General features: G+C 37.6%; 1 pseudogene; it reads left to right on the forward strand.

Moving 5' to 3' along the window:
- The first annotated feature begins 15,627 nt into the window (after window positions 1-15,627).
- LOC138808722 (zinc finger protein 658B-like) lies at window positions 15,628-54,512 on the forward strand (annotated as a pseudogene).
- The last annotated feature ends 17,577 nt before the right edge of the window (window positions 54,513-72,089 follow it).

The raw sequence follows: 72,089 nt of genomic DNA on the forward strand, positions 1-72,089 counted from the left end.
TATAGCCATCTAATCTTCGATAAGGAAGCTAAAACAATAGAATGGAAGAAAGACAGCCTCTTCAGTAAATGGTGCTGGCAAAATTGGTTAACTACATGTAGAAAACTAAAGCTAGATCCTTATATATCACCCTGCACCAGAATCAACTCCAAATGGATCAAAGACCTTGAACTCAAAGCAGACACTCTGAAAACATTACAGGATGGAATAGGAGAAACCCTAGGTCTCCTTGGCTCAGGTCGAAATTTTCTGAATAGAGACCCGGAAGCACAACAAATCAAAGAAAGGTTGGACAAATGGGATTGCATAAGATTGCAGAGCTTCTGCAGGGCAAATGACATAGCTGGCAAGATCAATAGAAAGCCCACCGATTGGGAGAAGATCTTTACTAGCCATACAACGGACAAAGGTCTCATATCTAAAATATACTTGGAACTCAAAAAATTAAACCACCCAACAACAAATCCTCAAAGAAACAACTGCCCAATAAATAAGTGGGCGAAAGACTTAAAGAGAAGCTTCTCTGAAGAAGAAAGAAGGATGGCCAATAGACACATGAAGAAATGTTCAACATCCCTAGCCATAAAAGAAATGCAAATCAAAACAACATTGAGATATCACCTCACTCCAGTTAGAACAGCAAAAATCAAGAACTCTAATAACAACAGATGCTGGAGGGGATGTGGACAGAAAGGAACCTTACTTCATTGTTGGTGGGAATGTAAACTTGTTCAACCACTTTGGAAAGCAGTATGGAGGTTCCTCAGAAGACTTCACATAGATCTCCCCTATGATCCAGCAATCCCACTTTTGGGCATTTACCCAAATGTTTACAAACAAGACCACACTAAAGCTACCAGCACAACTATGTTTATTGCAGCATTATTTACCATAGCTAAGATATGGAACCAACCCAGATGCCCCTCAGTAGATGAATGGATCAAGAAAATGTGGTATATATACACAATGGAATTCTATGCCTCCATCAGAAAGAATGACATTTCCCCATTTGTTAGGAAATGGAAAGGTTTGGAAAAAATTATATTAAGTGAAGTAAGCCAGGCCCAAAGAAGCATAGGTCCCATGGTTTCCCTTATTTGCAATATCTAGTATAGGTATGAGTCAAGCGGAAAAGGCCAGATAATATGATGTTAGGAAAATGAACCCTTAAATATGTATTTTAATGTTTTCGTTTCTTTCATGCATGTATTTTAATGCATTTATAAGATTATTTCTTTGTTGCTTTGTATGTCCCTCCCCCACAGTGTAACCCCCGCTTTCACTATATTTGATGTCAGTATATCATGTGGAGGAGATGGGGACAAACAAATCGTTTAAGGATTCAGGTGGACCTGTTGCAACAATGAGAAGTACAAAATGTCATGTCAAAACCAGCTTTACAATTTCGGTGTGGGGGGGAGGGGGGTATAATTGGTTGGGGGGAGGGGGGTAAAATTGGGTGGGGGGAGGGGGGAGGCAGGGAAGGGAAGTGAAGGGTAAACAAAGGAGGAGGCTGCAATGCTTGGTAAGAAATGTATGCATTATTCTGCCCATGTAATTGTAGCCCCTCTATACAGTATGTTCTCAAATAAAATAAAATACAATTTAAAAAAAAAAAAAAAAAAAAAAAAGACTCCACATAGAGCTCCCCTATGACCCAGCAATCCCACTTATGGGTATTTCCCCAAATGATCACAAACAAGACCACACTAAAGCTACCAGCACAACTATATTTATTGCAGCATTATTTACTATAGTTAAGATATGGAACCAACCCAGATGCGCCTCAGTAGATGAATAAATCAAGAAAATGTGGTATATATACACAATGGAATTCTATGCCTCCATCAGAAAAAAATGGCATTGCCCCATTTGTTAGGAAATTGAAAGACTTGGAAAAATTAGATTAAGTGAAGTAAGCCAACTCCAAACAAACATAGGTCCCCTGATTTCCCTTATTTGCAATATCTAGTATATGTATGAGTCAAGCAGAAAAGGTCAGATAAGGTAATGTTAGGAAAATGAACCCTTAGATATGTATTTTTTTCTTTCATGCGATTGTTTCTAACTCAATTATAAGATTGTTTCTTTGTTGCTTTGTATGTCCCTCCCCAACATTATAACCACTGCTTTCACTGTATTTGATGTCGGTATAATTTGTGGAGGTGAAGGGGAAAAACAAGTCGTTTAAATAAGGATACAGGTGGATCTGTTGCAACAATGAGAAGTATAAGTTGTCATGTCAAAAACGAACTTTACAACTTGGGGGGGAGTCTTGGTAGGGGGTGGGAGGATGGGAAGGGATGGGAAGGGTAAACAAAAGAGGAGGCTACAATGCTTGATAAGAAATGTACTCACTATCTTGCCCATGTAATTGTAACCACTCTGTACAGTATTTTCACAATAAAAAAGAGAAAAAAATCATTTGATGTTTCAAGTTAATGTGATATTTTTGACTCACCTAAAGATAACAGGAGGTGGGGCTGGGAAGGTGGCTCAGTGATAGAACACTTGCCTTGCATGCCTGAGACCCTGGGTTCGATTCCTCAGCACCACATAAGCAAAAAGAAAAAAGCCAGAAGTGGTGCTATGGCTCAATTCGTAGAGGGCTAGCCTTGAGCTGAAGAGCTGAGGACAGCGCCCAGGCCCAAAATTCATGCCCCACGACTGGACCCAAAAACAACAAAACAAAACAAAACAAAAAATAGGATAGCAGGATGCAATGGGTTTCCAGCATCACATCTTTATACAGGGTCCTCTAAGAAATATCCAATTCCTGCCACTCCTCCCAACTGAATTACACAGCCCCATCATCAAATGGCACCAGCTTCTGTAAGGACATATTCCATCAATTTATTATCCATGAGTCATGAGAACCCCAAGGCTGGAATTTCATTCTTCTACATGTAGGCTTTTGTCTAACCGAATGTGTTTGGAAAGTTCTGCATAATTTATACAATGAGATAAGTGTTTTCCTCCATAGTAACTTGGTAATTACAAATACAAAGTTTTCCTAATACATTAGAACACATTTCTGGTTCCAGGAATAAATACAAGGTAAACAATTCTGTAGGGAACTGACAGTAAAGCTCCAAGGTCATCTTGACCCTTGTGCTCGCTTGAAGGCACATACAAGGAACTGACTTTCATGAAAAACACCAGGTGCCCGGGATTGCTTTGCTATGTCTGTAGAGTTTGTTTTAATTTCTACCAGTTGACCTTGTCTTACATTTACTGCACTCTGTTTTTATTAAAATTTTCCTTGTTTTTCTGCTGTATGGTAACCTTATGTTACCTCTTGACTTCTAATAGTATATAATAAGGAAAGTTAAAAATAAACGGTGCTGCAGTCTTGAGCTGCAGACCTCCCAACCCCATCCTTTGTCTTATGTCTATATTTTTCTTTATCCTCACCCCCTAATTCATGATTCCCTTTAGTTGCCGGCAGGCTCCGGCAAGTGGTGACTCAACAGGGACCTGAAAACCTGGGATCACAGCAGAGGACCCCGCTAAGGTAAGAGGACGTGTCCGGAAAAAGAGAGCGGTTGAGAGTATAGTCAGGAGTAAGAAATTATGGGGCAAGGTAACAGCCATATGTTATATGTGCAGGCTCTTAAGGGCATGCTTCATGTTCGAGAAGTGAAAGTTGGACAGAGTCAGTTAGAAAGTTTCTTTCACTTTGTCGAGGAAGTATGCCGCTGGTTCCCAGAGGAAGGAACATTAGTTTAGAAAGTTGGCAAAAAATAGGAAAAAGGATTCAGGAATATTATGAAGCAAGTGACCCTGAAAAAAAACCCCAGTGGATGCTTTTACTCTTTGGAATTTGGTTTGAGACTATCTGGACCCCAGGCATGAACAAATGAAATTTAATCAGTTGATTGGGGAAGTTGAACAGGGTGAGTCTCACCCTGCTCCAGGAGCGCATACTGCTGCCCAAGAAAAATCAAATAAATTAATAAAAGTTGAATCTATTGGGTCAGACGATGAGGAAAAGTCAGATGGCTTGGATGCTCAAGAAAAGTCAGATGACTCAGATGCTGAGGAAAAAATATATGATGGTCCTACTGAGGATACAGTGCTCCATGTTGAGGAAATGTTGAATTCAGTTATAAATAAATTGTCACAGCTTCAAACAAAGCAACGACCCTCATTAAGGGTGAATGTTTGTGAGCCCTCCTTAACAGCTCTAGGGGACTCAGATTTCTTTCCGCCACCCCTTCTGCCTGTTATTCCCCCGGCACTGTCTACTCAGTCTGCTCAGCCTAGTCGGCCCAGGCCTTTGAAGTTATCTAGTCCTTCTAATAATGAATTCTCTCTTGGGACCGCCCAGGCTTAGTGCCTTGCAGCTCTCACTAGCACAGGATGCTCAAAGAGGGGAGGATATTTCTGGTTTTCATTTTTTTCCTGTAATGGAGGACCAAAACCAACAAAGAACTCACCAGCCCATTCAATTTAAACAAATAAGAGACTTGAAAAATGCTTGCGCTCAATATGGACCTACAGCTCCATTTACTCAGGTAATTTGGGAAACATTGTTCACTGATGCTTTATGCCCAATGATTGGAAACAATTAGCTAGAGCTTGTCTTAGTGGAGGAGATTACTTGTTGTGGAAGTCTGAATTTGTGGAACAGTGTCAGGCCACAGCAGAGGTTAATAGCGCTAATAATATACCTACTACATTTGCAGAGCTTGCTGGGGAAGGTGCTTATAATAACACCCATACCCAGTTAAATTACCCTTTGGACACATATGTTCAGGTTAATGCCGCTGCTAGGCTTGCCTGAAAAAAGCTTCCTAACTTTAGTAAGAATGAGGATCTTTCTAAAATTAGACAGGGACCAGATGAACTTTATCAAGATTTTGTCTCTTAGTTACTAGAGGCAACCGGCCATCTGATCGAAGATGGGGATGCCGGTATGGTTCTTCTACAACAATTGGCATATGAAAATGCTAATACAGCTTGCCAAGCAGCCATTAGACCATTTAGAAAAAAGGAGGAATAACTGATTATATTCGGCTCTGTGCCAACATTGGCCCATCATATATGCAGGGCCTCACACTGGCTGCTGCACTTCAGGGACAAACCATAACTGAATTCCTCCGCACTTCCTGAGGAAGCAAAAAAAGGAGGAAAACGTCCCCGAGTTGCTGGACCTCCTGGCAGCGTTTTTTCTTGTGGCTAAATAGGCCATCTAATACTCAATATCCTAATCAGAAAAAGGGAATTATACTAAGGAAATGCCCCCAATGTAAAAAGGGAAAACATTGGGCTAGAGATTGTAGATCTACTTTTGATAGTGCTGCCATCTTATTTAGGAAAACTGGCAAAGGGGCCAGCCCCTGGCCCCTCAACAAATAATGGGGCAGCCCTGTCCTTTGCAAGGCTTCAAGCCTACCCACTAGCAACCATCAACAACAACAAACGGTTTCCAGTCTCCTCACAGCAACCCCAGGAAGTGCAGGATTGGACCTCTGTTCCTCCACCTATACAGTATTGACTCCTGAAGTGGGAGTTCAAGCTCTCCCTGCGGGCATAATTGGCCCCCTTCAAAAAGATCTGTTAGTATATTATTAGGCCGCAGTAGCTTGGCATTGAGAGGCCTATATGTTACTCCAGGAGTGATAGATCAATACTATACTGGAGAGATAAAAATCATGGCCTCAGTGCCTAGTGAGTTATATCTATTTCTGCTGGTCAAAGAATTGCTCAGCTGGTCCTAGTTCCTTCGATCTCTGTTGGAAATTCTGTTACTTCTGCCCCCACAGGCGCAAAACGTTTGGGGTCCTCGGTTGTATTCTGGATTGAAAATAGCAAACAAGGAAGGCTTGAACTTATAAATTATATTCAACAAAAGCCTTTTCGAGGCATATTGGATACTGGAGCAGATGTATCTGTAATAGCAAAAAAATATTGGTCTTCTCACTGGCCCTTTACTGCCTCTTACATCCTTACAAGGAATTGGCCATGCTACAGATCCACAGCAAAGCAGTGCTATTCTCAATTGGAAAGATGATGAGAGCCATTCTGGAACTTTTCAGTCTTATGTGCTGGATCACTTGCCCATTACTTTGTGGGGGAGAGATATTATGGAAAAATGGGGGTTTATTTGCTTAGCCCAAATAATGTAGTCACTGGACAACTTTTAAATCAAGGACTACTACCTTCAGGGGGATTGGGGATTGGTCAGCAAGGCATTCGAGAACACATTCAGCCACAGCCTCGACCCCATAGACAAGGTTTAGAATATTTTTTAGCGGGGCTGCTGCTCATCCTGCCCCTCACACCGATCCTATTACATGGTTATCAAAAACTCCGGGGTGGGTGGATCAGTGGCCCCTATCAATTGAAAAGATTATTCTTTCCCAGCAGCTGGTGCAGGAACAGCTGCAATTGGGCCACATAAATCCTTCTACTTCCCCATGGAATTCATCTATTTTTGTTATCAAAAAAAAATCTGGAAAATGGAGACTTCTTCAGGATCTCTGGTGAGTAAATGCTACTATGGAACTTATGGGGCTGTTACAACCAGGTTTGCCCTCCCCTATGGCCATCCCTCTAACAAATTGCTTCATTTTGCCTCTTCTTACACTTTCATATATCCTCGGGTGGTATCTTTATCACCTCTTTCTATGGCTGCCCTGGTGTTTACAGATGGATCTTCTAATGGAATGGCCGCTCTTACTATTGATGGGAATACTTCGTCCTGGGATACTGGTCTTTCTTCAGCCCAGGAAGTTGAGCTTCAAACAGTTTTATAGGCCCTTACACTTCTGGCTACTAGTGCTTTCAATTTATATTCAGATACTCATTATGTTATTTGAGCCCTTCAGGTTATTGAGACTGTCCCCTTTCTCAGAACAGCAAATTCCACTATTTAAACTCTTTTTCGCTAAATACAGCTTCTTCTTCACTCTCGCACTTGTCCACGCTATTTTGGATTTATACGTGCCCATACTAAGCTTCCTGGTCCATTAAGTAAGGGCAATGCTATTACGGACAAGGCTACTCAGGTTTTTCTTACTCAAATTGATTTGGCAAAACAATCACATGCCACCCATCATCAAAACAGTCGTGCTTTACGCGGACAATTCCAAATCACTCATGAGGTGGCTCGTCAAATTGTGAAGATCTGCCCTAGTTGTACTACTTTCTTACCAGAGCCCTCCATTGGAATTAACCCTCGAGATTTAGTTGCCAATCACATGTGGTAAATGGATATTACTCATATTTCATCCTTTGGATGGCTTCACATTGTCCATGTTACTATAGATACTTATTCTAATTTTATTATGGCTACTGCCCTGGCTGGGGAGACTAGTAAACATTGTATTTCCCACTCTCTGCATTGCTTTGCCACTATGGGACTTTCTAAATATATTAAAAGTGACAATGGTCCAGGATATGTCGGAAAAGCTTTTCAAAATTTTTGTAAATATTATCAGGTTATTCACACTACAGATATTCCCTATAATCCTCAAGGTCAAGGAATTGTTGAACTAGCTAATGGTTTGCTCAAACACCAAAATTTTAAATTAAAAGGTAGGGATTTATACCCCTTCTCTCTTGTTAATATTCTTTCTTATGCTTTGTTTGTACTAAATTTTTTAAACTAAATTGTTAATGGCCTTTCCACAGAAGAGCCGTTTTGGGAAAAAAGAGAGCAAAGAGCTTTGGCTCAAGTTAAGTGGAAGGATCCTTTAACAGGTGCTTGGCACGGACCCGATCAGGTTTTAACATGGGGTCGAGGACATGTTTGTGTTTTCTCGCAGGAAGAAAATGATGCCCGCTGGTTGCCTGAGCGTTGTGTTAGGAATGTGGAGGCTCACTCAAATGACACAAACGCTGACACATTGGGCTTACATGCCGGATTCCCCGATTGTGCACCCAGCCACCTTGGAGGGAGTTGAAGTACTCATAAATGTAAATGGATCAACATACGGTACAGCCCCCAATCCTTTCATCCATTAGACCAAGATGGGAGATTTCTCAGCTTCAGATATTGGAATCCTTTATGCTTTACCACCAATTTTTAAAGCTCCATTCCAGACTGTACTTTTATGCAATCCATAACTCATAAAATTTGGATCACAGACACAAATCAAATGTTCAATATACAGATGACATCTTTGACAACTGGGCACCTAGTTTATGCAAATTCTACTCTATCCTATAGGATACCCCGTTGCATTAATTCTTCACAAATAGTAGAATCTACAGGAAAGCCTCATTCAATAAGGTGCAGGCATGTGCAGCCAGTTGTTACCAATATTTCTGGAACTAATTCTCAATTAATGGATTGGTCTGGAGCTAATCTTACTAATCAGTTCAATCCTGGATTGTGGTGGATGAATGGGCATCCTCAACATCATGTTTGGATGCTGGTGGCTGCACTCAATAATATAACCTGGCCCAATTAATCCCTTTTAAAAAATATTATGAGTTGTGTATCCTCACCCCATGTCATTATGTATGGACCATTTAATATTTCTATAGGAGCTAATTATTTTAATGTTACCTGTTCTAAATGTTCTTTTACTAATTGCTTATATAGCAGCATAACTGAATCCATACTTATTGTTAGACAACCACCTTTTGTTGTGCTTCCTGTACCTGTAAATAGTTCTGAAACTTGGTGTGAAGATTCTGGTATTCAGGTGTTGAAACATTTGAAAGAACTAATGTGCCCTCGTAGATTTGTTGGGCTACTTATAGCTGGTGTTCTGGCCTTTATTTCGTTAGCTGCCGCTGAGGCACTAACTCAAAATGTACAAACTGCCCATTATCTTAATCAGCTTGCTCATAATACTACACAAGCTCTCCACTTTCAAGGTCAGATTGATGACAAGGTAGAACAAAAACTAGAAGCATTATATGAGTCAGTATTATCTTTAGGAGAACAAGTTCGCACTCTGCAAACTTTACAGCGAGTGCGCTGTCATGCCAGGTTTGATTTTATTTGTGTGACCCCTCATATATATAATGAATCAAATCACTCATGGAAAAAGGTTGTAGCATATCTCAATGGTATTTGGCACCATAATAACTTGTTTTTAGATCTTTTTCAAATTCACAGGCAAATAGCTATATTACAACAAGCCCCACCGCTGGACTCTGAAGTGGCTAAAATTGCTAAAGAGCTGTTTGAACAATTTCAACACTATATCCCTTCCCTGACTAATGTTAAAGGATTGTTAATGACATTCCTTGGTGCCAGTCTATTTTTATTAATGGTTTTTCTATGGCTTTCTTGTATTATACGTGCACTGCAAAACTCTCTTATGAGTTTAGCCAGCCAGCTACATAAGATCAAGCTCCAAATAAGTGAATTCCCCCCCGAGAGGAACTGCAGCTACAGATGGGTAAAAGGGGGTGCCAGTCTGACCAACCTAAGACAGGGCATTCAACTTCTCTCTGAAGATGTTCCCGATGATGGGTAAGGCAGACAAGGTGATCCACCCAAACTAAGACAGGTGGGTTCGCTTCTTCAAACACAGACAGGGGAGATGTTGGGAGCTGACAGTAAAGCTCTAAGGTCATCTTGACCTCTGTGCTCAATTGAAGGCACATACAAGGAACTGGCTTTCATGAAAAACACCAGGTGCCTGGGATTGCTTTGCTATATCTGCAGAGTTTGTTTTACTTTCTGCCAGTTGACCTTGTCTTATTTTTACTACACTCTGTTTTTATTAAAATTTTCCTTGTTTTTCTGCAGTATGGTAACCTGATGTTACCTCTTGACTTCTAATAGTATATAATAGGGAAAGTTAAAAATAAACGGTGCTGCAGTCTTGAGCTGCAGACCTCCTGACCCCATCCTTTGTCTTATGTCTTTATTTTTCTGCATCCTAACCTCCTCATTCAGGATTACTTTCATTGCCAGCAGGCTCTGGCAATCTCGGCTTCTGCAGTTGGGAGAGCAATATCCCCATGCATACACACACTCCTGGAACCTAGGGTTTGACACTGGTCGAACCCTTGCAACAACCTCACTTCCTCCAGAGTGGCACAGCACAATATGCGAACTGTAGTCAGCACTGGAGTAGATATGAAGCCCTTGTCTGTTGTATGGCTACTGAAGATCTTCACCCAATTTGTGGGCTTAATATTGATCTTGATGGCTATGTCCTTTAACATGAAGAAACTATGTGGTTTCATGCAATACCATTTGTACAATCTTTCTTTGATTTCTTCTGTTTCTGTGTCTGTATGAGAAAATTCAACCTGTGGCAAGGAACCCTAGAGTTTCTCATGTTCCATCCTGTAATGTTTTTATGCTGTGAGCTTTTGCTTCCACGTCTTTAACTCATTTGGAGGTGCTTCTGCTGCAAGGTGTTATGTAAGGATCTAGCTTTAGTTTTTGAAGTTTTTAATCAATTTTGCTAGCACTATTTAATGAAGAGGATTCTTCCATTCTATTTTTTCCTATATATTTTTCAATTTAAAAACAGGGTATGGAGGGGAGACAGTTACATGAGTAGTGTAATGAGTACATTTCCTATTGAGCATTGTTACATCCTCCTTTGATTTTCCTTTACTATCCCTTCCTCACCACTTCCCCAACTCCTCCCGCCCCACCCTAAAATTGTAAAGTTCATTTTCAACATAGTGTCTTGTACTACCTGTATCCTTATTTAAGTATTTTATTATATACCTTCCCCAGCACAAATGATAAAATATATATACAAGATGCAGGACACTGGAATCAGATCCAGTGAAAACAGGGGTTTTACTATGGGAAAGAACATACAACAGAAACAAAAGAATCACATAATGCATTATAAGTATGTTAACAATAGCAAGTAGGAAAAGAAAACACTGGTGTCCCTTTCTTGTGTTCATTTCTCTTAACATCATCTTATATGGTCATATGTACATAGCTTTTGACAATTTCTGGTTTTTGTAGACATATACTAGTTATTGCAAATAAGGGAAATATTGGACTTATGGTTCTTGCATCCTGGCTTACTTCACTTAATATAATATTTTCCAAGTCTTTTCATTTCCTAACAAATGGGCAACATAATCTTTTCTGATGGAGGCATAGAATTCAAATATATATATATATATATATATATATATATGTATATATATATATATATATATATATATATATATATATATATATCAGAGAAATGGGTATATAGTTCTCTTTCTTTGATGAGTCCCTGCAAGGTTTGTGAATGAGGGTTATGCTGGATTCATACAAAAGGGTTTTGCAGTGCACTTCATTTTCATCTTCATTGAAGAGTTGGAGAAGTATTGGTGTGAGGTCTGCTTTGAAGGCTTTGTAGAATTCCACTGTAAATACATCTGGTCCTGGGCTTTTCTTGGGTGAGAGGACTTTTATTGTAGTTTCTATTTCAATGCTTGATATGGGTCTATTAAGTTGTTTAAGTCATCTTGGTTTATTTTGGGGATGTTAATAAGTGCTAAAAATCATCCATATTTTTCAGACTCTTGAACTTATTAGCATAAAGATTTGAGAAGTATCTCCTTATTATATTCTGACTCATGGTTTTTTCTCTAGTGATGTTTCTATTCTCATCTCTTAGTTAATTTATTTGGGTGTGTTCTATTTTTTCTGGTAAGATTTACTAAGGGTCTGTCAATTTTAGTAATTTTTTCAAATAACCATCTCTGTTTTGTTAATTCTTCTCATAGAGTGATTTTGGGCTCTAATTCATTTAATTCTGATTAAATTTTAATTCTTTGTTTCCATCTACTCTTTGGGGGCTTAGCTTGTTGCTCTTTTTCAAGGAGCTTTAATTGCCTCATTAAATTGGTTTAAGATCTCTCCAATTTGTTAACGTAGGAACTCAGAGCTAGAAACTTGCCTCTGAGTACTGCTATTCTGTTTCCCAGAGGAGCTGAGAGTTTGTGTGTTGATTTTTGTTAACTATCATGAACATTTGAATTTTCTTTTGAATCTCTTCCATGACCCATAGGTGGTTCAACAGTGCATTGTTCACCCTTCATGTGTGGAAGGACTTCCTTTGGTGGCTTTTGGTGTTGAATTCTAATTTTATTCCCTGTAGTCTGAAAGAATGCAGAGCATAATTTCAATGTTTCTGAAATTAGACAAATTTTCTTTGTGGCCTAGAATGTGGTCTATTTCGCAGAAAGTTCCATGTGCTGTTGAGAAGAAGGTGTAATCTGATGCTGTGGGGTAAAATATTTGGTAAATGTTGTCTATTTGATTTATGCAGATGTTAAGATGCGGTTTTTGTGTTGAGTTTTTGCTGGGTTGATCTATCTAGCGGGGTCGTGGTGTGTTAAAGTCCACAACAATAATTGTTTTTTGGATCTATGTGTCATTTAAGGAAAAGTAGTGTTTCTTGGATAAATTTAGGTGCTCTGTTATATGATGAGTAGATATTTAGAATCGTAATATCCTCCTGAAGGAGAGATCTATTAATTAGTATGTAGTGACTTTTTTGTCTTTTCTCATTGATTTTAATTTGAAGTCTATTTCATCTGGTATGAGAATTGCAATTCCCTCATGTTTATAGGGGCTGTTTGCTTGGTAGATTTTATTCCAGCCTTTCACTTTCAGAATATGTTTATTTTTATGGACAAGGTCTGTCTCTTGAAGACAGCAGATAGACGGTTCTTGATTTTTGATCCAACTGGAAAATCTATGTCATTTAATTAGCGAGTTAAGTCCATTAATAATTTGGGGGTGGGGAGCTGTGCCTTGTCTATTCTTGTTGTTATTACATAGTTTTCTGTTTGCGGACTGCTTCATTGGCTATAACCTGTTCTTGTTTGTTTTCTTTGTGTTGAATGTCTTTGAGGATTTTTTGTAGAACTGGTTTTGTAGCAAAATATTGCTTCAGATTTTCCTTGCTCTGGAAGGATTTTATTGTCCTTCTGCTGTGCATGAGAGCTTACTTATGTAGATTATTCTTGGTTGGTAGTTATTTGTCTTAGGGCATGGCATACCACTTTCCAGGCCATCTTTGCATTTATGGTGTCTGCTGAGAAGTCTGAGGTAATTCTGATTGGGTTACCTTTATATGTGATTATTCTCTTCTCACTGGTATCTGTAAGAATTCTTTCCTTAGTTGGTATATATTTGGTATAGATTATCATATGGTAGTGGGATGACCTGTTCTTGTCTGGTCTAGTTGGGGTTCTAAAAACTTCTATCTAGATGGGACTGTCCTATCATATATTTGGGAAGTTCTCTGCTAGGATTCTGCTGAGTATATTTCCTAGTCCATTGGCTTCCTTCTCTGGGCCCACTTGTATACCTAATAATCTCTAATTAGGCTTTCTGAGTGTATCCTCTATTTACTGCAGTGTTCTGTCATGATTCTTGGTTTTGTTATGAATATCTGTGCCCTCTTTCTCTATGGAATCTAAACGCTTTGGCCTCCAAGAATCTTTCTTCTGCCTCCTCCATTCAGCTTTCAAGGTTTTTTACTTTACTGTTTATCTCCTTCTTGCTGGTCTTACTTAATGGTGGCCAGCTCTTATTAAGGTTTTCTTTTAATTCTTGAATAGATTGCCTTACCTCCTGGAGTTGGCTTGCAGACTTCTCTTTCCACTCCTTTATCAGGGTTTCTATCTTTTCATTAGAATCTTTTTCCCTCTGCTGGAGTTCCTTTATCCTTTCATTTGTGGATGCTATGAAGTAATCTACTAGCATCTGGTCGACCTCATCATGTTCTCTTATAGCCCTATGAAGGGTGTTCAATTTTTCATTCAGCATATTTATTAGTCATGCTTTTTGGGGGGGGTCTGATAGTGGGGCCTGAAATCTGGGCCTCGGCAATATCCCTCAGCTCTACAGCTAAAGGCTAATGCTCTACCACATGTGCCACAGCACCACTTCCAGCTTTTTTTTCTTTTTGCTTTTGTGGTGCTGAGGAATCAATCCCAGGGCCTCATGCATGCAAGGCAAGCACCCTAGCACTGAGCCACCAACCCAGCCGAACCAGCCATGTTTTTAAACTACCTTGAGCATTATCCTCTAGGTTGTTCTGGGACTGCTCTGTAGCTTGTTGATTTGAAGGTGGTGTAGGGGTTAGTTGATTGGACATATTTCTTGTGTTTCTGCAGTTAGGTCTACCCATTTGGAGACAAGAACCACACTGTTAGACAAGAGAACAGTCTTTTAGGATTGGAGCCAACTAGGTGTCTTGTAGATGTATAGATCTGAGGGTATCAGAGTTATGTGTGGGGTTTTTTCTATTTAGTTCTCTTTTTCTTTGGTTGGAGAGGTATGTTGTGGCTCAGAGGATGAGACTATGTACAATTGTAACTTTTGAGACAATCTGGGTTGGGCTGTTAAATAGTCTGCCCCTTAGAGTTAACAAGATGGGTCCCTTGTACTCAAAATAATCAAATAGAACCAATTTTATGGCCAAAAAAGAACCAATTGTAAATTGAATCAGATATAAACAGGGATCTATGGACTGGAGAACATGGAGAAGAGGAGGGCTAGGATTGGAGACATATAAAGTTAAGTTCAGAAGAGAAATTGAGTATAATGATAGTTGTGGGGTAAAAACAGCTTAGAGGAGATGTATTTGTAGTAGTTGGAGAATAGAGACCTTGTTTCCGAGCGTAAGGAACAAAATAATTCAAAGAAAGGCTATGTAGAGAATAGCTTAGGGATCTAGATGAAGATAAGGAAAGAATTATATATAAGTATATTTGGGAGAGTTGCTAACATTAGAAAAAGTTTTATTCAGATATTATTGTAAAGTCACTTAATCTAAGATAACTCCTGTAATTATTGTTTGCACACATAGAAGGAGGCCTTACTTTTTGTATAGAACTAGACAGGGTAGCTCTGATGCAGTAGTAATATAATGTGGAAGGAAATAAAAAGGGGAGAGTGAGAGGAAAAAATACAAATTAAGAAATTGGAACGTGGAAGAAAACACAAAATACTAATGAAAAATCTAAGATGTAAGTGAAATTGCAAATCCTAAAATACAATACATAAAAGTAATACATAGAAATAAAACAAACAGCAAATGATAAAATATAAAAACAAACACACAAAACAAAATCAAAGAAAAAATCTTAAAGAGTGGGTTTTTCGGGTTGTTTGTGGGAGCTTGAGTCTCTGCATAGTCCTCAAAGCTGATTCCTGATAGAACCTTGTATGCCTTACAAAAGTCCACTTTCCTTGTGGCTTGATTGTGAACAGATGGCCTTTTGATGAGGGAGTGTGCCTACTGGTGGCAGGGAGTTTGGGGGTTTCAGGGTTGTAGACTGCTATCGCAAGCCTGGAACTGTGTTCCCAGGCTTTCCCAGTTAGCCATGGGAGGCTTGGGAATGAAGCTTATGTCCATGTTGGGCTCTGATGTCATCCCTCTATTATGGAATGGGGCTTGGGTCAGAGGCCTTTGGGATCCCACAGAGAATTGCCACCTCCAGGGATTGGACCCAATTGGGTAACTCACAAGGTCTGTAGCTGGTAGTGCACTCGACCTATGCTATGGCTATGCTATGGCTGCCAGGATGGAGTTGGGTGTGGGTGTTTGCAGGTCCTGGTTGGGGGGTGGCATCTGCTGCAGCTTAAGGATATCCTCTGCAGCATGGTGAGTCCTGCCACAAGAAGGATTGGGTGGGTCTTGGTTTGGTGGGCTGGTGTGGGCAGCGGGGGCCATGCTGGTTGCAGCAGAGGCAGTGGGAAGCCTTGTGGCTGGCTGCATGCAGCTGGGAAATCCTGGCATGGCACACCAAGCCCTGTGGTGCAGGAGCACCTCAAGGGTAGGTTCACTATATCTCTTTTTGCTTTCCTTATTTGCCTACTAGGATCATCCTCATGTAGCAGGAAAAGTCAACATATTTAGGGTTTGATTGGAGTGAATCTCTTCAGGTTTAGTGTGGCTGTGCCCCTAGATCTTCTTTTGGTCAGAGACACATAGTGGGACTACCTGTGAGAGTGCTGCTTTCCTCCTGGAGCCCCTTTTTAACTAACTGTATTTCAAGATTTTTAGGATTTCAGAATTCCTTTGGTTGTTTGCATTATTTATTCTCAAATTTATTAGACTAACTCATTTAAACTTAGGAGGAGAATGATTCTGTGCTGAAGCCTGCTTCCTAGAGTTGCTTGTAAGTAAAGACACCTAGGATATTTTGCATCTCCCTGTATAGAGTAGACTAGATTGGGTTGACATTTCTATGATTTCCATGCAAAAGCTATACTGTACAATGTGAAGTGTGGAATCAAGTGATTGGTGGACATTGGTTTAGGTTTTTCATTCTTTTCTTTCAATACTCTATCATGTATATGGCTCTATTATTCTTGGTGCATTGTATTACAAATAGTTGATATACAGCATGATGAGGATTATACATAAATCAAATGAGAGGAAAATTTGTCTTAACAATGTAAGTTTTTGAATAGTTGAAAAGGGGAAAGGGTTGGGTCAGAATTAAATTAGCAGGTTATCAACATTCAAAACTCAATATCCAAAGGAATGAAAACAGAAGAAATTTATGTGGTGTTTAATATATTCAGACTTTCTTGTTTGTCATGTTTGATATAACGTGATAGTAATAGATCTACAATGAGTAAAAGTCAGTTTTGTTGCACTTCTACAGGTGTTACATCACCAACCCTTGAGAATGCTAACCTGAGGCTCATAACAGAAAAAAACAGATATTAAAATCCTTAATGATGCTGACTAAAATAAATAAAATTCACAGCCCTTTCTTAAGAGGGAATGGTATGTTGACTATGTTTAGCAGCCAAATACATTTTTATAGGCAGATGACTATCAGGAAAGTAGAGATTGAAGACAGACTCAATACATGGATTCAATTAAATGATGAAAACAAGGAGCTATGTAAATACCTGGTGCCAGATGGAAATCAGTTCTACAGACAACAGACTTCAGCATTGAAGAAGAGGTTGTGACATTTCAGAAAGTGAGCCAGCAGGCATTCTCAGGTGGACATAGTTAGAACCCTATTCCCACTGGTGAAAATCCCTTACATAGGTGTTTCCTGTAAGAACTGAGGAATTTTAGAACCACTTTTCATCTATCTGAGGGAAAGAAAAGAGTCCAAAGAGGTGAAAAGTATGACCCCTTTGTAGGTGGGCATGTATTGAGAGCAGTTGCTTTCTCTGGTTTGGAAAATCTGTTAGGAGCAGGGGAATTGTGTCTCCTGAAGTATCTTGATGTCTCAGATATGTGAAGGATTCTAGCTACCACCAAAGGCAGAGGTAAACTACAATGAATTTGCTACGTTTAGGTGGTCACTAGGACCCAGATGTGATGTAAGGAACAAGACTGTTATTCATATAGTTAATGCAACTGAGTTCCATCCACTTGTAGGATCTCAATTAAGTTAGAATGTAGAGATATTAGAGAGGCTGTTGCATTAAGAATGTAATAAATTTACAACTTTGGTGGAGGGGAGGATTGAGTGGGGGAGGATGGGAAGGGTTGGGAAAGGAAAACAAAGGAGGAAGCTACAATGCTTGATAAGAAATGTATTCATTATCTTGCCCATGTAATTGTAACCCCTCTGTACAGTATTTTCACAATAAAAATAAATAAAAATTAAAAAAAAAACACACATCGTAAATATGCTTACATGGTCTTGCTTGAGTTTTTAGCCCCTTCCTGTAAAATTGATTTAAGTCATAGTATGATTAGAATTTTTCAATTACAAAAAAAAGAGGCATGCATATATTTTTGGTAAAGAAGAAATGCATTTGGGGGGCTGGAATTGAAAAAAAAAAGAAAAAAGTAATTGGCAGAACAATGTAGCGTCCTGTTTTAAATTCCTCTTGCAGGAGTGTATTAAGGAAAGTATCTTCCTCAGTGCAATCAAGTCCCAGTTGGAGCAAATGGGATAGCAGTTGATAAGGACAGCAGCAATATGAGACTTGTCAAGATGATGACAAGCTTACCAAAATCAATGAGCACTGGCAACGTATCCTCCATGTCATTGGAACGAGGTTAGAAACGCCTGAAAATTGTTTTCTACTCCCATGGTTCTACCCAGAGCTAAGAAACTAAGCATGTTCTTCCTCTACCGTCATCTAGCAGTTTCATAAAATTGAAGATTCACATTTGATGATTAGAAAGGAAAATTGGAAATAGTACACTCAGCATTAAAAGTGATGTATTATTAGTAAAAAATGCTATGCTTTGGGTTAGTTTTTTTTCTCTAGTACTGAGGATCAAACCAGGAACCTCTGGTAGGGAAATGTTGCACTTGTGTTGCTTTGAGACTCAATCTTCCTATGTTACCCAGAATGGCTTTCATCTCCTGAGCTTGAATGATCCTTGCAGCCTTACAGGTTGCTGGACTATAGGTGTACCACTGTACCTGTATAGATTAGGTTTACACATATATTTTGAGAGAACTTGTCATGAAGAATTTAGGAATTCTCTGTCAAAGCTGCATTATAAGTAAAGGAACTCTATTGTCCCAATGATGCCTGACTATTCCTGACTGTGTTGCAAATGCCAGAGCTCATGGCACAAGCCTGCTTTCTAGAAGAGGCCCCTGACTGCTCCCACATGCAGGACCTGAAATAATAGACTTATTCCAAAGTCTAATGGGTAACATCTGGGCAGATAAGTTTGAGGTAACTGAGTTACTGAGAGGAACTCCTAGAATTATAGAAGAGGTAGGAATTCAAACCAAGTACGGCATGCAAAACAGATGGAAAGCCATCAAGCTTCACATTGACCTACCCTTCACTTCAATCTTGCACACCCACCCACATTCCCCCGGATCTCCCCAAACCACTATGTCTTTGAACAGCAATGGTAGTGATGTACCATGATGTAAGACCGCTCCTCCCACCCCACACAGGATGCTTTTCACTACCTAGCTGAAAAAATTATTAAAGAAATGATCATACTGACACCCCAAGTTCAAGCCACACAAACAACAACGAAAAGAAAAGAAAAAAAATTTAAAAAGGGAAAATTTTGGAAATAGCCAAAAACTCCTGAATGTTTCAGAGATGGGATTTGGGCATTTCTGGGAAATGTTTAGATTTTTTATAAATCTAAATTGGTGCAAGGATTATGCAGTATATCTACCACGCAATTCTGCTACTTTATTGCTGTGTATACATTAGAGCATGGAAAACGATTCAACAATCCGTTTAGTGGCTGCAAATATCTTTTTATAGTGACCAGAGGGCCATGACAAAATGTAAAGAACAGACAAAATTTACATTCAACAAAAACTATCTGTTAAAAATAAACACACAAGAGTCTCATAACCTCAATTATATTAATAGAACTAAAAATTAAAAAGCCAACTTATCTCATGCTTCCAATACATTTCCATTTTTTGAGTGGTCTAACAATGTTTCAGGAGGCACACAATGCTTTTCATGAAAAAAAAGCTCACCTATGTTCCCACATTTGGGAGAAAAAGGTTCAGCACAGATCCTTTGAAAGTGCATAGTTTGTTTTTTGTTTTGTTTTGTTTTTCTTTTTTTCTTTTTAAAAAGCAGGGCAACGATCCTTCTGCACATGTGCCTCCCCACCCCATGTGGGTATTTTCAGCCTGTAAATTCCAGTTCCTTTCTCGTTGCCTTGCTGCTGGAAGTTTTCTCTTCAGTGGAGCTTGGGAGGTGTAACATGAAGGGATCTCAGACTGCAGAACCAATGTCAGGTAGAAATTGCAAGCTGGATGCAGAACCCAAGAAGGAGTCTGTCCTCCACATATTCCTCCAGTATGGGGCTGATGATTTGTTCAGGGTTCAAGAGTTTGTGCTGCCAAAGCACTTGTGCCTCCAGGTGCCAGAAACTGGCTCACAAAGCTCTGACAGCAAGATGGGTAGTTCTCTCGAATAAGGAAAACAAGGAACTGTGCATTTCTATTTCCATGACTATGAAACACTGCTCTTAACCCATGTGACTTTATTAAACTTTGCCCAGGAGGAAGATGAGCATGGTAACATTTTTAGTGAAATTGTGAAATGTGGGCCTGTTTTGACTCCATTTATATGGCATTTGTATTTTGGGTTTCTGTGTTGTTTATGTCGAGGTGTCTCTGTTCTGTGCCTCCCATGTTAGATTTCTTAGCCCTCCTGCCATTAGTTCACACGTGTTTGTACAAGACCTTCTTTGTAGGAACAGGTCTACATGAGATATTACAGTAGTGTGTGATAGTCCTGTTTTTTTCCTCTTTCTGTTAAGCAATGAAGCGTAGCAATGTTTGAAGGAGGATACCTTGTCAACTTTGACAAGCCCTACAGAGCAGAGGCAGAAAGGCAAAGGAAGGACAAAATGTTTTCAACTTTCTTGCCTTAAGCAAAAATTGAATCTACTTCCTAGAGCACAAGGCTCAGGTGTACTCTTTCCTCTAACACTCCCAATCACTAGCTGCTGTTGGAAATTTAACACTAACTAGTAGGAGGGGAAATGAACTTGCCTGAGGAATCAGACAGAACCTAGTTCTCAGAAGGGACATGGGGTTGTGGTTTGTGGAGGAGAGGAATAATTGTCACAACTGAAAGTATCTATCTCTGTTCTTACTAGTTTATTCAGCCTGTTCACACTATCAATTCTTGTACATGATCTCTCAAATGTCTCACCTGTGGATATACTGATAGTAGCCTTAAAGCGTTGTTTTTTTACCTGCAGTTGAGAAAGGGTTGGTCACAGATTGTTACAGAAGGAAACTTGAGGTACTTTGTTTTGCTCAAAGTTGTATGTTTTGTAGATGGAAGGTGTAACAAAATATTAGCTAGTGTTCTCCATTTTGTGTCAATCTGCTCAAAGAAGTATTATTTCACTTAAGAATTTCTTAATGGGAATTGAAGTCAATGAAGCTTGAACATTCCTTTAAAATATCTTAGTGAAACATATTGATCCCTTTTATCCTTTGCACTTCCTATGGATTTTCCTAGATTAAAATGTTACTAGCATGGATATTCCCCAGTTTATTTGTTCTTAACCAGTTACCACTTCTCCACTAGAATATTGAGCCTATTTTACATCACTTAAAATGAGAGATTGTTGAAATAGGTATTCCAAAACAATTGTTCAGTAGAATTTAAATACACTACAATGCACTTTTTTGTGTGCTAATCCTGGTTCCTGGGCTCAAGCACTGGACACTGACCCTGAGCTTCTTTTTTCCAGCCTAATGTTCTACCATTTGAGCGACATCTCCACCTCCAGGTATTTTTAGTAGTTTATTGGAGATCAGAGTCACTTAGATTTTCCTGCCCCAGCTGGTTTCAATCTGTGGTGCTCAGAAATCAAACTTCTGAGTAGCTAACATTAAAATCATAAGCCAACTCAGCCCAATTACAATAAACTCTTTTAAATACACATTATATTTCTAATAAAATAATATGAAAAAAACACTTTAAATTTTAAGGAGTGTAGTCCAAATCTGAAAACAAAAAGAAAATATCCCATCCTGAAATCTACAACACTCCTGGTCTTGAGTATTTGAATATGGATAATTAGTGTATAAAAATTACTTTGTGCTGGGCACCGGTGGCTCACACCTGTAATCCTAGCTACTCAGGAGGCTGAGATCTGAGGATCACGGTTCAAAGCCAGCCCAGGGAGAAAATTCCGTGAGACTCTTATCTCCAATAAAACCACTAGAAAACTGGAAGTGGTGCTGTGGCTGAAGTGGTAGAGCGCTCGTCTTGAGCTGAAGAGCACAGGGACAGCGCCCAGTGTTCAAGCCCCACGACTGATCCAAAAAATAAAATTTCTTTGTAAGTTTTTAGAGAAAACATTCTTGTGAAGTGGAAAAACTCAATATGAATTTGCAGATGTTGCTTTTAAATGATTCCTATTGTGTTTCTTAGCAGAAAGGACCTAAGTGAAGTTTATAGAGTAGATTTTCATTTTTCATGCATATCACTATGAAGTTCATTTTATTTTATATAAAGAGTATCCATTCCATGCAGTTGTTTTAAAAAAAAAAACCTGTGTGGATGGATAGTAGCATTTCCTGTTTAATAAGCCAACCAACAAATACAAGGAAAAGTATATAGATATGTAATTTTTAAATTTTTATTGGTCTGCATTTTGGCGTGTCATCAGCTTGGAATTTTATGTTAGTATTATTGGTATAACTTAAGATTTTAATCTTCTGGTTCTTTGGCTGTGGTTGTTGGTTGGGACAGTGTAAATCCTATGAGTAGTATTTCATGTTACATCTTCATTAAGTCCTTTATCTTCATCAGGAGGGCCACAATTCTTCATATGATTGTTTAGGAAGTAAGCATTAGGGACTTCTCACACCTCTATTTACATAATCTTTACTGATTATGTGAAGCAGGTTAAAAGGCAAATTTCAAGTCATTGCACAAGGGTACTCTGAGTATTTGGATACAGGGAAGTATTTCATTTGAAAACCACTACTGAAATATTATGCAAGTAAAATGTATTGTATAAATTTTCCTGTATAATTACGGGTGAAAAAGTATTGAGTTATAACCTATATGCTCTCCATGAAATTTAAATATGTAAATGAATAAGATAGAGTACAAAAGCTCAATGGAGTCCTAGAATCCATTTTAACGAATAGAAAAATAATTCATACAACTCTAAGTATTAATAACTAGTGTTATTGAAGGTGTGGATTTTTGTTTCAATTATTCAATTATTTTTAGGAACCTTAGTTTTAATGAATTTTGTGTGTGTATTAACCTAGAAATGAATTGCTTTTATACTGTCTGTTTATCAACTAATGGACTGTGGAGTCAACTTCAGGTGAGTATTTCATACTCTACTTGAGATATAAAAGATTCTTGTCCCATAAGAAGGCTTTTGTGTTTTTTCACTCCATGTATGTTTTGAGCAGGAAAATCTGGAGCATAATCACACAGGTTCTTTCCTGACTATGTCAGTTGCCTTTTCTCTAAGACAGGCTTCCAGAATCTTCTGTTCATTATCAACAACAAGAAAGAATGAGAGGATCTGTGGTGAGTTGATTTTTATTTCTCATTTTCCAAATTCCATTTTAGCAAGCTTATGGTGTCTATGATTTAAAAACAGAAAAAGTGATTCTGCTTTAGGAACATGTTTCTAAATCAGATAAAGATGATTTTTAGAGTTCGATTTTCGAGAAAACAACTTGTACAACTTATTGTTGCAATGGGTCCACCTGTATCCCTAGGTAAACGTTTGTTTTTACCCTTTCCCTCCGCAAATTATACCAACATCAAAGACAGTGAAAGCAGGGGTTATACCATGGGGGGAAGGACATACAAAGCAACATAGAAATCATCTTATAAATATGTTAGAAACAATTGCATGAAAGAAAAAAAAAAGCACTTGAATACTTATCTTGGGGTTCACAATGTACTCATTATCTTGCCCATGTAATTGCATCTCCTCTGTACGGTATTGTCACATTCTTTTTTTAAAGGATGGTTTTTAGAATGAGTAGATTATAACATGTTACAGTCTGTCTAAATTGAGGGAAGACTTGCTTCCAGTATTTCTGATGTGAGAATAAGTAGTTACACTTGTTATGTGATTCAGTGACATTGAGAAGGTCACTTGTCATGGAAAATGAACATTTGCCAGCAACTTGTCAGAGATCACCTCTTTATGAGTAATGTTGGATTATGTTGCAGAGTTTTACCAGTGTTTATGAAATAGTGTGCTCTCACACACAGCTTCAACTGTTATAGATGACTGAGTAACTATATGTAATTAAATTACTCTCCATACATACTTCTTGGCCTGCTTCCTGGTCCCTGACTACATAAAACTTGATAATAGTTGATGATATAGGATATGGTGTTCCTGGAAAGCCCTCTGTATTTTCTCTAGTTGTCCTCACGAGATTTTTTTCTCTATTTTTCTCTCTTTCTGAGAGAAGTAAAAATTTAAAAAAAAGATAGCATAAGCAAAAACTAATAATGAAAAATACAAATAGCGATAATATGTAAGGATATGAACATCAGACCAAAATATATGACCACAGATACAGACCATTGATAATAACTGACATATCATACAATTTGATAATAAAAGTTTTATGGTGAAAAGCAAAGTATGCGAATCCATCTTTAAAGGGCCATGCAATTATAATATCTTTAATCTACAAATTTGTAGAACTCAATATGAGAAATAAAAATACATGATAAATACAAGAAAATTTAAAAATATATTTGTAATATTTTATGAGTGAAATAAACACAGGGGAAATTACAATGGATCTCAAAGAAATGTATTCTACCATTGTGATTTATAGAATATTAAATGTAGCCATTTTCTTACTACATATTGGAAATGAAAACAAATGCATTGGGGTTGGGAATATGGCTAAGTGGTAGAGTATTTGCCTACCATACATGAAGCCCTAAGTTCAGTTCCTCAGAAAAATTAGGAAATGGCATTTGGGCTTAAGTGGTAGAGTGGTAGCCTTGACCAAATCAAGATCAGGAAAGGTACCCAGGACTGGCCCCCAGTTCAAGCCCCAGGAATAGCAAAAAAGGTTTAAATATGTATAGTGTATTCACATGAATATCTTCTGGAGGGTGGGGGAAAGCCAGAGAACTTGAAGGAAATAGGGTAAAAAAGTGGATCTTAGGAGGTCATTAGGCATTGATGAAAGTAAGCTATACAAGTCATGATTCACGATGGAAGTGTGGTGGAGATAAGTGTCTCACAGCTTTCTTGCCAGGGCTGGCTTTGTACCATGATCTTCAGATCTCAGATTACTGAGTAGCTAGAATTACAGGCGTGAACCACTGCTGCCCAGAAATGATTTGTTTTTAGTAGATATGTGAATATTTATTGGACTTTCAATGCTATTTAGATGTAAGATTCCAGTCTGTGTGAAGTGTCATTTGTTTCTAAGGAAAGCTTCAGGTGGATTATATACATTCCAAGGCAATTTAATTCTCATTCTTCAAGAATTCAAATCAGCAGTTTGACAAAAGTTCCAAACTATGTTCCCTAAAAGGAGACTGTTTCCACAAAATTGAGATGATTATCATGGGTGGATATACAATCTAGAAAATGCACACACACACACACACACACACACACACACACACACACACACACACACACATATATATAAATACATATGTATTTATATCTGTATATATAAAATTATACACATATATACATATATAAATACAAATGTATTTATAAATTATAAATTTATAATTATAATTTATATTTTATATTATAATATAATATATATTTATTATATAAATATATATTATAATTTATAATATAAATTTATAATTTATAAATACACTTGTATTTATATATGTATATATAAAATTATATATTTATATAAAAACATGTGTATTTATATATGTTGTGTGTGTGTGTGTGCAGTGGTTCACGCCTGTAATCCAGGCTCCTTAGGAGTCTGAAATCTGAGGTTTTCATTTTGAAGACAGTAATGCTACTAAAGACTCCATGAGACACGTATCTCAAATTAAGCACTCATAAACTGGAAGTGTAGCTAGACTCAAACTAATAGAATCTTAGCCTGGAGAAAAAGAACTGAGTTCAAGCCACACAACCTGCAAAGTTTAAACCAATGCTGGGGGAAAGTCAACCATGGAGCCAGTGAGAAATAAGAAAGAAGATTTGGAGCAACTTGATAAACAGAATATCTGAGATCTTACAGCTATTTTGACACAGAATGAACAATAGGTCTGCACTCTTTCTTATTAACAGGGCACTGTGTTCCTAAACCTCAATTGATTGTCAAGCTGGAGGAAGATGATGAGCCATATATGGGAGAAGCCTCAGACTAGAATTTCACAGGTCTAATAACAACAGGTGCTGGAGGAGATGCGGACAGAAGGGAATATTACTGCATTCTTGGTGGGAGTGTAAACCTGTTCAACCACTTTGGAAAGCAGTATGGAGGTTCCTCAAATGATTCCACATAACACTCCCCTATGGCCCAGCAAACCCACTTTTGGACATTTACCCAAATGATCACAAACAAGACCACACTAAAGCTACCAGCACAAGTATATTTACCATAGCTTAGATATGGGACCAACCCAGATGCCCCTCAGTAGAAAAATGGATAAGGAAATGTGGTATCTATACACAATGGAATTCTACGCCTTTATCAGAAAGAATGATATTGCCACATTTGTTAGGAAATGGAAAGACTTGGAAAAAAATTATATTAAGTGAAGTAAGGCAGGCCCAAAGAAACATAGGCCCCATGGTTTCTATTTTTGCAATAACTAGTATATGTCTGAGTTAAGGAGAAAAGGTCAGATAAGTTGAAGTTAGGGGAATCAACCCAAGATAAGTATTCATTTTTTTTTCTTTCATGCAATTGTTTCTAACATATTTATAAGATTTTTTTTGTTCCTTTGTATGTCCCTCCCCCATGGTATAACCCCTGCCTGCACTGTATTTTTATGTTGATATAATTTGTGGAGGGAAAGGGAAAAAACACATCGTTTAAATAGGGATATAGGTGGACCCATTGCAAAAATGAGATGTACAAGTCGTTATGTCTAAAAACGAACTTTTCAACTTTGGGGTTGGGGGAAAGAACGGGGGGGGAGGTTAGGGAAGGGGAGCCGGTGGGGAGATGGGAAGGGATGGGAACGGGAAACAAAGGAGGAGGCAACAATGCTTGATAAGAAATGAACTCATTATCTTGCCCATGAATTGTAGCACCTCTGTACAGTATTTTCACAATAAAAAAAAATAATTTCACAGGTGAGTTAAAGCATCTTGCATAGTGATCTTGGATCCAGAACTGAGTTGGTAAATTCATCTTGCTCTGTACTGACCAATAATATTCCTAATTCCCCCGAGTCCCATGTGTTGCAGAGAACTTGGTGATTCTTTGTGTTGGATTTGTGAATCAAAAATGCATGCAGATACATACTGAACTGTGTGTGGCCATAAAGTTAAATTTAGCAATTCTTTCTCTGTGTGCAAATTGTTCTGACAAAAAAAGAAAATTAGAAATGTCAAAGATGAGATTTCATTTTCTTTGAAACTAGGACAAGGCAGATATAGGATATGAGTAGGCCAAGACTGCTATCCTCTGATTAGGATAAGGTGTGGAGAGGCCGGGATACAGAATCAAAGTTTTAGTCTAGAGAGAATGATTAACTAGGTGGTGAGCTGGAGAATCTTTGGGCTTCCATAGGTTTGAGGGGCAGGAATAAATTTTGATGAAACATTGTCTAAAAAGGAGAGAAACAAATTTTAAAATTACTAAGATACTTAAAATAATTCATTGTGGTAAGTTAGAACTGAAGAGATGGTGTATAAAACCTTACCCTCAGGTGAATGGCAAAAGGCTTGTGTAAAAAAAAGTTACAATCTCCAAAATTAGAAAATACCCTTCTCCTAATGTTTGAGAAGTAGAGTAGTTGGGAAGGTGGCTCAGTGGTAGAGCGCTTGCCTTGCATGCATGAGGCCCTGGGTTCGATTCCTCAGCACCACATAAGCAGAAAAAAAAAAAGCCAAAAGTGGTGCTATGGCTCAAGTGGTAGCGCGCTAGCCTTGAGCTGAAGAGCTAAGGAACAGCGCCCAGGCCCAGAGTTCAGGACCCACAACCGGAACCCTCCCGCGCGAAAAACAAAAAGCAATTATAACCCTAAAAAAAACAAAACAGTATTTCAGAAAAAAACAAAAATACTAAATACGACAGTATGTAGCCTAACATGCTATCACTAAATAGTTTAGAAATTTGTGTAAATAATTCCTCTGATATGAAAAAGATGAGAAAACTGAAACAGAAAAAGCATTTTCCATCATAAAATATTAGTATTGGTTTCTTAATCAATACATTATGGAGAACAAAATGTATCTCTCTATAAATCAAAACCTATTTGAATATCTTAAAATCTCTAACAGTATGGGAAATATGTCTTTACCTTTACATTAAGGATTTGATTTATGTTTTTGTCTTTTTTTCATGACTCATTTTAGATGTTCAAGAAATGGAGGATTTGATTAAAACGTACCAGGAAGGTTCAGATGAATGTGTGTGTGTGAAGTGGCTGTCATGGATAGTAACAGAGTGGAGCAAAGAGTGGGATTACTAACAACTTCTAACTTGGCCTCAAAACAGAAGCCAGAGCTGAATAGGAATGACGAGAACTCCTTAAGGGTGAGGACTGTAGAGTTCATTCAACATCAGAACATTTTCCCCTATTGCGAGTCTGGTGAGATGCCTGCTGCATATACGCCTGTTCTGTCACCTATAGATAAACAATCCCTTAGATATTTGGAGCCTTTTAGTCAAAATTATGAGGGTCCAAATAAGCGTCAGTATTTTGAATATGGAGTAGGGAAGATTTTAAACTCAGAGACCATGTTCTTTCCACATAATTAGGTTTGTGTCAGAGATCCTGCTTATAACCATAATGAATATAGAGAAGAATATGTTAAGTCTTCACTCCTTGCCCAAGAAATTTGTCAGGGAGGGAGGAAAACACCTGAGAGCACTATATGCGGAAAAACATTCCACTTAAGGTCTACAGAAACTATGAATCAGAAAAGACACACAGGAAAGAATCCTCATACATGTAGTGAATTGAGCGTTCAATCAGTAAGGATTTACACCTTACAAAACCTCAGAGGAAATATCCAGAGGAGCCTGATGAGTTTAACCAATGTGCAAAATATATCTCTAAGAAGTCAGAACTGACTTGCCAACCTAAAACACCACAAGAAGAGAAACTCTATGAATATGAAGAATGTAGGAAAATTTCCACTCTGAAGTTAGGACCCAGAAAGCACCAGAGAACTGACACAGAACAGAAACCTTATGAATATAATGAATATGGAAAGTATTTCAGATGTAAGTCAAAGCTTAGTGTCCATCAGAGAACCCACACAGGAGAGAAACTTTATGAATGTAAAAAATGTAGAAAGTATTACAGATAGAAGTTACAACTTACTGCCCATCAGAGAACACACACAGGAGAGAAACCTTATGAATGTAACAAATTTGGAAAGTATATCAGACGTAAGTTACACCTTACTGTCCATCAGAGAATACACACAGGAGAAAAACCTTATGAACATAACAAATGTGGAAAGTGTTTTCCTCAGAGGACACACCTTTGTCATCATCAGAGAACACACACAGGAGAGAAAACTTAAAAATGTAATGTGTGTGCAAAGACTTTTACCCAGAAATCAGACCTTACTATTCATCAGAGTACACACACAGGAGAGAAACCTTATGAATGTACCAAATGTGGAAAGTATTTTCTATGTAAGTCACACCTTACTGTCCATCAGAGAACACACACAGGAGAGAAACCATATGAATGTAACAAGTGTGGCAAGTCCTTCATATGGAGTTCACAGATCAGCAGGCATAAAAGAATACACAAAGATGAGAAAACTTAGGAATTTGGTAAATACGGAAAATCTTTCACCTGGAAGAAAAATCAGCTTGTATCAGAGAACCCAAACAGGATATAAGACTTGTGATTATAGCAAATGTGCAGTCTTTCACATAGAAGGAATACCTCAGTGTTCAACCTTGAATGCACACAGAGAAAAATCTTATGAATAAAATATGTGGAATTTTTTTCAAGAAGAAATCATACTTAAATTTTCATCAGCAAACACACAGGAGAGAAACTTTATGAATGTAACAGTATCAAAAAAGTCCTTCAGTAGGAAGTCATGCATGAATGAGTGTTTATAGAGCTCACACAAGAATGAAAACTTATGGATAATATCAATGTAGAAAATCTTACTTTGAAGTCATACCTCAGTGTTCATCAGAGAAATGACTCTCATAGGAGAAAAGAAACTATCAAATATAAGAAATATGCATTGACTTTTACTGTGAAGTCAGTCCTCAGTGCATCCAAAAATATAAACAGGAGATAAAAAGTGAATATAATAAATGTAGACAACTATTTATTCAGAAGTCATGTCTCTACAGTTTCAGAGACCTGGCAACATGACAGAGTGTCTAGTGAAAATTAGAGGATGTCTTTCAAGCAGAAATCACCCTTCAGTCAGCATTGGAACACTCACAGAAAATGAAACCCAATGTAGGAAAACCTTTGACAGAAACCTCTGGGATTTATACAGCAACCCTTTATTGCAGAATTAAACTAGGTGTAATGGAAAACCACCCACTGAGCCAATATTTCTCATCCTTTCATTGTATTGTGTAGGGATGATGTACTTTCACCTTCAAAGATTGGACAAAAGTGATAGGTATAAATTACTTCCAGGCTTGACAAATAATTAAGATAGTGAAGTTGTTGATTTGTGTCTTTTATATTAAGGAATGGCTGTTGGGGGAAATTTAATAAACTCTTCTCAGAAATAAGAGCTCTGGACCTTTGATATTTGACTGAGATCATCAAAAGTGGTTTGGTAGTGATAGATGGGGAAAGACTATCATGCTTGAAGCCAAGGACATGAGAGCACTGACTTCTCTACTGCTCCCCCAAAAGTCTTCCATTATATGTGTGGTCCATACATTATAACATTATTACTATTCCATTTCAGTTTTTGAATGGAATATCTGTTGGAAGATAACACTCCTGATTGATTACATAATGTGTACAGGATTAAAATCTCTCTCATGATCTTTCATCCCCATGTTCATGAAACATTCAGAAAATATGAAAGAGCACGTATTTGGGAATACATTTTCTTTTTGTGTGGGTAGATGTCTTATAGCTTGAACTCAAAGCCTAGCCACTCTGTTAAGTACTTTTACTCAAGTACCACTTGAATCACAGCTCCATTTCTATTTTCTTCGGTGGGGAAATGAAAACATGATTCATAAGCATTTGGCTTTGTATGAGTAACCCAAAAATGACTTTAGTACTTTCTTTTTATATTTAATTAATTATTGATGATGCGTCAATTGTGACTGATTCACTTTTAGTCCATTATGATGTTGTTCTGAGTGAGTTATAATTAAAACACTAGTGTGGATAATGTGGAGAGCCTGTGTTTTCTCACTGTTATGGAGGCTGAAAGTGAATTTCTCACTAATATTGCTTTTTCCAGTTCCATGAAGATGGGTGTAAAAAAATCACAATTAAGTTATGGTTTTGCTAAATTTAATTGTGTAGCAATTTTAAAAAGCTAGACTTTCAAAAAATGAGGAACAAGAACTTGGAGAATACTTACAGAGATAAGCAAAAACAGGAATCTGCTAGATATTTTGCAGGGTAAAATACAGGTAAAAATGATCCTTGTGGCTGTCTAATGCATACATAGGTACATAGACTATGTTTAAACTTTAAGCCAAGAGGTAAAGGCTGTTGCCCAGTGTTTCAATGAAGCATTTAAAAGCAAATTAAACTTACTTTAAAAAAGGAATTAAAAATGGCCTACCCTTTGTGAAAAATTTGGTAAGTTGTGGGTAGTGGCAGGGCTCCCAGACAAAGAAAAGTTTAAAAGGGAAAATTATCCTAAAGTTTATTTCAAAGTAGAAAAGATAAATTAGGATAACCAAATTATTGTTCAACCTAGTTTGCCATGATAGGATTTTTGTAATAGTTTCCAAAAGGCCCACAGTAAAGGACATAGGACAAGTTTGTCACATGGAATTTTGGCCCTTAATAAGTTCAAGGTAAGACCATGCTTATAAATCCACTTCCAATGACCATCTTTCAGCTTTTAGTTGGAGTAAATATGCCCACAAGTAAAGATTCATTAATCTGAACACTGGTGTCAAGCTAGGCTGGGCAGAGAAAGGTCCCTGTGAGATTGTCATCTTTAATCTGCTAGCAGAGTGTTCAAAAGCCGAGTTGGTTTGGAGTTCAAAGTGGCAAAGTACTAGCCTTGATCTGGAGATTTGAGGGACAATGCTCAAACCCTGAGTTCAAGTCCACCAACCGACCAAGGAAACTGTCAAAGATGCATTTATTCCAGCATAGACAAAGGCATTCCTGGAACCCTGAAAATGTTGGAATATGCAGAGGCAGTAAGCCACTGCTCATTGGATGGCAGAGATGGTATCAGATCCTGAAGTCACTTGTGCTTGTCTCTTCAAAGCTTGAACAGAGTACAGAGGTCATGGGAAGAGAGTTTGTAGGCATGCTTAATGCCCATGTCTGGCTAACTCAGCATGGACTTCCCAGTCATCTATGATAGTGTGTAGTGAAAGCTAAAGATGTAAAATATGAGGGATAATTTAAATCCCAACCCACCTGTATCAGCTCAAAGTCCCAATTGGCAGTGAGTTTTGAGCTGGCCCATCCACATTAATTCATCTGCTAAGGAAAGAAAGTTGTGTGGACTTGAGATTAGGTCCCCATTTAGATCTAACTGCCTACAGAGGCAGACATTGCTGCAACCATTACAGATCAGGCTCCTCATCCAACCAGAAAAAATTTTTACAAACCAAAATGTTAAAAAAGATATGATGCTAGAGCCTAAAAAAGTGTCTGTACATCTGTTAAAGGTTAAATGTTGTATATAAGTGACTTTAAACAGGCTGCCCAGATGCAAGGGGTGGTACTTAGAATGCCAATCAGATGGAGTTTATAAACATCTACTGGGATTTACTACAAAACCCTGGCAAATAATTGTTAGTCAATTGTTTACAAGTTATAGGTAACCTCAATCTCGTTGATTTCCTTGTTGCTTTTATTGGAAATAAAAAGGGCTTTTGTGACAAAGATTCCTTTTGCCACAGTTCAAAGCCATCCTGAACACAAAGAATCTCTCTAAAACTCAATTTCCCAGCTAATCAGCCATGTGCCAGTCTGGAGGCATGGCTCAAAAGAATCTCACCTCCAAGCAACTCTCTTAGGTGGTAGAGTACTAGCCTTGCAGAAGTGCTCAGGGAGAGTGCCCAGACCTTGAGTTCAAACCAGACAATGCCAAGTAGGAGAAGCTCTCCGAGCAACAGACTCTAAGACACCCCCTTCCACTACCCCCGCCCTGCACCATCTAGGACAAAATTAGTCCTGACAATGGAAAACCATGGAGAGCAATAAGAGGAGATGACATCCTAAATGGAGTCACTTTATGCTTGCCTTTTCAAAATTAATCAGAACTGGAAGAACAAGAGAAACAGTTGCTTGCCCACCTAAATGTCCATACCTGCCTATCTTCTATCTGGACAGAAAGTTCCAGTCTTGTTTTTGTTACTTGCTATTTGTATTTATAGTAGCCTCTGACTGGTATTCTCAACTAGTGCATTTTCTTCTCCCTTACCTAGTTGTCCTAAAGACACTAGACACCCCCTTTCTCCCTACTTCCCTTAGTAGGGGCTTATGCTTCAAATATTACTTTTCTGGCCCATGGCTAATGTGTGTTATCCTATGCCATTCATGTTAACTGACCTTGGTACCTTGTCATCTTTTTGCCTGATCTATCCAAAAGTCTCCTTTAACAGGTTAACAGTCCCAACCCAGGACACCACCTGGGAGCAAGTCATGGCTATCCTAATACTACAGGCAACTGGAGACATCATTTACATTGCCCTGCTGGACCCTAATATCCCCAGCTCCAGTGACTCCTTCACCTCCCCAGCAGGAAGTAGCCAAAAGAACCCATGACACCTGTTGACTCTGGTACCTTTAAATATCTCTGCAACCTCCTCTGGCTACTGTAATCCTAAAGTGGAAAAAGTCTTACCTCCCACCTCCAGGATGACAGGAGCCAGGTACCATGGTATGTCTCCTCTGGTAATCAAACCTTCCTGGCTTATTTCTCTCTTGGCTGATAACAGCAATTTTTGTCTGAACAGCAACTTTGCTTTTTATTAAATGTGTCTTGATATTTTAAATTAAAAAATATGCATATATATTTTTGTAGATCGTGGGGCATGAACTCTGGGCCTGGGTGTTGTCCTTCAGCTGTTCATCTCAAGGCTCATGCTCTATTTGTTCCACAGTACTGCTTCTGGCTTTTTCTGTTCATGTGATGCTGAGTCAAACCCATGGCCTCATGCATGCAAGACAAGCACTCTACCAATGAACCACATTCCAAGCCCTAGAAAGATGTTTTAAAAAGTGGTTTTATCTCAGAACTTAAATAAAAAAAAGTAATTTAATGGAATTTTCTTGCACATTTAAACAACAGTAAAATATTGCAGAATTTTTTAAAAGATGAGGAATATATATCAAGTAACATTGAGCAGTCTTATGTGTAAAAGTAGCATTCAGAAACTCTGTATGAAGATAGCTCCATACCAATAGCTCCTTTTTCCCATTTCTCAGGAATTTAGACAGAAACTTGATCATGTCCCAACTGTTCAAAATTGTGAAACTCTTGACTCTGAGTGACACTTGGAGTAGAAGGCAAGGTTTTGCTCATCATATCATCATGGTGCGAGGTCATCCTAGATTGTGCACATTGAACACCTGGCACCATACACACTGCCATAGGCCATATTGTTTCAAAAAATAAAACCCACAATCACACGTTACTATAATGCTGCATATGAAATCATTTTAACATGACAAAAAATGAGCAGCAAGCAAAATGTACTTTAATTTTGAAATTTTCAGGGAGAATTACGGATATTCGTCACATGGAATAACAATAAAATTGAATGTGAAGAAGCCCAATGGGGCTGCAGAGGGGCTGGAGCCTGTGAGCTGTGAGATCCAGGGACAAAATCTCAGCCTCACCGCTGCTTCTGCCATCGTCCAGAGACCAATGACCCCCTGTCTTTCCTCCACCACCTATTCAGGACACAGGACATGCAGTCATGGATAGAAATGAGATGGTGCCATAGGGCCAAAGTGGCCAAGCAAGCTGAGCAATATGGTGATATGGCAGCCTGCATCAAGTCTGGAAAGGAGCAAGAAGCTGAATTACCTAATGAGGAAAGGAATCTTCTCTCAGCTGCTTATTGGAACCCATAGGTCATCTTGGAGTGTAGTTTCAAGTATTGAGCAAAAGACAGAAAGTTCTGAGAAAAAGCAGCAAATCGTGTGAGAACACAGGAAGAATTGAGAACAAGCTAAGAGATATCTGCAATGATATACTATCTCTTTTGGAAAAGTTCTTGACCCCTAGTGCTCCACAAGCAAAGAGAAAAGTTTTCTATTTGAAAATAAAGAAAAACTTCTATCACATCATGGCTGAGGTTGCTGCTGGTAATGACATGAATTGTGAATCAGGCACACCAAGCATACCAAGAAGTTTTTTAAGTCAGCAAAAAGGAAATGCAACCAATGCATCCTATCAGATTGTGTCTGGCCCCTAAATTCTCAGTGTTCAATTATGAGATTCTGAACTCCACAGAGGAAGTTTCTTTTCTTGAAAAGACAGCTTTTGATGAAATCATTGCTGAACTTTATACTTTATGTGGGTTATGTTACTTCTATTTTAATTTCTGTATTTCCCATGTGTTTTCTGTTAGTTTGTTTCATATTAGAAGAGTAAAGCCCGTTAACATTTAGTGAGTTATCCGTTTTCATCATGAGATGGCCAGTATGATGATGTGGAATTTTTAAACAAGGTATAAATGTTTGGCATGTGCTTTGGTTCATGGTGACTTCACAAGAGCCAGTGTTGAAACTGATTCCATGTCTAAGCGAAGAAATCTTCCTACATATTGATTTGTCCTGGTGGAGATTAAGAGGGAAATTGGTTCCAGTCAAGGTGTGGTTATTGTGGGTATTATAAAGTTTTGGAGCACTTGTAGGGCTGTGGCTCAAATATTCCATGGCTATTCCAAGGTGCAATCATGTATTTCTGTGGAAGAATCTATTTCAGTGAGCACACATTTGACTACAGCACCAGAAGTGTTCTTTCAGACAAAGTTGTAACCCAATTAAGGGCAGAAATGGTTCACATTCCATTATTTGTGAAATTACCTGCTGTTTGCTCAAATTATTTTTGCTACACGTTTTATTTGTATTTCAATGTTTTAGACAACCTAAGAACTGATGTAAAAGTAAAGGTGTAGTAAAAATGAACTGCTTGGTATTGACAATTCATGTATATTCAGCAAAGCCATAAACAAAGAAACCCTATGTTTAGGAAATGAAAAGACTTGGAAAAAATTATGTTAAGTTATTATATTAAAAATTATATTAAGCCCAAAGAAACTTAGGTCCCATCGTTTCCCTTATTTGCAATAACTAGTATATGTCTGAGTCAAGCAGAAAAGGTCAGATAAGTTGATGTTAGGGAAATGAACCCTAAGATATGTATTCAAATGTTTTTTTTTCTTTCAGATGATTGTTTCTAACACATTTAAAAGATCATTTCTTTGTTGCTTTGTATGTCCCTACCCCATAGTATATCCCCTGCTTTCACTGTATTTGAGGTTGGTATAATTTGTGGAGGGGAAGGGAAAAAAATTGTTTAAATAGGGATACAGGTGGATACATTGCAACAATGAGCGGTTATGTGGAAGATGTTATGTGGAAAAATGAACTTTACAACTTTGGTGGGAGGGAGCAGGATTGGGTTAGGGGGCTGGGAGGAGGATGGGAAGGAATAGGAAGGGGAAACAAAAGAGGAGGCTACAATGCTTGATAAGAAATGTACTCATTATCTTGCCCATGTAATTGAACCCCTCTGTACAGTATTTTCACAATAAAAAAACTCTATGTATTTAACTTGTTTTTAGATTCTTTTTCCTTCTGTGATTTTTTTCTTTTTTGCTATGTGCCTCAAACACATGTGTTGCAAAATAAAAAAACTAGTTAACAGGGAAATAAGATGATGGCCTGCTTTGTTTAATATCTTTTGAAATTTTCATGAACAATCCAAGCATAATTGTAAAGAACACATGTATTAAGTTCATTTGAGTGGAATAAAACATTTTTGAATGGACTTTTCAACTACTTTCTCTATTATTTTTCATGTAAATCATTTTTTTGAGTTTGAATCTCCTCTAAGAAAATTGTACATTATTAGAAAATTGTTCCTTAGTCACTTTTGGCAGGTAATAGGCTTTTACCGAGTTAAATTGCAAAGTTTATCATAACAACAAAAATACTAATGTAACCACCAAACACCTCCCATATTCCGCATTCTCTCCTCATCTCAAAAACAAAAGTGTTTTTTTTCTCCTTTGAGGAGTGGAAAATCTGCCCATATGACATTGGATAGCATTAACTGTAAATTCTATGCTTCCTAATCAGTTTTGGTTTTTCAGAATTTCTTGGTTTTAGGTAATGTTCTCTATTTTGTCTCAATCTGCTCGAAAAAGTATTATTTCACTTAAGAAATTCTTCATGGAAATTGAAGTCAATAAAGCTTGAACATTCCTTTAAAAGATGTTAGTGAAACATGTTGATCCCTTTTTATCCTTTGCACTTCCTACGGAGTTTCTTAGCTTAAAATGTTACTAGCATGGGTATTCTCTATCTTATCTGTTCTTGACATGTTACAATTTTTCCACTAGATAAATGAGCCTAATTTACATCATTTAAAATGAGAGACTGCCTAAATCTGTATTCCAAAGAAATTGTTCAATAGAATTTAAATACAATAAAATAAAATGCTCTTTTTTGTGTGCTAGACCTGGTTCTTGGACTCAAGCACTGGACATTGACCCTGAGCTTCTTTTGTTCCAGCCTAATGTTCTACCACTTAAACCACATCTCCACTTCTAGGTATTTTAGTAGTTTATTGGAGATTAGAGTCTCTTACACTTTCCTGCCCCAGCTGGCTTCAATCTGTGGTGCTCAGATCTCAGCCTTCTGATTAGCTAAGATTACAACCATGAGCCACCAGAGCCCAGTTACACAATAAACTCTATTAAATATAGATTATGTTTGTAAAAAAATAATATGGAATAGAAAACTTTAAATTTAAGGAGGATACTCTAAATCCCAAAACAAAAAGAAAATATCCCACCCTGAAATCTACAACACTTTTGATTTTGAGTATTGGAATATGGATAATTAGCCTACAGAAATTTCTTTGTAACTTTTTAAAAGTATGAAATCATTCTTGTGGAACAATCCAAAATGAATGTACAAATGTTGCTTTTAAGTAATTCATATTGTTTCTTAGCACAAACAACCGAACTGAAATTTACAGAGTAGATTTTCATATTTCGTACATATCACTGTAAAGTTTATGTTATTTTATATTAAGATTTCTATTCCACGTAGTTGTGTAAAAAAAAATAAGAAAAAAACCTCTGGATAGTAGCATTCCTGTGTATAATCTAAACAATAAATATAAGAAAAGCATATGGATATTTAAATTATTTTTTATTTTTATAAGTCTGCATTTTAGGGTGTCCTCAGCTTAGAATTTTGTGTTAGTATTATTTGTGCAACATAAGATTTTAATCTTCTGGTTCTTTGGCTGTGATTGGGTGGTTGGTGTTCTGTCACTCCTATGACTAATATTTCATGTTTCATCTTTATTAAGCCCTTTATCTCATGGAGGATGGCCACAATTCTTCATAGAATTGTTTAGGAATATGAGCATTTGGGAATTCTCAAACCTGTATTTACATAATCTTTACTGATTATGTTAAGCAGGTTAAATGACAAATTTCAAGTTATTGCTCAAGGGTGCTTCAAGTATTTGGATGCAGGGAAATGTGCCATTTGAAAACCATTACTGAAATATTATAATAAAAGTAATAAGTATTATACATTTCCCTGTATAATTTTGGGTGAGATAGTATTGAGTTATAACCTATATTCTCTCCATGGAGTTTAAATATATAAATGAATAAGAGTCCAAAAGCTCAATGGAGTCTTAGGATCCATTTTAATGAATAGAAAAATAATTCATACAACGTATTTCCTTAATAACTAGTGGTATTAAAGTGGTGGATTTTTGTTTTAATATTCAATTATTTTTAGGAACCTTAGTTTTTATGAATTCTGCATGTATATTAACCTAGAATACTGTCTACCAACTAATGGATTGTGGAGTCATCTTCAGCGGAGCATTTAATACTCTACTGGAGACATCGAAGATTTTTCTCCCATAAGAAGACTTTGTGCTTTTTTCATTCCATGTATAATGTTTTGAGCAGGAAAATCTCGGACATAATCACACAGGTTCTTTCCTGACTATGTCAATTGCCTTTTCTCTAAGCCATGCATCAGAATCTTCTCTTCATAGTCAACAGCAAGAAAGAATGAGAGGATCTCTGGTGAGTTACTTTTTATATCTCAATTTTTACATTCCATTTAGGAAACTAAGTTTATCCAAGATTTAAAAACAAAAAAAAATAGATTCAGCTTCAAGAACTTACTCCTAAATGAGGTGAAGAAGTTTTTTAGAATTTGTAGATTATAAATTGTTACAGTATGTCTTAGTTGAGGGCAGATTTGCCTCCAGTTTTCTGATGTGAGATAAAGTAGTCACACTTGTTTTGTAATTCAATGCCATTGAAGGGGTCACTTGTCATGTAAAGTGGACATTTGCTGACAACTTGTCAGAGATCATTTCCTCATGAGTAATGTTGAATTATGTTAAAGAAGTTTTACTGGAGTTTCTGAAATAGTGTGGTGACACACACGACTTCAAATATTAGAGATTACTTAGTAAGATATATGTAATTAAATTACTCTCCATATAAAACCTGATAATATTTGATGATATAGTGTGTGGTCTTCCTAGAAAGCCCTCTGTATTTTTCCTAAGGTGTCCTCGCAAGATTTTTTCTCTATTTACTCTCTTCATTCTGTTTCCTACTCATAAGATTTCATCATTTCACTCTTTGTCTCACTTTTTGTATATTTTCCTCCCTGTGTCTTCTTCTCTTTCAGTCCCCATTCTCTCCATCTCTCTCTCACCTTTTTTCAAATGATGTATCTGGGAAGTTGTTTGTTTTACTAATCAATTTTCCTTTGCTGACATGGCTCATGGAAATGACATTTTTCTTACCCAATCAGTTGCTTTTCTCTTTATGTCTGAGATGAGGATTTGCTGTGTTTCCATATTTGGTGTCTAAATTCAAATCTAATGGGATATACCTACCTCAGCCTCCACTGTGCCTTTCTTGTGCTAGTATTGGAACAGGAACTCACAGGCCTCACAGTCAATCAGCTTCCTCCTTCACTGTTTGCACTACTTCTTTTTAAAAAATATCTTTTTTTATTGTAAAATAGTGAACAGAGGGGTTACAGTTACATGAGTGCATTTCCTATGGAGCATTGTTACTTCCTCCATTGTTTTCCCCCTACAATTTCTTTCCTCTTCACCTCTGCAACTCCTCCCACCCTCCCTCACACAAATGGTAAAGTCATTTTCAACCTAGTGTATTGTACATCTCATTGTTACAATGGGTCAGCTTGTATCCCTATTTAAGCATTTTTTTTTTTTGCATCCTATCCCCAAATTAGAAAAATGTATATAAAAGATCTAGGGCACCGCAAACAAATACAGTGAAAACAGGGTTATACCTTGGGGGAAGAATATACCAAAGGAACAAAAAAAATCACATAGTACATTATAATTTCATTGAAAAACAATACCAAGAAAAAGAAAAACCACTTGGGTTCCAGTCTTAGGGCTCATTTCGCTTCATATCATCTTATATGGTCATATGTACATAGCTTTTGACCATTTCTGCTTGCCCTAGACATGTACTAGTTATTTCAAATAAGGGAGACCATGGGATCTATGTTTCTTTAGGCCTGGTGTACTTCACTTAATACAAGTTTTTCCAAGTCTTTCCATTTCCTAATAAATGGGGTGATGCCTTTATTTCTGATGGAGGCATAGAAAAGCATTGTGTGAGTGTGTGTATGTGTGTGTGTGTATATATATACACATATATGTATAAATATTATATATATATGCATATATATGTAAATACCATATTTTCTTGATTCACTCATCTACTGAGGGCATTGGGGTTGGTTCCATATCTTAGCTATGGTAAATAAAGCTGCAATAAACATAGGTGTGCTGGTAGCTTTAATATACTCTTGTTTGTGATGTTTGGGTAAATACCCTAAAGTGGGGTTGCTGGGTCATAGGGGAGCACTATGTGGAGTCTTTTGAGGAACCTCGATATTACTTTCCAAAGTGGTTGAACACGTTTACACTCCCACCAACAATGCAGTAGTGTTCCCTTTTCTGTCCACATCCCCTCCAGCATCTGTTGATATTAGTGTTCTTGACTAGCCATTCTATCTGGGGTGAGGTGGAATTTCAAGGTTGTCTTAATTTGCATTTCTTTTTGTCTAGAGAAGTTGAACTTTTTCGGTTTTTTTTGTATATTTTTAGTATGGCATTGCCCTATTTGTTATGAAATAGAAAAACTTGGAAAAAATATTATACTAAGTGAAGTAAGCAAGGCCCAAAGAAACATAAGTCCCATGGTTTCCCTTATATGCAATAAATAATATACGTCTGAGACAAGCAGAAACGGTCAGATAAGTTGATTTTAGGCGAAATGAACCCCGTTAAGGATTCAAATGTATTTTCTTTCTTGTAATTGTTTCTAACATATTTATTAGTTGAGCCTATTTTTTTAAAATATGTCTTTTGGCCGTTCTTATTTCCTCTTCAGATTAGATTCTTGTTAAGTCTTTAGCCTACTTATTTATTGGGCAGTTGTTTCTCTGAGGATTTGTTGTTGGGGATTTAATTTCTTGAGTTCTAAATATATTTTAGATATGAAACCCATGTTCATTTTATGCCTACTGAAGATCTTCTCCCAATCTGTGGGCTTTGTATTTATCTTGTTAGCAATGTCCTTTGCCATGCAGACGCTCTGCGGTTTCATGCAATCCCATTTGTCCAACCTTTCTTTGATTTGTTGTGTTTCTGGGTCTCTATTAATAAAATTTTGGCTGGTGCCAAGGAGCCCTAGAGTTTCTCCTATACTTTTCTGTAGTGATTTTTAGGGTGTTTGCTTTGAATGTGAGGTTTTTCATCCATTTGGAGTTGATACTGGTGCAGGGTGATATATACAGATATAGCTTTAGTTTTCTACAGGTAATGAACCACTTTTTCCACCACCATTTACTGACGAAGTTGTCTTTCCTCCATTCTATTTTTTAGCTTCCTTCTCAAAGTTTAAGTGGATACAGGTCTGTGTGTTCATTTCCGGGACTTCAGTCCTATTCCTTCGGTCCTCAAGTTTGTCCTTGTGCAATTACCAAGATGTTTTGATTACATTGGCTTTGTAGTACAGTTTGAAATTTGGTAGTGATATTCTACTAGCATTGTCTTTCTGGTATGGATCATTTTTGCTATCTGGGATCTTTTATTGTTCCATATAAATTTCTGGCTTGCTTTTTCTATTTCACTGAAGAATGAGGTTGGACTATTGATAGGTATGGCATTGAATTTGTAGATAGCCTTTGGAAGTATTGTCATTTTCACGATGTTGGTCCTCCCATTCTGGGAGCATGGTAGGTTTTTCCACTTCCTAAGCTGTGCTTTAATTTCTTTTTTGGAACTATCTCTTGAGCCACACCTCCTCCAATATGTTGATTAGCTGTTTAATTTGAGTTGTCTACACAGTTGTCTGGCTTCCAGCCTCCTTAGTAGCTAGGGTACGATAAGCATCTTGAGCCAGAAGCACTTGTTTTGTTTTGTTTTTACTTACCTGAATATTTATCATTAACAGTTAATTGGATACTATGATAAAATTAGATTATTTTTAACAGCATATGTAAAATTAATATTCAAGCTAAGCTCCAGTATAAGTGACGTATTTTATTTCTAATAATTGTAGCTGTTCTTCTAACTGTGGTACATTTTCTTCACTAACTTTATGCTCACACAACTCCATGAAGAAATTGTTTCAAATTTAATTGAATCTATTGTTATTGTGGTGATGTATGGGCAGACTACCAGTTCTTGGGCCAGGTAATGAGTACATTTCCTTTCATACCCTCACTCTCTCCCAATGTTTCCCTTCCGTCCTGTCTCATGATTTTTATAGCTTACTTTCATCAATGCCTAATGGCCTCCACAGATCCTCTTTTTAACCCATTTCCTTCTAGTTCTCTGGCTTTCCCCCACTCTTCTGAAAATGTCCATGTGAATACACCATACATATTTAAACCCTTTTTTTTGCCAAACCTGGAGCTTGAATTTGGGCCCTTCTTAGGCACCATTCCCGATCTTGATTTGCTCAAGTCTACAACTCTACCACCTGAGCCACATTGCCATTTCCTAATCTTTCTGTTTATGCAGTGCTGAGGAATGGAACCTAGGGCTTTATGCAGATAGGCAAATACACTAACACTTAGCAGTATTCCCAGCCCCAAATTATTTGTTTTTATTTCAAAGGTGAAGTAAGAAAGAGGCTACATGTAATATTCTATAAATCACAATGAAGGAATACATTTTTTTGATATCCATTGTAATTTCCCTGTATTTATTTCACTCATAGAATACTACAAGTATATCTTTTAATTTTCATGTATTTATAACAGAACTTTAATTTCTCATATTGATTTCTACACCATTTGTCTTCAGATTTACTTTTAATCTTGGAATATGTGTCTTGATAAATGTAACACCATAGTGTTTTATAAACAGCATTAAGTTTAACATAATGGAATCCATTTGTGTGTTCGTGCTGATTTTTTGTCCGGTTGTTATATCAATTAGTAAGAGGCCAATTAGTTCTGCAATAGTAATGGTAGATTAAAGTATTAAAACTGCATGGTCTTTTAAACATGTCTTTGTACACTTTGATTTTCAGCATAAATTTTTATTATCATAATGTATCATCAGTCTGTTATTATCAATGATCTGTATCTGTGGTCATATATTTTGGGCTGATACTTATTTCCTACATATTATCACTATTTGTATTTTTCATCATTAACTTTTGCTCATGGTATCTTTGTATGTTTTTTTAATTTTTATTTCTCTCTAATCCGTGACTTTGGATTGCTCAATAAGTTTTCTTTCTTCTGTTCATGTCAGACAGTGCCTCATATATTTACTATACTTTACAATTAAAGTATGGTCTTATTTTGATGGACATTTTGCTATTTAATATCTGTTTGTCTCATCTGATATTTGTTTCTTATTCTGCTTCTATATAGCCTGCACACATCTCAAATTCACTGTAAACCACCTCTCATATAACTTGCCGGCATTCTGCTGTACACTGTGAATTACCTCTGATACCAATTACAAATTAAATCTGATGTAAATAGTTGTTATACTGCATTGTTCACAGGATAAAAATAAGACTGCATGCTTAATACAGGTGCCCTACATTTTCAAAGATTTGTTTCTATGTTCCATTGAATTTGTACAACTCAAAATATGCAAGGACTGCAAGATTTTTTAAAAAGGGTCTTATTAATTTTCTTCATACAGAAATAACCAGACATTTCATGTAAAGAACAAAGGTCATTCTCAGGCTGAAGCACAGAGCTTCAGCAGAAGTAAAATGTGAAGGAAAATTGTTTTACTATAGAACTGCAAGAAAATGAACTTCCTACCTTGTGGGGTACTTTGTTAGGAACACAAAGAATTAACTTGCTGGATACACTTTTGCTAAGAACATTAAACTTTACAATATTATCATAGTAGTAGCATATAGCATAATATAGTTACTTTTCAATGGAATTGAATGGAATTTATAACCTACTTATAACCTATGTATTCTCCTTTTAATTTTTGTATAAATAATTCTTTGAACTCAGGCCCCCATATTTGCAATGCAAGTACAATATTAATTGATACATATACAGGATTCACAAACTTTGTTTTAAAACACTTATGTGTTTGTATATTGAATTTGAATTCCATATGAATTATGAATATGGTACTTTAAGTTTTCTTTTCACAAGAGAAATTACATACAATGTTTTCTATACATTCTTTTACCTACGCATGTACCATTCCTTTACCTACACATTTACCTTTTTAATAATCTTGTCGTCTGTGTAGATCTACGTTAGCAATTTTAATTTTTCTCTTGATGTAGAATAATTCTTTTTATCTGATTGTTGGGCCTGGATTCTGGCCCTGAGCCCTGTCCCTCAGCTCTTCAGCTCAAGTCTAGGGCTCTACCAGTTGAGCCACAGTGCCACTTCCGGTTTTTCCTTTTTTGCTTATGTGGTGCTGAGGAATCGAACCCTGGGCCACAGGCATGCAAGGCAAGCCCTCTATCACTGAGCCAGCCACCTTCCCAGTCCCACAGAATAATTTTTATAGCACTTAAAATGAAGATGGGTAAATTATGCATTATCTTTCCCTAAGAATACCTTCAATCTATATTGTTAGAAGAGGCCCTTTGCCCGATGGATTGTGTATTGAAGTCTATTTTCTTTCAACACTTTATAAATATATTTTCTTTTTGTGTGTTAGTCATCATTCACCTCTGATATTGTCAAGAATGACTGTATTCCTTTTAGACACTGTACATCAAATTAGTGCCATATTTAATTCCAATTTTTAAAACTTCTATATTTTTTAGATCATGTGCCAATTCATAGTTTTTTTTTCTCTATCCTTCTTGTGGTGGTCATATTTCACATTTTGGGGGATCATCTTGAGCATTCCTTAAGCCTTTATCCATTTACATCCATCCTTCCATTAAGGCCTATTAAAATGCAAAGCTGATTAAGAAACATTTTATGGTAATAAGTAAGTATTTGATGTGGTAGGAAGTAGTCGATGTTCAGAAATGTTCATGCTGGAAGTTCGTTTTTACATATGAAGGAAACATATGGATATCTATGACCATACTTTTATATCTAGAAATTTAATAACAAAAATGATTAACATTGGGTATTTTATTGTGAGAACTTAGTCAAATCTTATGAGAGCCACATCATTCATTTACTATTTTTTGAGTAATTTTATTCCTTTTAACATTCACCTGGATGCTGTGCTTTTCATAGATCTACTAATGTGTTATGTATTCCATATGATGTAATGACTATGTTGTGACTGTTTATGAGAGCACTATTTAATAGAAAATCTAAATAATATTGTTAATGAGGCAGAATATGAAAATACAGAAAACATATTTGTTTACTTCATTGTTACCCAGATATGTAGTAAATATTACCAAAATAAGCTAAAAACACACTTTCAGACTCATACTTATTGTTGTCTTGCTAGGTTATTAGCTTCTTAGAACTGTTTTCTTGTCTTTATTGCTGGAACCAGAAGTGTGTTCTGATGTATTAGAAAAACTTTGTATGTGTAATTACCAAGTTAATATGGAGGCAAATGTTTCTACTTTGATTATATTTTCTCTCATTTTATACATAACACAGAAAGTACCAACCACAATCTGTAATACAAAAGCATACATGTAGAAGAATGAAAGTCTAGCTTTGGTGTTCTCATGATTCAGGGATAATAAATTGATAGAATGTGCCCTTAGAGAATCTGGTGTCATTTGATAATGTGGCTGTGGAATTTAGCTGTGAGGAGTGGCAGGAATTAGATATTTCTCAGAGTACCCTGTATAGAGATGTGATGCTAGAAACCTATAGCATGCTGGTGTCCTTAGGTGAGCCAAAAATAACACATTAACTTGAAAAGTTAAGTGGGGCTTGACCTCTGGGCGTTGGTGCAGTGCCTCAGCTCTTCAGTTCAAGGTGAGCACTCTATCACTTGAGCAACAGCTCCTCTTCAAGCTTTCTGGTGGTTAATTTGGAGATAAGTATCTCACAGCTTTCTTACTAGGGCTGGCTTTGTATGGCAATCCTCAGATCTCAGCCTAATGAGTAGCAAGGAATATAGGCATGAACCATTGGTGCCAGGAAAATGATTTGTTTTCAGTAGCTATGTGAATATTTATCGAAATTTCAATGCTATTTGGATGTAAAATTCCAGTCTGTGGGAATGTCATTTGTTTGGAATGAAATCTTCAGGTAGATTATGTACATTCTGAGGCAATTTTATTTTCATTGTTCAAGAATTAAAAAAAGCAGTTTGACAAAAGTTCCAAACTTATAGGTATCCCATTGAATTTGTAGATAGCCTTGGGAAGTATTGCCATTTTCACGATGTTAATCTTCTAAATCGAGGAGCATGGGTGGTTTTGCCATTTTCTAAGTTCTGTTTTGATTTCGTTTTTCAAGATTTTAAAGTTTTCATCATAGAGGTCCTTCACTTCTTTGGTTAAGTTTATTCCTAGGTATTTTATTTTTTGTGGGGCTATTACAAATGGAGTTGATTTCCTTTCAGTCACACTTTTCTCATTGTTGAAATACTGAAAAGCCATTGATTTTGGGGGGTTAATTTTATACCCTGCTACTTTGCCAAAGTTTGAATCAGCTTGAGTAATTTGGGAGTGGAGTCTATGGGATTCTTTAACTACAAGATCATGTCATCTGCAAAGAGGGAGAGTTTTATTTCTTCTTTCCCTATTTGGATCTCCTTTATGTCTACATCTTGTCTTATTGCTGTAGCTAGGCATTCTAATACTAGATTGAAGAGAAGTGGAGAGAGTGGACATCCTTGTCTTGTTCCTGAGTTCAGAGGAAATGGTTTTAGTTTTTCACCATTAAGTATAATTCTGGCTATAGGTTTGTCATAAACAGCCTTTATTGTATTGAGGAATGTTCCATGGATTCCTAATTTTTCCAAAACCTTCATCATAAAGGGGTGTTGGATCTTGTCGAATGCTTTTTCTGCGTCTATTGAGATAACCATGTGGTTCTTATCCTTGCTCCTGTTTATGTGATGAATAATATTAATTGAATTTGCGTATATTGAACCAGCTTTGCATCCCTGAAATGAATCCTGTTTGATCGTATTTTATAATTTTTTGGATGAATTGTTGAAGTCGATTGGCAAAAATTTTGGTGAGAAGTTTTCATCAATGTTCATCAAAGAAATGGGTTCATAGTTCTCTTTCTTTGATGAATCCCTATCAAAATTCCAACCTTATCCTGCAAGGAAATAGAAGAGGCAATCCAAACATTCACATGGAACAATAAAAGACCCAAATAGAAAAAACGCTCCTCAATGGAAAGAACATTGGTGGAGGAATATCAATACCAAATTTCAAACTCTACTATAAAGCCATAGTAATCAAAACAGCTTGGTACTGGCATAAGAACAGAACTCAGGACCAAAGGAATAGAATTGAAAACCCAGAAAGAACCTCTAGACCTATAGCCAACTAATATTCGATAAGGGAGCTAAAATAATAGAATGGAAGAAAGACAGCCTCTTCAATAAATGGTGCTGGAAAAATTGGTTAATTACTTGTAGAAAACTAAAGCTAGATCCTTATATATCACCCTGCACCAGAATCAACTCCAAAAGGCTCAAAGACCTCGGAGTCAAAGCAGACACTCTGAAAACATTACAGGATGGAATAGGAGAAACCCTAGGTCTCCTTGGAGCAGGCGGATATTTTCTTAATAGAGAACCGGAAGCACAACAAATCAAAGAAAGTTTGGACAAATGGGATTGCATGAAGTTGTAGAGCTTCTGCATGGCAAAGGACATAGCTAGCAAGATCAATAGAAACCCAAGAATTGGAAGAAGATCTTCACTAGCCATACAATGGACAAAGGTCTCATATCTAAAATATACTTGGAACTCAAAAAATTAAATCCCCCAACAACAAATCCTCAAAGAAACAACTGCCCAATAAATAAGTGGGCTAAAGACTTGAAGAGAAACTTCTCTGAAGAAGAAGTAAGGATGGCCAATAGACACATGAAGAAATGCTCAACCTCCCTTGCCACAAAAGAAATGCAAATCAAAACAACATTGAGATACCACCTCATCCCAGTTAGAATGGCAAAATCAAGAACTCTAACAACAACAGATGCTGGAGGGGATGTGGACAGAAGGGAACCTTACTTCATTGTTGGTGGGAGTGTAAACTTGTTCAACCACTTTGGACAGCAGTATGGAGGTTCCTCAAAAGACTTCAAATAGAGCTCCCCTATGAACCAGCAATCCCACTTTTGGGGGATTGTTTACAAACAAATGTTTGTAAACAAATGATTACAAACAAGACCACACTAAAGCTACCAGTACAACTAAGTTTATTGCAGCATTATTTACCATAGCTAAGATATGGAACCAACCCAGATGGAACCAACCAGCTGCCCCTTAGTAGATGAATGGATCAAGAAAATGTGATATATATACACAATGGAATTCTATGCCTCCATCAGAAAGAATGACATTGCCCAATTTTTAGGAAATGGAAAGGCTTGGAAAACATTATATTAAGTGAAGTAAGCCAGGCCCAAAGAAACTTAGGTCCCATGGTATCCCTTACTTGCAATATCTAGTATATGTATGAGTCAAGCAGAAAAGGTCAGATAATGTGATGTTAAGAAAATGAACCCATAGATATGTATTTAAATGTTTTTTTTTCTTTCATTCATTTGTTTCTAACGCATTTATAAGATTATTTCTTTGTTGCTTTGTATGTCCGTCCCCTACAGTATAACCCCTGTTTCCACTATATTTGATGTCGGTATAATTTATGGAGGAGATGGGGAAAAACAAGTCGTTTAAGGATACAGGTTGATCCATTGCAACAATGAGAAGTACAAGTTTTCATGTCGAAAACGAATTTTCAACTTTGGTTTGGGGGGGAGGGGTGTGCGGGGGGAGAATTGGTTGGGGGCGCTGGGGGAGGCTCGGAAGGTATGTGAAGGGTAAACAAAGGAGGAGGCTGCAATGCATGATAAGAAATGTACTCATTATCTTGCCCATGTCATTGTAACCCCTCTGTACAGTTTGTTCACAAAATATTTAAAAAATTAATTAAAAAATTCCAAAATTTCTTCCGTAAAGAGAAGACTGTCTTCCCAAACTTGAGATGATTATTGTGGGTGGATATTCAATCTAGAAAATACATACATACATACATACATACATACATACCTATTTATCACTATTGGAAATATGTACTGGAAATCACTAGTTTAGAGGGAGTACTTATTTATAATCCAAACCTAGTACTAGATGCAGTGGTTCATGCCTGTAATTCTTAGGAGTCTGAAATCTGAGTCTTTCAGTTTGAAGCAAAAACTGCCAGTGAAATCTCCAAGAGATTCTTATGTCAAGATAACCACTCTTAAACTGGAAGTGGAGTTAGGACTCAAACTAATAGAATGCTAACCTTGAGAAACAGAATTGCGTTCAAGTCACACAACCTGCAAAATTAAATCAAGCCTCGTGGAAAGTCAACCATGGAGCCAGGGAGAAATGAAAGAAGATTTGGGACCAACCTTGTTAACAGGATATCTGAAATCTTACAACAATTTTGACACAGCATGAGCAATAGTTCTTCACTCTTATTAACAGGGCACACCGGTCCTAAACCTCAATTGATTATCAAGCTGGAGCAAGATGAAAAGCCATATATGGCAGAAGCCTCAGACAAGAATTTACCAGGTGAGTTAAGGCATCTTGCATAGTGATCTTGGATCCAGAACCAAATTGATAAATTCATCTTGCTCTGTACTGACCAATAATATTCCTAGTTCCCCTGAGTCCCATGTGTGGCAGAGAACTAGGTGATCTTTGTATTAGACTTGTGAATCAAAAATGCTTGTAGATGCCCACTGAACTGTGTATGGCAGTAAAGGTAAAGTTAGCAATTCTTTCTCTTTGTGGAAATTGTTTTGAAAAAAGAAAATTAGAAATGTCAAAAATGCGATTTAGTTTTCTTTGAAACTAGGACTAGGCAGGTATAGCAAATGACTATGCCAAGGCTGCTATCCTCTGATAAGGATAAGGAAGGTAGAGGCCAAGATACAGAACCAAAGCTTTCAGTCTAGAGAGAATGATTAACTAGGTGGTGAGCTGATGTGGCTTTAATTCATGAGTCTGAGGGTTTAAAAGTCTGATGAGCTGGGCGCTGGTGGTTCACGCCTGTAATCCTAGCTACTCAGGAGGCTGAGATCTGAGGATCGCGGTTCAAAGCCAGCCCGGGCAGGAGAGACTGTGAGACTCCTATCTCCAATAAACCACCAGAAAACTGGAAGTGGCGCTGTAGCTCAAGTGGTAGAGTACTCGCCTTGAGCTGAAGAACTGAGGGACAGCACCCAGGCCCAGAGTTCAAGCCCCACGACCGACCAAAAAATAAATAAATTAATTAATTAAAAAAAATAAAAGTCTGATGAGTTTCTGTCTAAGATGGAGGGGAACAAATTTTAAAATTTCCAAAGATACTTAAAATAATTCACAGTGAGAACTTATAACTGAAGAAATGTGGTTATAAAACCTTATTCTTAGGTGAAAGACAAAGGTTTGTATAAAAATGTTACAATCTCCAAAGTTAGATAATACTCTTCTCCTAATGTTTGAGAAGTAAAGTAGCACAATATAAAATTGTTTTAAGAAAATAAGATCAATCAAAACAATTTTTGGGAAAAAAGAGGAATGCTAAATATTAAAATATACAGGTTAAAAGTCTACCAGTAAATAGTTTAGTAAATTGTGTAAATAATTCCTTTGACATAAAAAAGAAGAAAAACCTGAAACACAGAAAAAAAATTTCCATCATAAACTACCAGTTTTACTCTTTTTTTATTGTGAAAATACTCTACAGAGAACTTACAACTACATGGGCAAGGTAATGAGTACATTTCTTATCAAGCATTTTTGCCTCCTCCTTTGTTTCCCGTTACCATCTCTTCCCATCATTCCCCCCACCCTCCCCCCTCGCCAAAGTTGTAAAGTTCGTTTTTCGACATAACGTCTTGTACATCTCATTGTTGGAATGGGTCCTCCTTCCCCTCCACAAATTATACCTACATCAAATACAGTAAAAACAGGGGTTATACCGTGGGGGAGGGACATAAAAGCAACAAAGAAATATCTTATAAATATAGTTAGAAACTATAGCAAGAAAGAAACAAAAACATTTGGGTCCTTATCTTAGGGTTCATTTTGCCTAACATCAACTTATTGACCATTTCTGCTTGTCTCAGACATATATTAGTTATTGCAAATAAGGGGAACCATGGGACCTATGTTTCTTTGGGCCTGGCTTCCTTCATTTAATATAATTATCCCAAGTCTTTCCATTTCCTAACAAATGGAGCCATATCATTCTTTCCAATGAATGCATGGAATTCCATTGTGTATATATACCACATTTTCTTGATCCATTCATCTACTGAGGGGCATTTGTGTTGGTTCCTTATCTCAGTTATGGTAAATAATGCGGCAATAAAGATAATTGTGTTGGTAGCCTTAGTATGGTCTTGTTTGTGATCATTTGCGTAAATACCTAGATATGGAATTGCTGGGTTATAGGGGAGCTCTATGTGGAGTCTTTTGAGGAGTATCCATTCTACTTTCCAAGTGGTTGAACAAGTTTACACTCCCACCAACAATGCAGTAGGGTTTCCTTCTGTCCATATCCCCTCTAACATCTTATTAGAGTTCTTGATTATAGTAGCTCAGTGGTAGTGTATTTGCCTTGCATGCCTAAGGCTCTGGGTTCGATTCTTCAGCACCACATAAGCAGAAACAATTGGGAGTGGTGTTGTGGCTCACGTGGTAGAAAGCTAGCATTGAGCTGAAGAGCTGAAGGACAACACCAGGACTGGAGTTCAGGCTCCATGACAAAAAAGGAACAGCATTACTTTCTTAATCAATACATTGTGATGAAAGAAATTTATTTCTCAAAAATCAATTCTACTTTAATATTTTAAAATTTGTAACAGTTAAGATGGGAAAAATGTCTTTTCATTAAGGAGTATTTGGATCTTATGTATGTTTTTTTTCTTCTTTATATGACTCATTTTAGATATTAAAAAAAATGGAGCATGTGACTGAGACTTACCAGGAAGGTCCAGATGAATGTCTGTATGACGTAGTTGTCACAAATAGACAATAGAGCAAAGAGTGAGATTAGTGACAACTTCTAACTTGACCTCAAAACAGAAGACAGATCTGAATAGGAATGATGAGAACTCCTTAAGAATGAGGAGGGATGAGTTCATTCAGTGTCAGAACACGCTCTCCTACAATGAGTCTGGTAGTGAATGTGAGAAATCATTTAGTAAGGATTTATACCTTACAAAACCTGAGAGGAAATATCCAGAGAAGCCTGATGAGTATTAAGCAATATGCAAAATCAATCTCTAAGACGTCAGAACTAAGTTCTGACCAACCTCAAACAACACCAGAAGAGAAACCCTATGAATATGAAGAATGTAGGGAATTTTCCACTCAAAAGTCAGGTCTCAGGAGGCATCACAGAACTGACACAGAACAGAAGTTTGATGAATGCAACAAATGTGGAAAATCATTCAGAATGAAGTCATACATCACTTTGCATCAGAGAATACACACAGGAGAGAAATCTTATGTACGTGACAAATGTGGAAAGTATTTCAGACAGAAGTCAGACCTTACTGTACATCAGAGAACTCATACAGGAGAGAAACCTTATGAATGTAACAAACGTAGAAATTTTTTTTTACCTGTAATGCACACCTTCATCTTCATCAGAGAACAAACACAGGAGAAAAACTATTTGAATGTAACAAATGTGGAAAGTATTACAGACAGAAGTCAGACCTTACTGTCCATCAGAAAATACACACACTTATGAGTGTAACAAATGTGGAAAGTATTTCAGATCAAAATCACACCTTACTCTCCATCAGAGAAAACATACAGGGGAGAAACCTTATGAATGTAATGTGTGTGAAAAGTCTTTCACCTATAAGTCATACCTTACTGTTCATCAGAGAACACACACAGGAGAGAAACCTTATAAATGTAACAAATGTGGAAAGTATTTCAGACTTAGATCATGCCTTACTCTCCATCAGCGAACACACACAGGAGAAAAACCTTATGAATGTAATGGGTGTGAAAAGTCTTTCACCCATAAGTCACACCTTACTGTTCATCAGAGAACACAAACAGGAGAAAAACCTTATAAATGTGACCAATATGGAAAGTATTTCACAGTAAAGTCACAGCTTACTGCTCATCACAGAATACACACAAGAGAGAAACATTATGAATGTACAAAATGTGGAAAATATTTCAGACGTAAGTCACACCTTACTGTCCATCAGAGAACACACACAGGAGAGAAATCTTATGAATGTAATGTGTGTGGAAAGTCTTTCACCCATAAGTCATACCGTACTGTTCATCAGAGAACACACACAGGAGAGCAACCTTATAAATGTAACAAATGTGGAAAGTATTTCAGACTTAGATCGTACCTTACACTCAATCAGAGAATACACACAGAAGAAAAACGTTATGAATGTAATGTGTGTGAAAAGTCTTTTACCCATAAGTCACACCTTACTGTTCATCAGAGAACACACACAGGAGAGAAACCTTATAAATGTAACCACTGTGGAAAGTATTTCAGAGTAAAGTCACAACTTACTGCTCATCAGAGAATACACACAGGAGAGAAAAATTATGAATCTACAAAATGTGGAAAATATTTCTGACATAAGTCACACCTTATTGTTCACCAGAGAACACACAGGAGAGAAACCTTATGAATATATCAAATGTGGAAGTATTTCACATTTAGATCATCAGAGAACACACAAAGGAGAGAAAACTTATGAATGTAACAAATGTGGAAAGTATTTCAGATTTAATTCATAACTTAATCTCCATCAGAGAACACACACAGGAGAAAAACTTTATGAATGTAACAAATGTGGAAAGTCCTTCATTTGGAGTTCATACCTCAGGAAGCATAAGAGAATCCACACACATGAGGAACCTAAGGAATGTGATAACTATGGAAAGTCTCACCTGAAAGAAAAATAAATTTGCATGATAGAACCAAAACCTGATAGAAGCCTTGTGAATGTAGCAAATGTGCAACCTTTTAGCCAGAAGACATACCTCATGGTTCCAAATTGAATGAACACGGGAACAAAATCTTATTAATAAAAAAATATGGAAAGTTTTCAAGAAGTCATAGTTAAATTTTCAACAGAAAGCACACAGGAGAAAAACATTATGAATGAAACAAGTATCAACAGGTGGACCTGTTGCAACAATGAGAAGTACAAGTTGTCATGTCCAAAACGAGCTTTACAACGTCGGTGCGGGGAGGGGGGAGGATTGGGATTCGGTGGGGTGGGGAGGGGGGAGGCTGGGAAGGGATGTGAAGGGTAAACAAAGGAGGAGGCTGCAATGCTTGGTAAGAAATGTATGCATTATCCTGCCCATGTAATTGTAACCCCTCTGTACAGTATGTTCACAAATAAAATAAAATAAAATAAGAAACAAGTATCAAAAAGGTCCTTCACTTAGTAATCATGCATGAATGAGTGTTTATAGAGCACACAGAAGAAAGACAAGGAATGAATAATACCAATGTAGAAAACCCCATTTCGACAGCATAGCACAGTGTTCATCAGAGAACTGAATCACATAGGAGAAAAGAAAACTAACAGGTCTAACAAATATGCAATTTTTAATGTGAAGTCAGTCCTCAGTACATCCAAGAACATAATAAGGAGAGAAAATATGAGTATACTAAATGTAGACCAATATTTAGCCAGAAGTTTCAGAGGTTTCTCTATAGATTTCAGAGACCTAGAGACAAGATAGAATGTCAACTGAACATTAGAGGACGTCTTTCAAGCAGAAATGAACCTTCAGCCAGCATTAGAGCACTCACACAAAAAAGAAACCCAACATAGGGAAACCTTTGGCAGAAACCTCTGTAAATTATACAGAAATCCTTCATGTCAGAATTAAGCTAGGTGTAAGGGGAAACCACTCACTGAGCCAATATTTCTCATCCTCTCATTGTGTAGAGTAGGGATGATGCCCCTTCATATTATTCAGGGGTTGGACCAAAGGAATGGGTATCAATTATTTACAGGCTTGACAAAGAATTAAGATAGTGAAATTGTTGACTTGTGTCTTTTATATTAATAAATGGATGTTCAAGGAAATTTTATAAACATTTCTCAGAAATATGAGCTCTGGAACTTGGAGATTGAACTCAGATCATCCAGAGAGTTTTGTTAGTGCTAGATGGGGAAGTACTGTCATGCTTTAACCCAAGGACATGAGAGCATCAATTTCTCCACTGCTCCCCAAAAGTCTTCCAGTATATGTGTGGTCTATGTATGCATTATAACACTGTCACTATTACTATTACTAGAAATTGTAAAACTTTTATTATTACTAGTTTCTTTGGTGGAAAAATAAATACATGATTCTTAAGCATTTGGATTTGGATGAGTAATGCCAAAATGATTTTACTACATGCTGTTTATATTTAATTACTACTGAGTCTCTTGTGAATTTTTCACTTGTTGACCATGCTACTGTTCTTCTCAGTAATAAAACACTAGTGTGGATATTGTGGAGAGTCTGTGTTTTCTCACTGTTATGGAAGGTGAAAGTGAATTTCTCAAGAGGAGAATATTGCTTTTTCTAGTTCCAAATTTCTAGTTCTATAACAAATTATGTTATGGTTTTGCTAAATTTAATTCTGTAGCAATTAAAAAAACCAGACTCATGGAAAAAATGATGGACAAAAGCTAGCTTGAATACTTACAGATATCCATGGGATTATAGAGCTAAGCAGAAAGAGGAAGGACTGTGCTATATATTTGGCAGGGTAAAATACAGACAAAAACGATCCTTGTGGTCCCTGGGGTAACATGACAGGGGTGTCGGTGCAGAGGGAACTAGTCAAGGTGCTCTGAGGGAAGCTGAGTGAAGAGGTGGTGGGGCGTGAATATTGCTTTCAGAATAAATTTCTTTGCCTGTTTTTTGGGTCCCATAAACATCCCCCCTTACCTGACCAGGATAGGGGCCATTATGTCATGCTATATGTCTGTTCATGTCTTGATTCCTGTTTAGTACAAGTTCCTTGTTGTTGGAAATTTTTTGTTGTGAACTATGTGGTTCTACCATGATTAGGCAACGTATTACTGCTAAAATTCCAAAAGTTTTAAATGGCAAATTTTAGCATTTGATGTGCTCTATAATCTGTGCACAAACATCTCTGTCTTTCTATATGTAAAATATGTAAATAGTAATGGTTCCAAAGTTACCAACTTTTCTGCTTGCTAAAAATCTTTTGTCAGTGGAAGCTGTTGTTTAATCTGAATTGCTTTGTGACATGACTATAAGCCAAAATTTTTTTAAAAAGGCAGTTTTAAAAGACCATGGGAAAGGAGTTAGAAAAGCTGGTTTCCTTTCCAAGTCAATGAAATTGGTAATTAAGTTGGCTGTGATTTATGTTATTTCTTATGTCTATCTATGCTAAGATTAAATATTGTACCTCTGACCATGACTGGTAAACTAAGGCTCAGGTTTTAATTCTCTGTTTTGTCCCCTGTGCAATGATCAATTCCCTATAAGATCAAGGGACCACAATGCATCAAGATGCAGTTTGCTCCTATGCATTGGAAATACCCATGTAACAGAACAAAGTTGTCACAACTGCCTAAACCAGTGACACCAGCCTGCAAAAGCCAGTGTGGTCTTTCACCAGTGGTCTTTAACCAATGCATATAGAATTTTGCAGGTAACCAGCAAGAGATGGGACAGTCCATACACACTGGGAGATGCCAATACCTTGCCTAGACTCCAGCCATGCTGAAACACACATGATGAAAAGACTGCGAATTTGGGGTACAAAAAGAATAAAAAAACAAGCCAGTTAAGAAATTTGTTTCTGTAATGTTAATCACCACCATCTTACACCATAAGGGGTGTGTGAACAAAAAATCTAAGTTGACTTATCTCTAAAGGGCAAGAGATACTAAGTCTAGATTCTTGGTACAGAGCTATTGCATTAAAATAAACTGTTGATTTCCTAAATGTAACTCACACTGTAGAAAAAAATGGGCAGTTTAAACGTTCAGCCAAGAGGTAAATGGGGGATTATTATAGGAAGATGGCTACAAATTCAATACGATACCTTTCAAAATTCCAAACTCATTCTTCAAGGAAATTGAAGAGGCAATCCAAAAATTCATATGGAACAAAAAAAGAACCCGAATAGCAAAAACGCTCCTCAATGCAAAGAACACTGCTGGTGGAATATCAATACCAAATTTCAAATTCTATTATAAAGACATAGTAATCAAAACAGCTTGGTTCTGGCATGAGAACAGATCTGAGGACCAATGGAATAGAATTGAAAACCCAGAAATGAACCTACAGACCTATAGCCAACTAATCTTTGATAAGGGAGCTAAAATAATAGAATGGAAGAAAGACAGCCTCTTCAATAAATGGTGCTGGCAAAATTGGTTAACTACATGTAGAAAACTAAAGCTAGATCCTTATATATCACCCTGCACCAGAATCAACTCCAAATGGGTCAAAGACCTCGGAGTCAAAGCAGACACTCTGAAAACATTACAGGATGGAATAGGAGAAATCCTAGGTCTCCTTGGAGCAGGTGCAAATTTTCTTAATAGCGTCCCGGAAACACAACAAATCAAAGAAAGGTTGGACAAATGGGATTGCATGAATTTGCAGAGCTTCTGCGTGGCAAAGGACATAGTTAGCAAGATCAATAGAAAGCCCACGGACTGGGAGAAGATCTTCACTAGCCATACAATGGACAAGGGTCTCATATCTAAAATATACTTGGAACTCAAAAAATTAAATCCCCCAATAACAAATCCTCAAAGAAACAACTGCCCAATAAATAAGTGGGCGAAAGACTTGAAGAGAAACTTCTCTGAAGAAGAAAGAAGGATAGCCAATAGACGCATGAAGAAATGCTAAACCTCCCTAGCCATAAAAGAAATGCAAATCAAAACAACATTGAGATACCACCTCATCCCAGTTAGAATGGCAAAAATCAAGAACTCTAACAACAACAGATGCTGGAGGGGATGTGGACAGAAGGGAACATTACTTCATTGTTGGTAGGAGTGTAAACTTGTTCAACCACTTTGGAAAGCAGTATGGAGGTTCCTCAAAGGACTTCACATAGAGCTCCCCTATGACCCAGCAATCCCACTTTTGGGCATTTTCCCAAATGTTTACAAACAAGACCACACTAAAGCTACCAGCACAACTATGTTTATTGCAGCATTATTTACCATAGCTAAGATATGGAACCAACCCAGAACCCCCTCGGTAGATGAATGGATCAAGAAAATGTGGTATATATATACAATGGAATTCTATGCCTTCATCAGAAAGAATGACATTGCCCCATTTGTTAGGAAATGGAAAGGCTTAGAAAAAATTATATTAAGTGAAGTAAGCCAGGCCCACAGAAACATAGGTCCCATGATTTCCCTTATTTGCAATATCTAGTATATGAATTAGTCAAGCAGAAAATATCAGATAATGTGATGTTAGGAAAATGAAACCATAGATATGTATTTAAATGTTTTTTTTCTTTCATGCATTTGTTTCTAATGCATTTATAAGATTATTTCTTTGTTGCTTTGTATGTCTATCCCCCACAGTATAACCCCTGCTTTCACTATATTTGATGTTGGTATAATTTGTGGAGGAGATGGGGAAAAACAAGTGATTTAAGGATACAGGTGGACCTGTTGCAACTATGAGAAATAGAAGTTGTCATGTCGAAAATGAACTTTAAAACTTTGGTGCGGGTGTGTGTGTTTGGGGGGGGGCAGGGGGAGGCTCGGAAGGGATGTGAAGGGTAAACAAAAGAGGAGGCTGCAATGCTTGATAAGAAATATACTCATTATCTTGCCCATGTAATTGTAACCCCTCTGTACAGTATGTTCACAAAAAATGAAAATTAAAATAAAAAAAGAGGTAAAGAGTGTTGCCCAGTGTTTCAATGAGGAATTTAAATTCAAAGTAAACTGACTTTTCAAAAAAGTTTACAAATGTCCTCCCCATTGTCAGAAATTTGTGACATTGTGGGGAATGGCAGGTCTCCCAGACAAAGTAAAGTTTAAAAGGAAAAATTATACTAAAGGTTGATTTCAAAGTAGAAAATAAAAATTAGGATTACCAAAAGGATTGTTTAACCTACTTTGCCATTATAGGTTTTTTATAACAGTTTCCAAAAGGCCCACAATAAAGGACAGAGGACACGTTTGTCAGATGTAATGTTGGCCCTGAATAAATTCCAGGTAAGACCATGCTTTTAAATCTCCTTACGGTGCCCATCTTTGATGCTTTTACTTGGGGTAAATGTGGCCATAAGTAAAGCCAATTAAGCTGAAAAGTGGTGTGAAGCCAGGCTGTGCAGAGAAAGGTGCCTGTGAGATTGTCATCTCAAATCTCCCAGCAGAGTGCTCAAAAGCGAAGTTGGTTGGGATTTCTTGATCTGGAGAGCTGAGGGACAATACTCAAACCCTGAGTTCAAGTCCAGCAAGCAATGAAGGAAACTACTAAACAAGTATTTATGCCACCACGGAGAAAGGCATTCCTGGAACCCCGGGAATGTTGGAACATGCAGAGGTAGTAAGCCACTGCTCTTTGGATGGCAGAGATGGTATCAGATCCTGGAGTCACTTCTGCGTGGCCCTTCAAAGCTTGATCAGAGTCCAGAAGTCATGGGAAGATAATTTGTCGGCATGCCTAATGCCCATGTCTGTCTGACTTGGCAGGGACTTGCCAGTCATCTATGGTACTGGGTTTTAAAAGCTAAAGTTGTAAAATGTGAGGAATAATTGAAATCCCAAACGCCCTGTATCTGCTTCAAAGTCCTAAATGGCAGTGACTTTTGAGCTGGCCCAGCCACATTCATTTATATGTTAAGGAAAAGTGGTTGTGACCTGAGACTAGGTCCCTAGTGAGATTTGTCTAAAGGCCTACAGGGGCAGGCATTTTTGGGACCACTACAGATCAGGCTCCTCAGTCAACCAGAAAAACGCGTTTACAAACCAAAATGTTAAACAAGATATACTGCTATAGCCCAAGAAAGGGTCTGTATATTTGTTAAAGGTTAAATGCTATATGACTTTTAACAAGCTGCACAGAGGCAAGGGCCAGTACTTAGAATGTCAATCAGTTGTAATTTAAAATATCTACTGGGTTTTAAATTGTTAGTTAATTATTAACAAGTTATAGGTATCCTCAATCTCATTGATCTCCTTGTTTCTTGAATTGGAAATATAAAGGGCTTTTATGGCAAAGACTCCTTTTGCCACAGTTCAAAGCCATCCTGGGCACAAAGAATCTGTCTAAAACTGTATTTCCCAGCTAATCAGCCAAGAGCCAGTCTGGAGACATAGCTCAAGAGAATCTCACCTCCAAGGAACTCTTTGGTGATAGAGCATTAGCCTTGAGCAGAAGTGCTCAGGAAAAGTGCCCAGACCTTGAGTTCAAACCCAGTCAATGCCAACTACGACAACCTATCCCAGCAACAGACATTGAGACCACCCAGAACAATTTTAGTCCTGAAAATGGAAAACTATGGAGAGGAGTAAGAAGAGATTACTTACTAAATGGAGTTACTTTATGCTTGCTCTTTCAAAATTAATCAGAGCTGGGAGATGAAGAGAAATAGTTGCTCACCCACCTAATATCCATACATGTCTAACTTGTTAGTGGGTAGAAAGTTACAGTCTTGCTTTGTTCGCTGCTATTTATATTTATAGTAGCCTCTGACAGGTACTGCCAAGCAGTCCATTATGTTCTCTGCTACCTGGTTGCCCAAACACACACACACACACACACACACACACACACATACACACACACACACACACACACACACACACACACACACACACACACACACACACACACACACACAGAAATGGGACTCTCTACATCTGCCTTCTCCGTTTGAAATAGAAAACAGCTGGAAATTCAAGGAATGAATGGAACCAAATGAAAGAGAGGCCCTGTCTGGCAAAAGAAGTTTTGAGGTTTACTGGTGTTTTGGTTAGGTCTCACCCACCCAGGAACTATCTAAGGATTAGGATTTGCTAGAGAACTTTACCTATGTTCCACTAGCTCAGAAAGTAGAAAGCTATACAAACAGGCGAAACCATTGAGTCCGGAGCTCCCATTTCCTGTGTTAGAAGAAGCAATATTCTTTTTCTTTCTTCCTGGTTTATCCTGGTACACTAAAACAAATCCATGCCAGAACTTCCACTTTGTGAAATTCTTGAGTCCAAGATAGAAAAAGACACATACTTACTTCATTCCTAACTTCCAGGCTAACTCACCAAAGTTGTTACCAGAAACTTTAGGGCAGCTAACTAATTAACAATTCAGGCAAGATGCAAACGTATGTAAGTATGATAAAAAAAAATGATTGGAAGAGAATGTGATAAAGAAAGAGAGCAGGCAGGAAGCATGTCTATGCCACTGGCAAGACAGCATTTCATCCTAAATCTGCCATCTTGAACAGTCTTCAGCTGTCTTCCTATGTCTTGTTCTGTCTTCCTCCTTACAGAGTTTGGCCTCAGGTTAAATTGAGAATTGGATGGCTTTCTGATTTATGGGTCTCTTTTGTGTTTTGTGTGAGGTTGAAATGCCAAAGATTTACTGTCTTACTTTCTCATTCTTTTGTCCTTCTTACTTCCCCGTTTTTCTTTCTTTTGCAGCCTCCTGCCCCCATTTTGTCATCAGGCAGGTTGGGTGTATCAACTTATCTTGGCTGCAAGTTGTGTGGGTCAAAATTCCCTATCAACCTCATATGCGTGTGAAGCCCTGAATTGCTTTTTATGAGTGGATCTGGATTTTTTTTGCCTGTCCTGGGGCTTGAACTCAGGGCCTAGATGCTGTCCTTGAGCTTCTTTTTGCTCAAGGCTAGCATTCTACACATGAGCCACAGCACCACTTCTGGCTTTTTCTGTTTATGTGGTATGGATGAATGGAACCCAGGGTTTCATGCATGCTATGCAACCACTCTACCATGAAGCCACCTTGCCAGCCTGTGCCTGGAATTTCTGTGTGGAGAGTTGGAAGCTGAGGATCCAACATGATTGTGACACCATCACCTTTTCAAGAGTAGGACATCTTATTTTCAGTTGAAAGCCATTTGTATATTTTTTTAATCTTTCTGTGACCAGTAGAAATTGACAGAAACAAAGCTGTGACATTTTGAGTGTAACTTGTAAAAAAATATGGCAGCTTCTAGTTTTGCTCTTGAATGCTAATGGTCAGAATGTAAAGGCTTTTGGTTAGAAGGCTAAATGAAGAGAGAAGAGATGTAGAGAGAAGAAGAAAGGTAGAGGGAGGGAAGAAGGAAGGGAGGGGAAGGGAAGAGGAGGAGGAGGAAAAGGAAAGTAAGAAAAGGAGGAGGAGGAGGGGGAGAAGAGGAAAAAAGAGAAGTCATGCCACCATAGTCAAATTGGCCAGCAACACAGCAGACCCTAGAAGATGTGACCTCAGCAGATGCTAAACTGAGCAGCTAACGACAACTCAAAAGTCAGAACCATGAGAACTGATGTTTCCTGCTGTTGTTTTAACTCACTAAATTTTGCTTGGGCTTGTTACATGGTAGTGGAAAATTTAACTGTCCTTTCTAAATGTAAAACCATGTTAAGCCATGGGAGTGACAATAGAACCAAAAATTCTAACTGCCTTCCATGAGCCTAAAGTCCAAGTGAAGCATCACACACACACACAAATACACACACACTTACACACACACACACACACACACACACACACACACACACACACAAGTGTTTTCCTTTTTGACAGTTCAAACTCAGGGCCTTGCACATGGTAGGCAGGCATTCAAGCACATGACAAGCCCTTTTGGGCAATGGTTATATTTGGGATCCTCCTACTTCATGATTCTTACTCTTCCTAATATGATGGATGTGCACTAATGTACCATGGTTCTTCCACTGAGATAGAGTCCCTGAACATTTCTATGTTGGCTGGCCTCTACCTTGTATGCTCCATTCTCAGGCTCCTGCATGTAAAAATATGTGATAAGTTCTGACAGGGTTGGCATAACTAAGAATGCTTCCTGCCTTCCATGAGCTTAAAATCCCAGGGGAGACATCACACACACACACACACACACACACACACACACACACACACACACACTCAGAAAAAGAGAGAGAGAGAGAGAAACAGAAACACATACATATACAAACACACACACACACACACACACACACACACTCAGAAAAAGAGAGAGAGAGAGAGAAACAGAAACACATACATATACAAAATAACTTGAACATTAGAATTGGAGATCCAGACAGTTCTTTTCCTTTCTTTCTTTTTTTTGCAATTTTTTATTGTGATTATATAAATTTCACAAATTTCACAGTATTGTGGGATAGTGATACTTAGTTAAAGTCACAAACACATTTGGATATTTGTAACATCCAGAATTTGCAGGCCAACCAGAATTATCTATATATGTGATGGCTTGGGCAGCCATGTACCAGATGATTTCAGACATGTAATATATCCCACCAGCCTGATGTTCACCACCCCTTTTAGATGTTAGGAAGTTATTAGAGTAGGAAGAATACAATAAAGGACAAGTTGGCTTCCTTACAGACTTATAGGAAGAAACTGCCAAATCTTTTAATAGCCAGGAAATTGAAGGACTAGTTTTGAAAGTTGAAGTTCTGAAATTTGCACCTATTTTGCTGATGTGTTTTTCATGAGCTGAGACCACATCTTCAGCTTCTGTATATTAAGAAACATTTTGGCTGTGTTTTATGTAATAAACCTACCCAGAACGTATTGTCTCTAATGATTAAGAGTTGCTAGGTGATGAGCAGGTGTGTAGATAGGAATTCAACATGATATCCCCCAGATAAATTCTCTAGACACTAACCTACATTTGGAGTCTTCTTTACTCTCATTTCCCTGTCCTAGTTTTCTGCACTTTATCCTATTACACTAAAATAAGTGGTTGCTGAACTACTTTGTTAGAGTCGCTCTCTCTCTCTCTCTCTCTCTCTCTCTCTCTCTCTCTCTCTCTCTCTCTCTCTCTCTCTCTCTCTCTCTCTCTCTCTCTCTCTCTCTCTCTCTCTCTCTCTCTCTCAGCTATTAATACAGATTTTGGGGGGGAGGTCCTGGATCTCAAATTCTTGTTAATTGCATCGACACTGGGAAGCTGAGGGATGTCTTTATCCCATTCCTACTTTACTACTTCCTGATGAAAAATGAAAGGAGCATGCTTGTTACAGAAACCAGGACTTGTGGTGATGTCAGTACATGGAACTTGATGAGGAACTCTTGTTACTACTATGAGGACCAACAGGGAGATGAGTTTCTAGAAGATTAGTATGTGATGTCTCTATTCATATTTGCTCAATATATTAGAATGAGAAAGTAAAGAATACAACACTTAGATGGGCAGCAACCTTGAAACCCAGGGAAGATTTTTCTCATATTCAGAGTTCACCAGGTGTAGCTTATGTTTCTTCAGGAAGTAGTGAATATATTACTTCTAGATGTGTTTTAGTAAAGCTTGGCACCTAGTTGGCTTTAATGCTATTGTCTTTTGTTTTGTTTTGTGCTGGTACTCAAGCTTGAGCTTAGAGCCCGCGCACCATCCCTTAGCATTTTTGCTCCAGGCTGTCACTCTTAACACCTGAGCGACAGCTTGACTTCTGGCTTTTTCATGTTTAATTGAAGATAAGAGTCTCACTGACTTCTCTGCCTGGCTAGTTTTGAGCCTTGGTCCTCAGATCTCAGCCTCTGAGTGTGTGGCATTACAGATGTGAGCCACTGGCCCTCAGCTGTAATACTGTGTAATGGATTCAAGTCCATGGCCAAATAAACCCTGAAGTATCTAGCTATTAACGATTCTGTGAATTTTCTAAAAAGGTGTCATTGAATAAAGTGAATTTTTCAAAAGCATTAGTCTCAGGAATGAGTATAGCTCAATAGAGAAGAGGAAGAGGCTTCATTACTTACGTCTGTTTGAGTCCTAATGTTTAGCCTATTCTGTCACTCGTATCCTGCAGGAAACCTTTATAACTAGCACATTACTTTAACTTGCAATTTTCCTATTATTTTTTTTTACTTCTTCCAATTATCATTCTTTCCTGAAATGAGGTGTCTAATAAATCCAGATATTTCTATTCAACCATGTATGATATTATGAATTATGTACTTAGATATTATAATCATTTCCTTAAGCCTTTGAAGACTCTGGAGTGATGAGTGTCTTGATTTTTTGTTTGTTTTTGTTTTTGTTTATGTCAGTTGTGGGGCTTGAACTCATGGCTTGGGTGTTGTCCCTGAGCTTTTTCACTCAAGGCTAGCTGGCACTCTAGCACTTTGAGCCACAATGCCACTTTCAGTTTTATCCTGGTTTATTGCAGATAAAAGTGTCACAAACTTTCCTGCCCAGGCTGATCCTCAGATCTCAGCCCCCTAAGTGGCTAGGATAACAGGAACTGTGAGCCACTGATCCCCAACTCATAAGTGTTTTTTATGCTAATGAATGACTTCTGGGAGGGGTTCAAGTCTTCTAAAGGCTCCCTCTTCCAAATTTAGAAGTCCCAAATTATGTTCGATATTCCAAGTAAAGAGAAATGAAGAAGACCAGAGAAAAGATACTTATTATATAGCAGCCATGAGAAGAAAGCACTTAAGTGTATCATCAGGCATCTTTAGGAGGAAAAGAGGTTGGCTTCAGGTTAAAAAGAGAACTAGTGGCAGGGGAATACAGAATTAACCCAAGACTTGAGTCACCAGCAAGGTCTCTGGAGAAGTTCTGGAGAATTGTTATCTCATTCTCATTGGGGAATCTTGCTTTTGGGTGTCTTGTGGAGTAGTTTGCCTTCCACACGACACTTAACAGTGAATGTTCTATTTCCTAGATTGCAAGGTGGGCATGGTAAAGTGACTGCAGCAGGGAATAACTCCAATCATAGTGCACAGATACAAAGTTGAGGGAGTTTAGTTAATTCAGATGTTCCAGCAAAAGCATCTTTCAAGTTGCCTATTTCACTTTCAGCTTCATACTTTGAACTCTGGAGGTGGGAGGAGTTGAACATAGAGTTGATTACTAATAGCCTATGACTTAGTGAACCCTGCCTCTTTAATTTACAGAGTGTTTGCTAGGGAGATTCTAGATGGCTGTGTGGATGTTCCTGGATGGGAGCATACTGAAAAATGATATGGAAGCTCCCGACCCTTCTACTATAGCTTGCCTCATGCACTCCATATTAAATTTGGCTGTTCATTTGTCATATCCTTTCTTATAAATATGTAATCATAAGTGAGGTGTATACTCAAGTACTGTGGGTTGCTCTAGCAAAGCAGCCAAACGATAAATCAATGAAACCACAATTTATAGTTGTTTGGCTGAAATTAGTTATCATAACCTGAGGCTTGCAAATAGCATTGTGTGTGTGTGTGTGTGTGTGTGTGTGTGTGTGTGTGTGTGTATTGGTGCATATATGTACATGTATATGTATATATATGTATATATATAATATATATAGTTTCTTTTGGGGGGTTGACTAAATCCTCAACCTGGAGATCTGACACTATCTCTAGATCAATATGATCAGCAGTGAAGCCAATGAAAGGACAGCTAGTGGAATTCAGCAGCTGAATTACTTGATTGGTGTCTAGTGACCAAAAATAAATGTACCCACCAGGCATGTAGGGAGGCTATGAATAAAGAGTAGAGAATAGGAACAACAGCATTTTGAGGTTTCTTCTTTTTTTTGTTTTGTTTTCATCAGTCATTGGGGCTTGAACTATGGGCGTGGGCACTGTCACTGAGTTCTTCAGCTTAAGGCTAGTGCCCTATCACTTAAGCCACAGCGCCACTTCTGGTTACTGGTGGTTAATTGGAGATAAGAGCCTGACAACTGCCCTGCCTTATAGGATTGAGGCGGTGCATGGGCTTTTTTTCTTAAGCCTTAAAATGTGAGACTCTATTTAGATTTTTAAAAAAATTTTGGTCCCCAAGACTTGTTTTCAGTTATTTTTCCTTGGAAACATTGGCTATTCTAGCCAATGATTGCAGTTTTCTAAAGTAGTTTATTTTCACCTTTGTTCTTTCTCAGTTGATGTGTGTGTGTGAGTGTGTGTGTGTGTGTGTGTGTGTGTGTGTGTGTGTGTGTGTGTGTGTGTATTGGGGCTCAAAATCATGGACTTCTACTATTGTTTGGCTTTTATTCTTTAGCTTAGATTTTTTTCACTCAAGGCTGGTGCCACATCACTTGAGCTGAATCTCCACTTCTGGTCTTCTGGTGGTTAATTAAACATAAGAGTCTCAGATTTATCTGCCCGGTGAAGCTTTGAACTTCATCCCTCTGATCCTGAGTATCTGGGATTATAGGCATGAGCTACCAGAGATCATCTTCATTTGCTTTTATTAGCTGATTTCTCTAGTTACTATACAAACAAAACAACTGGCCCCACCTTCTTTTTAGTTTCTGTCTATTCTTTTGTTCTCCTAGTATTATTGCATTGTTTATTTTTCTCACTTCTTTCTGATGTTCTCTGAATGATTTCTATTTTGCCATAAGTAGATTCAATATCTCAGAGTTACTTTTCTTGTCATTTCAGTTTTCTTATGCAAGCAGGAATGTATTATTTAATTAAGGAACTTATGGGAGAAACGTAAGTTAAACAGATGCTAAAAGCAAAAAGAATAATGAAAAACTCTCACTAAAATGATGTGTAGAGCATCTTGCCAAAGCGTGTTGATGGAGTATGATTTGGTTAGCACTCAGGGGAAGGTCCTTCCCTGAGCCATGAATCTCCAATTTCGTGCTTTCAGTCACATTCATAGTTTGTCATTGATACATTAGAATATGGAAAATAGAAAACTCATGCCTTATATATATATTTTAAATTTAATTTTATTTTATTTGTGAACATACTGTACTGAGGAGTTACAATTACATGGGCAGGATAATGGGTACATTTCTTACCAAGCATTGAAGCCTCCTCCTTTGTTTACCCTTCACATCCCTTCCCAGCCTCCCCCCTCCCCCCCAAATCCCAATCCTAATCCTTCTCCTTCCACCCCTTCCCCCCCCCCCCCCGCACCGACTTTGTAAAGTTCGTTTTGGACATGACAACTTGTACTTCTCATTGTTGCAACAGGTCCACCTGTATCCTTAAACAACTGGTTTTCCCCCATCTCCTCCACATGTTATACTGACATCAAATATAGTGAAAGCAGGGGTTATACTGTGGGGGATGGACATACAAAGCAACAAAGAGATAATCTTATAAATGCGTTAGAAACACATGCATAAAAGAAAAATAATATTAAAATACATATCTAAAGTTTCATTTTCCTGACATCACATTATCTGACCTTTTCCACTTGACTCATACATCTAATAGATATTACAAATAAGGAAACCATGGGACCTATGTTTCTTTGGGCCTGGCTTGCTTCACTTAGTATAATTTTTTCCATTTCCTAACAAATGGGGCAATGTCATTCTCTCTGATGGAGGCATAGAATTCCATTTTGTATATATACCACATTTTCTTGATCCATTCATCTACTGAGGGGCATCTGGGTTGGTTCCATATCTTAACTATGGTAAATAATGCTGCAATAAACATAGTTGTGCTGGTAGCTTTAGTGTGGTCTTGTTTGTAAACATTTGGGTAAATCCCAAACGTGGGATTGTTGGGTCATAGGGGAGATCTATGTGAAGTCTTTTGAGGAACCTCCATACTGCTTTCCAAAGTGGTTGAACAAGTTTACATTCCCACCAACAATGAAGTAAGGTTCCTTTCTGTCCACATCCCCTCCAGCATCTGTTGTTGTTAGAGTTCTTGATTTTTGCCATTCTAACTGGAGTGAGGTGATATCTCAATGTTGTTTTGATTTGCATTTCTTTTATGGCTAGGGATGTTGAACATTTCTTCATGTGTCTATTGACCATCCTTCTTTCTTCTTCAGAGAAGTTTCTCTTTAAGTCTTTCGCCCACTTATTTATTTGGAAGTTGTTTCTTTGAGGATTTGTTGTTGGGGAGTTTAATTTTTTGAGTTCCAAGTATATTTTAGATATGAGACCATGTCTGTTGTATGGCTAGTAAAGATCTTCTCCCAATCCGTGGGCTTTCTATTGATCTTGCTAGCTATGTCCTTTGCCCTGCAGAAACTCTGCAACTTTATGCATCCCATTTGTCCAACCTTTCTTTGATTTGTTGTGTTTCCGGGTCTCTATTCAGAAAATTTCAGCCTGAGCCAAGGAGACCTAGGGTTTCTCCTATTCCACAAATCTATAGAATATTTACTTTTGGCAAGATTTTTCGGTTTCAGTTTCTTTAAATGTTATCATCTTACAATAGGCACGTGACAATTTAGAGAAGTGGGGCAAAGCAGGTGTTATTATTTGAATTTATGAGATTCATTCACTGATATTTAAAGAGATGAATGGATCTTATCAAGATCAAAAGATAACATGCTACAATCAGGTCTCAAATTCAGGTTTCTGTTTTCCTAGTCTAGAGTTCTGTAACGTTTAAATATCCATTGTTCTTGAGTTAAGGGAGACCTTGTGGGGGGATTTTTGAAATATTTTTTATTATCTTTAAGTAGTGTACGAAGGACTTGTCAGTTCACAAAACTTGATCACAGTCAGCTCTTTAAACTGGAAAACTCCTTGGCACAAACTATATATGCCAATATGTTAATTTTTTAAAATGTTAGCTGTTCTTGAAAGTTAATTCTTTTTTTGGGGGGGAAGGTCCTGTCGTGTGGCCTGAACTCTGGACCTGGGCACTGTCCCTCATCTCTTCAGCTCAAGGCTAGCACTCTACCACTTGAGCCACAGTACCACTTCCGGCTTTTTCTTTTTGCTTATGTGGTGCTGAGGAATTGCCACCAGGGCCTCATGCATGCAAGGCAAGTGCTCTAACACTGAGCCACCTTTCCAGCCCTGAAAGTGAATTGTTTTCTGAACTATATATTCAGATTTATTCTAATGACTTCTAAAAAGAGTACTGTAGTTCTATTCACCTCCAAAGAAGAAGTTAATACATGACAAGAAGCCAATGTGCTGAGTATACAAACCTTGAAGACATTAGCCATCAGAACATAAGAAGGGAGACCATTTTTATGTGTCATGTTTTAAACCCTGTTTTAGAACTTGCTTCTCCCTCCAACATGTTTTAATAAAAACCATTATTAGTTGCCATTTCTTTATATCTCAAGTGAAAAAAATATCTGAAGACCACTATGTCTGGAGATACTTTATTTGCCTCAAAGCATGGCTAATACTTTCTTTTCTCATAATACCATCATTTGAATTCAGGGCCTGGTACTGACAAGACAGGTGTCCTTACTGCTGGAGCATACCATTTTTCAATGGTTACCTCAAGTCTAGACTCTCATTTTCCACCCAGGTATGTGTTTGAGCTGAGATTTTACTTTAGGATTCCTATTGTTGCTGGAATTACAAGTATTTTCCACTACAGCCCACTTCCTTAGAAAACTATTCTGTCAGGCTGGCCTAGAACTGCAATCCTCCCTATTACAGTCTCCTAAAAGATATGGCCACCAAGCCTGACTTTCACACAGATTCATCTTTTTTTGTTGTTGTTAGTCATGGGGCTTGAACTCTGGGCTTGGGTGCTGTCCCTGAGGTCTTCAACTCAAGGCAAGCGTTCTACCACTTGAGCCACAGGAGCACTTCCAGTTTTCCAGTCGTTTACTGGAGATAAGAGTCTCACAGACATTCCTGGCCAGGCAGACTTTGAACTGTGATCCTCAGATCTCAGCCTCCTGAGTAGCTAGGATTACAGGTGTAAGCAACCGGCGCCCAACCATGATTCATCATTTTTTTGTGTCAGAATTGGGGCTTGAACTCAGGGCCTAGGCACTCTCCCTTAGCTTGACCACTCAAGAATAGTACTCTGCCATTTGAGCCTCAGCTCCACTTGTGGGTTTTTGGTGATTATTTGGAGATATAGAGTTTTATGCACTTTCCTGCCTGGCTGGATTTGAACCTAAATCCTCAGATCTCAGCCTCCCTGATTAGCTAGGATTATGGGCATGAGCCACTGGCACCCAACTCTACAAGTACATTTTTATTTTTTTAATTAAATTTATTTATTTTATTTTCGTGGTGATGTACAGAGGAGTTAGTTATATAAGTAAAGTAATGAGTACATTTCTTTCAAACAGTGTTATTCTCTCTCTTGTTTTCTCCTGCTTTCCCTCCTCCCAAGTTGTAAAGTTCATTTCCAACATAGCATGTAATGTTGCATTGGTTTACCCTTGTCCCACTGTTTCTATGGTTCCCTTCCCTTCACAAAATCAGGTAAACTTATATACAAGACAAAGGGTAATGAAATCAAAGACAGTGACCATATGGAATAAACCAAAGGGGGGAAAAATGAAAGAAAAAAGAAATAACTGCAAACAGTACACTAAAATGACAAACAAAACAAAACCCTCATTTCCATATCTTGGAGTTCATTTTGATTAGCATCATATGTACATAGCTATTGAGCTATTGCGACCCTCTGCTAGGATTATCCTAGATA

This window comes from Dipodomys merriami, unplaced genomic scaffold (genome assembly GCF_024711535.1).
Source record: "Dipodomys merriami isolate MVZ:Mamm:240054 unplaced genomic scaffold, mDipMer1.0.p SCAF_470, whole genome shotgun sequence".
Lineage (NCBI taxonomy): Eukaryota > Metazoa > Chordata > Mammalia > Rodentia > Heteromyidae > Dipodomys > Dipodomys merriami.